General features: G+C 32.0%; 2 protein-coding genes and 2 long non-coding RNA genes across 5 annotated transcripts; 3 read left to right on the top strand and 1 right to left on the bottom strand.

The window, feature by feature from the left end:
- The first annotated feature begins 1,996 nt into the window (after positions 1–1,996).
- Positions 1,997–4,389, top strand: LOC105332033 (uncharacterized). The gene is made up of 2 exons (XM_011434462.4): positions 1,997–2,247; positions 3,974–4,389. Exons 1-2 carry the CDS (start codon positions 2,031–2,033, stop codon positions 4,318–4,320), a joined length of 564 nt encoding a protein of 187 aa, XP_011432764.3. The 5' UTR covers positions 1,997–2,030; the 3' UTR covers positions 4,321–4,389.
- A 5,101-nt stretch (positions 4,390–9,490) lies between these two features.
- Positions 9,491–16,083, top strand: LOC105332034 (uncharacterized). 2 transcript variants are annotated; one of them, XR_010712413.1, is made up of 5 exons: positions 9,491–9,913; positions 10,060–10,587; positions 13,624–13,791; positions 14,517–14,890; positions 15,955–16,083. It is a non-coding gene; the product is annotated as an uncharacterized lncRNA (long non-coding RNA). The 2 variants fall into 2 exon arrangements; XR_010712412.1 differs by lacking the exon at positions 13,624–13,791 and having other exon boundaries at positions 9,496–9,913.
- A 1,178-nt stretch (positions 16,084–17,261) lies between these two features.
- LOC105332035 (uncharacterized) lies at positions 17,262–19,809 on the top strand. The gene is made up of 2 exons (XR_900714.4): positions 17,262–18,634; positions 19,665–19,809. It is a non-coding gene; the product is annotated as an uncharacterized lncRNA (long non-coding RNA).
- Positions 19,810–36,010: 16,201 nt separating this feature from the next.
- LOC136273391 (uncharacterized) lies at positions 36,011–55,623 on the bottom strand. Its single transcript, XM_066077805.1, has 11 exons — positions 55,531–55,623; positions 53,048–53,110; positions 52,896–52,951; positions 52,585–52,640; positions 52,336–52,390; positions 45,686–45,984; positions 40,805–40,916; positions 40,359–40,430; positions 39,866–39,965; positions 38,289–38,329; positions 36,011–38,155 (listed from the first exon to the last, which is right to left on the bottom strand). The coding sequence occupies exons 3-11, from the start codon at positions 52,912–52,914 to the stop codon at positions 37,956–37,958; spliced, it is 954 nt and encodes a 317-aa protein (XP_065933877.1). The 5' UTR covers positions 52,915–52,951; positions 53,048–53,110; positions 55,531–55,623; the 3' UTR covers positions 36,011–37,955.
- Between the last annotated feature and the right edge of the window lie 16,466 nt (positions 55,624–72,089).

The raw sequence follows: 72,089 nt of genomic DNA, 5'->3' as shown, positions 1-72,089 counted from the left end.
AGAACAGAGCAATCTTTTAGAAAGTGTACAAATAGAGGCTGGGTGCATATTACAGGACCGAGGCGCACTTCCTCAAGACAAAAGTTATATAATGAATTAGGGTGGGAAACGTTAAGCGATAGAAGGAAAAAACACAAAGTTACACTCATGTATAAAATACTGAATAATTATACACCCAAATATTTGTATGATATGGTTGAACAGTGTCTCCCAGTCTCACACAATTATTCATTACGTAATAATAACTTGTTTCACATTCCAATATTCAGAACTGTTGCATATTATAATAGTTTTTTTTACCCTCAACAGTTAAATTATGGAACACTTTGCCGAACAGTTTAAAATATGCAACAAGTATAGCCAAATTTAAGCAAGGCTCGCAAAACAATAACCTTGTAGATAAAATAAAATCTAAATTATACAACCATGGACAAAGAAATTTAAATATACTTCATTGCCAGTTAAGATTTTTTTCAAGTAACCTTAATGCAGACTTGTATAATCATCAGTTAGTTGAATCATCAAAATGTTTAAGATATGGGTACTCCTATGAAGATTCATTTCATTTTTTCTTTCATTGTCACTTTTATAATACTCAGAAAAACTCTCTGTTTAGATACATGAGTGATCATGACATACCAAAAGATATTAATATTTTACTACATGGATATGATTGTCTATCTCTAGCAGAAAATATATCATTTTTTGACCAAGTTCATCAATTTATAAAAACAGTAAAGTATTTTAAAATGTTAATTAATAATGAGTAACACTGTGCTTAATGTACTTTACATATACTAATTACTGAGCCTATTATACTATAACTAGTACTATTTATGTGTATATATATATCTCTATTTTTTCTCTTGTTTTTTTTGTCTATCATTATCTTGTTATTTATCTTAATCCTTTATTACTATATTCTTTATAAGTTAGTAAATGTCCATGTAAATCTTCGGAAAGTACGATACGTATATACTATTAGTATTATAAATATTTATACCTTGATCTCAGATGGAGAGAACTAATATAGGCTATTATTGCCTGTTGTTCAATCCAGATTCATTTATATACTTACATGTATATTTTTGAATAAAATATTTCTTAAACTAACGGTCAAAATTAAAAACTTTAAGACAACACAGACAACCGTGAACACTTTTAAACATAAAACTAGTTTATGTTTTCAAAAAATCTATCCAACATAAGAATTGCATTTTATGGGCAAAAACAAAACAAAGACATCTATAGAATCTTCAGTTAGATAGTAAATCTTTCCCACAAACACTGCTTTCAAATGAATATAAAAATGGGCCCTAATAGTGCTAATCTTGTATTTCGATAATTATTTTGCATTACGTGTAAATCAAGATATTTAATGAACTCCATTCAACTAGGATTACATGTATAACTTTTAAAAAAGTTACAAAATCAACTACACGTTATCACCTGATTGTTATTAACGGAGACATTATCTGGATATCATTTCACATTCCTTTGGACTCAATGCAACAAAACCTTTGCTCATTTAACCTGTTTTTCTAGTTTACTGTTTGTGGTGCTACCAGCCATATTTTCTGTATTTTTTCTTTTCTCTGACACGAGCTTTTTCTTTCCATAGAAAGCTGCTATGTGACTAACTAATGCAATAAGACAATATTTAGTACTGGACAAATCTGTTGTAGCACCAAAATTGAAAATTTTTAATTACGTGAAGTATTTAAAAAACAAACCCTGACCTTTTTAATGGTTTTTTTGAAGAGTTTGTTTAAACGTTATGTAAGAATGTAAGTCAGTCAACAGTTTTTTCATATTGTCATAAACAGTATAGAGCTCCCTTTAATTGATACAACCAAGAGGAAAAATATAAAATAGATAAACCATAAAAATACTAGAAAAGGCGGGGTCAGAATGTGTCAGTTACACGTGTTATCTGAGTAGACAAAAAAAAAATAGATTTCATTGACATACCCGGCTTATAAAAAGGTGTAAACTGAAACAGTTCTCATTAAACAAAGATACCAAGAACCATGCAGAGCGCTGTTCTTCTCCTACTCCTTCCGGTTTGTTGTGGGATGGTGATTCCAGACGGTCCAACCCCTGGCCCTCCCCCCGGATGTTTTTACAACGGGAAGCATTACAGGCCCGGGGAAATCATGCACTCCAGTACGGAGGGGGACTGTGAGAGAACCATTTCATGTACAGAATATGGTCCAGTTGTCGGAGATTCCAGGGGCTGCTTTACGCGTATGTTTTTTTTTTTTATATTCCCACAAAATTATTTTAAATCTAATATCTCTATGAAGCAACCCTTGTCTAAGCAAGTTTATGAAACTGAATCTGTATCAACAATGTGATTCAACATAAAATGCCATTTTTAACTAAGTCGAAATGAAAAGAACCTCTGAATCATTCCTAAACTGAGAAATAAAAATGAAAAATAAATTTGTGAATTTTTCAAAATTAATGATTAATTAATGTTTAGTCAAAAACAACACAGTCAAAAATGGTGTTGTGTGGTACTTTTTGGCCTTGAGTGGCTAATTGTTTTTGTATGTATATATCTTAGCGTCATTAATACAGTTGATAGATCTGTTGATAGAATTATTTTCAACAATTTTGAGACAAAGAAAAAAGGGAAAGAAGGAAACGGAGAGATTGAGAGAGAATAAGAGAATTGTGAATACATGTATCATGTCAGAAATGTTTTACAAATAGGCATGATAAAAATATTTACGAATTATCGTTATCAGACAAGGTATATATAATTCGTGCAATTAAGTTGCTATGCCAATGGTCAGGACCTGATATATACACCAGACAAAATTGCTAAATAAAATTATATTTACATTCTAAAAAAATTTTAAGATGTATTTAATGTTTATATAGGTGACCTTAATTATAAGTAAGACATTTAAATGCCCAAACGGATAAATGAATGCAATGTTAACCAAAGCGTAACTGATCTTTAGAAATGCTCAAATCGTGCTCACACTTTTTTTGGAAAAATAAATCTTTATTTTCTTTTTTGTGTGCTCATTATTGATGCATGCATTACTAAAACCTCACAAAAAACCCCGACGGGGTATGGCGCGTTTGACCACAGAAATGCGTGGCAGGACAGTTGGTATAGTCTCTGCAGGTGCTCCTATAGTGAGGTTAGAAAAAATGTTAATTTAACGATTACCGGTGATATTGGTCAAAACATGATGCAGCATGCTTATCTACTAAAACAATGTCATGTTTAGGTAGCCACATTGTTTAATAGGCACCACATGTCAATTGCAAGTTTGTACCGGAAATTTGTACAAACCGGAAGTGTGAGGGACCGAGCAAGAATTCCAAAGCGCCGCGTAAATACTAGGCGACAAGACAGACACATCACATTTATCCAAGCAAATGGAGGCTACACCCAATATTGATATGTTAATCACATATTGGGGGGTACCAATGTTTCATAAACTGTACTCAAAGCAACTGGTCAATAATTTTGCAACAAATGATTTTTCATTATCTGTATTATGATAAACTATTAAAATGATTTATTAATCAATCTTTGTTGTGTTCAGATCTAAAACAAAGAAATAGTAGGTGGTGTGTTAGCATTTTTGCCTAGTGTATTCTTATGCTTATACTTCTGAAGGCCATTTCTGGGGAAAATTTATGCGAGTTCTCCTCCAAAGATTCACTTGAAAATTTTTAAGTCAAAACTGTATGTGTTTATTAAGCACTTTATATATAAGTAGCATATAAATCATACATTGATATGTCATTATAACATTATTTATTTCATGAAATTTTAACCATTCTAAACTGGAATTCTTCGAATTAGAATAAACACAATAAATTCTAAGATTGACGTTGAAATCTCAATTTCTATCCCTTTTCACAAAGCTCAAAAAAGGAAACATAAAAAAACGCATCAAAAAACATGCTCATATGTAGTCTAATTCAATGCAAATTTATTAATCAGATCATAAAAGAGCCGAGGTATCAGATGAGCCCGTTCCTTCTAGTCCTGATGAAGATGAAGAAAATCCTAAACCAGCAGTAAATTCAACAGGTCATGGTCAAACGGGAGCCGATGAATTATATGAGCCCGTTACTTCTAATCCAGTTGAAATTGAAGAAAATCCTGAACCAGCAGCAAATTCAACAGGTCAAGTTGAAGAAAAAAGAGCCGAGGAATTAAATGATCCCGAGCTAGACACGGTGGACATAGATCAGGCAATCCCTAACAAACCAGAGGAACGGTCTATGCTAAACAATTATGACGAGACCGTCCGGGCGCTGAACTATGACGTAGAGGACCGTCCATAGACGTCATGGGGGCTGCATTAATTCATTTGATTTTATTGATCGACGTAAAATAAATATTTATATAATGTATTGATTTGTTTTATAACTTGGTTTATCCTTTAAAAGGAAGATAAAAGCTTCCTAAAATTTGAAGGGCACGAACCTTAAAAATCACTGATATATAGTTTTTGAGCTTTGGTAAAACAAGTTTTTATATTTATATACTTTAGTTCTGGTTTATGGGTAAAACAAGTTTGAATTATATCATATAATGAAAATTACACATATATAATATATTATGCTTATAATTATTATTACATGGCTTTGAGGGCGAGATACCAGAATTTTTGCACTGAGGTTGCAGTTGCATGAAAGCCCTAGAGTGTTTTGACATAAAACCCCAGGGCCATTTGATTTACGTTTGCTTAGTTACATTTCGAACCCGACGTATTTACTTAATATTCAGAATTATTGTAAGCGAGGATAATTTAACAATTTCGGGAGGGCAATATAATTATTTCCGGTGTGATTCAGCAATTTTCAGGGTATAAGAATAAGATTATTTTACTTGTGACATAATGAGAAAACTAATTAAAAATGTTAAATTACTAAATATAACAACACAAAATATGACATTGTATTTAAAAAAAAAGGAAAGCTGTACAACAATATATATATATATATATATATATATATATATATATATATATATATATATATATATATATATATATATATATATATATATATATATATTTATCAACATCTTTCGTGATATCAGACGTATTTTTGAGGTCGCAATTCATACCCCAAATTATTATATGTCCCTCTGTAGTCACAAGTATATCAGTGTATTATATTGCGTATATTTCAGCGGCTAGCTTACAGGCAACTGGTCTCATGTTTGCAAGGCAAGCTATTTGAGGAACGGGTATTTTAAAATATCTTAAATTTTGAGGTTCATTGGTTCTCCAAGACCTTACAATGAGTAAAAAGTAATATATTGCACTGCGATCATTTCCGTCATAAATGTTAAGTGCCGACGGGTGTTTTTTTCCCCTTCATAACCCTTGTTCTGATGGAAAACGAAGGTCACTTAATATTAGTGTGAATTTTGTCTAGTCTCGAGTATCATATTCTTTTAATAAATGTATTAAAAGAACTGGGATCACTTCACCCATAGGTAAAAACTTTGCTTGGAACTATATTTTATGAATTACGAAAATTCCTGTGTGACCGAGTAAATAATAAAGACACGGTTCTGTGTTCAGGATGTTTTATATGTACAAAAAGGTGATTCTGTAAATAAATATAAATACATATAAATATATATACAATTTATACACAATAATTCGTTACGGTTTAAATAAAGCTTTAAACTTTATTATAATCTTAGTTTACTTTATGTAGATACTAAGAAAAGTTATGTTATATAAATTAATACAATAAATACCTTGTGCGAGGTGTTGGTGTACAAAATCGCCGGACCCACAGTGAAACAAAATCAAAAGTAACCGGGATTTATAATACTAGAAATGATCTGATTCGATAATACTAGCCAATGGGAACAACGGCCAATAGAAAAGTAAAGAAAGTGTTCACCAACTCAATCCACCTGCGCACAAGAACAAGCGTAACTTGTTAAATAATTAGATATTGTAAATTTTAAATCTGCCCACACTTGCCTTTGTAGCTTTACAAGATAGAGGTCAGGTAAGTTAGGTCCATTAATTATATAAGGTTTAGTTGGTCAGTTACTTTCATTAGACCAGATCAATATGAAAAAGATTGTGAAAGTTATTTATCCAGTCCCTTTCAATTTGTTCTAAATTGTATTTTATAGAGAGTCAACAATTTTAGGCTGTCTTGTTAAACGGACCAGGGATTTTGTAAACATGATTTTAATGAGCGCCAATTCATATGTCTTAAACCGTATTTGTTATTAAACAGGACTGAAGATTAATGGGATTGTGGATGTTTTCCGGCTATTGATAATACGCTCTCCCAAAACATTGGACAAACTAGCATTACAAGAGGACATGTCAACCGAATTCCTTTTCAGGCTCAAATACTCCGATTAGATTCTTTGACTAAAGATGAAAATGGGGTAGTATGGATGCTACCATTGTATTCTCATATTCGTTTTCGTAATACAACTGAAGAAATAAGAACGGCAAACATCTGGTCAGACATATATTACGATTATAAATTGTAAAATGTGTTCATTATAACTTTGATTAATATTCTAGTGAGAACTGTTTTAACTGCTACCAGGCTTAATTCTCATATAAGGAACCTATTCTACCCGCTTCATATCAAAGTTTCGGTGGTCCGTCCCTTATTCCTATGGTTACCGTGCAAAAATGAACGACGACATATTAAATTATGGTGTTATAACGTCATTTGATGTTTCATTTATGCGCATTTTCTATGTAGTTTTATAATGGCTACGCGGGTTACGGGTCTTGAGGCACAAAGTCCATTTTAGGGTCAACCGATCCCCCCAAAACTATTGCCTTTACAAAAAATAATGGTAAAATGGGATTGTGGGTGTTTTCCAATCAATTGTTATACTGCATGCTAACATAATAACTGTGTTATTTGCAAGTCTTCCATTTTCGCAATCGGTCTTTTCACCGTGATCTGTTTCAGTTGATTTGTCCCTTTGCCTGCTTTGAACAAACGCTCTTGTCAAAATATAGGATTGTTGATGCTTTCCAGCCCTCAACACCGTGCTCCAGGTATAGCTACGCCAGTATTGTCTTTGCACTCATCCCATTTTCCAAAGGCTAGAAACATAAGTTGGATGTCTAGAAACCATAACATCTTTTGACGTTTTTTAAATAGTATTTGGTTGGGCCTATCTCCCACATTTGGAAATCCATGACCAGTCGTTGAAGTTTTAAAGATCCATCAATGAGAGAGTCTCTCCTAAAATTCACAGTCTATCATATATGCCAGGTGTATTACTGTATTGTATTGCACAATTGATGCCACCTAGTCAAAGCAAGCTGAAGTTTAAGTGCAGTGCGTCTCTTTTTTAGGTGCTGAGTAACTCGGGTGCCCTTTTGATATCTTTTTTTGTCCGTCATCGTGCGTTGTGCATTTATGATTAATAAACATTTTTAACTTATTTTTAAAACTGCAAGGCAAATGGTTAATATCTTTGATGTGAAGCATCTATGTAAGGTTGAACGTAATTTGTGAAGTTGATGGCTCTGCCACCCCCGGGGCGCCATAGACGGTGCCAAATATGAAAAAAAACCCTTAAATTAACATGTCCCTTTTACCCGAAAGATGCATCATATTAAATTCGAAAAGAATTTGTCATGTAGTTATAAAAATTTTTAAAGTTTTAAAATTTTCAACTATTAACACACGACACACTACGCACGGCAACGGACGAAAACTAATTGCAATAGGTCACCTGTGTGGCTCAGGTTTTAGTTTTCGAATCTTTTTTAATCTTATCTTGCTTTTTTGTACAATGATAATATAAAATTCATATTCTGATCAATAAATTCGAACAAAAAATGGTATTTTTACAAAGAGGGAAAATATATAAAAAGGTAATGAGAAGAGAATATACACGTAACTGTAATTTGTTTTACGACCTGCAGTTATTTATTGCACGAAACACTATGAAAAATTGTTTTAAGTAAGCGTAACAACATAAAAAGTCCAATTTTATAACTAAATAGACGTCCCTTAGGTGACGGAAATCGTTTTTTGGCTTTAACTGTGTAATAGCATAAAAAGAAACCACCCTTTAAATATCTTCTCTATACAACTTCTTTCAGTATTAGAATAAATTAAGTTGCTTTGCAATATTGGTAAGGGAATCAACTGGTTAGATTCACTTATAATAAATTTTAATAAACAGTTTATTTTTTAAGGTTTTCTTTCTACATATGAGTTTATACTTGACCTTACGTCATTTAAGCTTCAATTAAGTTTAACTTAATTAGAGCTGTTTTTACAAGAGCTTGGACTTCGGGAAGTACGTGACGATCTCTTAAAACATTTTAGCGGTGTCACAATGAATAAAAACACAAAACCAAACTTGTAACATGTTTCGCATATTGTAAGGACTCGTGATCAATAACAGTTTATCCTCTGTCTATAAAAGCAGACCGGTGGTACAAATAAATGAAGTAATTGGCAACATAATGTGAATGCATGTGAATGTTACTGACTGGATAAAGAGATGTTATTGTGCAGTATCGGTGTTATATACTTTATATCGTATTACTATTTGAAAGACATCAACATTTGGGAATTGTTTGATGAAATACGAGCTAACTTGTCTTACAATGAGATAATGCAATATTTGGTGCCACCTGTTTTCGATCAAAAAGTAACAGAAGGAAAACTACAAATTGGTATGTTAGAATGACTAACATAACTTCCTACCTATTCTTTACCTTAGCCCCTAAATCATAAAAGTTTTGTAGTAGCTTTGGCATAAACATAAACATGGAAATTATACCATGCCCAGTTGAGAGTTTTACAAAACTAAAATAGCAAATAAAGAAAGATAAAATTACTTTTTTTTCACCACCATAGTTTAAAATGAATATAAATTAATGAGAATATATTTTTTATTCCAGCACCACTGGCATATTGAAAAGAATCAGTAAAAGAACTACAATTTTTTTTTAATCAAACAATACTTTGTTGCGTTTTGATTTCACTCTTTATTTACACTAAAGAGAATTACAACACAGTAAATTTATTAAAGGACACTGTTTATAATAGAATTTCTGCAAATGTTTCCCACATAAACTAACACATTGACTGATTTAAGGGAGAGGGTGAATTAAGTTTTTATAACTTGTGCCCAATCTTATTGTAATATAAAATGCAATAAAATATGTTCAAATCAGACTGATTCATACTTATAACAAGGTACCTGACAGCATACTTATTTTCATTTGTTGACTTAGTAGTATAAACGTCTGAAAGTTTTAAACAACTAAAATACATATGTCTCACCATGTATAAACCTATTTATTCCAAAATAAGACTACAATTTTTTTTTATCGTGTAAAGCTGATTGAATGAATCAATTATTCTGTTTGAAAGTAGTGTACATAATAATTCACCTTTTTTGGTTGAGAATATAGTTTCTGTTACACATAATCTGTTTGAAGATTGAGTATTTTCAAGATAACAGCTGAGACGACATGCTGAATTAATTATAACATGTGACAGCAACCATTGATTCCTAGTTTTCCTTTATCAAGGCGGAGTTACAAGGATTTTTCTTATTTTTAACGATCTTTCGCAAAGCAATATAAAAAGATGATTAATTCAACTACGATGACACCAGGGATCCGTAAGACAATGGCAAAGATTCAACTGACCACTCTGTTTTCCACAGTTCTTATCATATGTTACTGCAATGCAGCAGTCCTTCCTCCAAAGATCGATGAAAGCTCAGTATCTCCACCGGTACCCACCCCGCCCCCATCAGGGAAGTGTGAATACAATGGAAAATATTATGACCCTGGAGTTATCGAAAAGGAGAAGAATGGTGACTGTGTGTCTGACGTCACCTGTTTGGAAGGCGGTGTGATTTCGATCGGGGACTGTTTGGAAAGAATGGATAAAGGTAGGGCGATCATCATCGGCATATTTACATAAATTATACAAAACGTTGCATTAAAAAGTTGATGTTCTGTTTTATGAGATAAACGTAAAATAAGTATCTTAAAAAAATATAATTATGATTGTCTCACAGTATTTTACTCATTTCAGAAGTTTCTGAGTATTTAAAACGAATAGCTGAAATGTATAAACGTCACGAAACAACACCGAAAATTACCACACCACCTCCTCCCATGTACTGGTAATAAACACAGACACGGCAATAAACTGTCTGAACGATCTGTTTTCTTACTATTTTTCGGCGATGTAAACCGTTGCACCAATACAAATAAGCGAAGTCATCTATTTAAGAACATTACAAATTTTTCAACATTTATTGGTTAACATATTATTGAGTTCATACATATACATGTCAAATATTGTTTGAAACTGATCATATCTGCATGCAGATATACTTACACCTAGAATATTACCCTCTCAAATAAGCATGTCACCTAGATGTCCTTGTTATCAACAGTAAATCTACTTAGATGCTTTTGACTAGTTCAAGAAGCAAGCTGTTTCATCCACATCGTGCTTAACTGTTGTCGTTGTCAGTAATTGACCCACATACAGTCTGGCTGCATGGTTGCAATTATTTTGAGTGGATTGTTGCACCAATGGTCACTCAGCAACAAGGTAAGGTTTGCGGCTTGCATTTTCTCATGAAATTCAAATAATTTTGCCCGTGCCGTTTTATAACTACATTAGGTCAAAGTTCATGATTTCAATTTTCATGTTGATGATATGTAAACAATTTCGTGAAAATATATACATTTTATATATGACTTTTATGGGGGTAACTAGTATTCATGCTTTTTATATCAAGATTCATTTTTATTAATTTCCGATGAACTATCTAAAGATAGAAAATAATGCAACAAAAGTCTTAATTTTGCCTACTATTTTGTAAACGAAAACATCTTATTTAAAAAACTTACAAGCCTACAGACTTCAGGAAAAACGTATCTTAAAATATGTTTAATCTGAACTTTCTAAAACACAATTCAAAACAATATGATGCGGACTTCGTTTTTGTGGAAATTGATAAAATTCTTAACTCTTGAGATTCTTTCATTTAACCTACAAAACTCCACGAAATAAATAAAAAAAAAACTTAAATCAATTATGACCTCATATAAATTTTGACGTCAAAGATGAAAAAGGGTAGTTGGTGTTACGTCACAATGAAAATGTGAGATATCTCCCTGTAAGTGCAAACCTTACCTTAAGTCTGCTAAGAAGGTAACTTAAGTTTTTTTTCTCAAATTGAGCAAAAAACACGACTAAGATTTTTTTTTGTGAAACGCAGAGATTTGAGTTTACTCAAATTTGAGGAAAAAAAACCTCAAATATTTGAGAAAAAATTCAGGTTCAAGTCTAAGATTTGACCTTAGTTTTTTTTTTGTGAAATCGGAGCCAGAATGCTTAACGTATCAAATGCTATATGCTACATTGCTTGTGTTTCTGTATTTGTATATTTGTGCATTTGTGTTACCGTGGCTATTAACGTAGGTTATAACATGTACAGTTACCTGTATTAATCTTTTGGGGCACTATGATATAGTCCCCAATTAACAATTAACTATTTTTTCGTTATCAAAATCTGTTTGTATATGTATGCGTATGTTTGCCAGTCTTTTGATTCTGATCGATTTTTGAAGCAACAATTAATCAACTAAACATGACATTTTTAATGTGAGCAAGGAACAAAGTAATCGATACGTATTTTTCTTTTCCTGTTAACTTTCTAAAGTAAAACTCAAGGTGTACATATTTTCCGGCAAGCAATTAAAGCAATATGAGCTGATATTTTCATGCTGAATTTTTTTTTTTTACGAAAATGTTATTTTCAAGTAAAATGACAAAAATGTCATGGTTTTTAAATTTCTGTTAGCCTAATTTTTGTGGTAAAAGCCATTAAGAAGCCTTAAAGTAAAAATGAATAACTGTCGTCAAGTACAAAAAATAATCTGCTATATACACCTTAGAAGAGAAATCTTTCTACTGACAAAAATTAATGATTTTTTCAAATATTATTTAGCATAAAAGTTTAAGTTAAATGCAGACCTAGCATACTAGCAGGTTTTTGAAGCAAAATAAAATTCTAAAAGATACAGCTCATATTGCTTTAAATATTGTGTATTAAACAGGCAAAAATCACGTGCGTTTTATGAATCGTAAACACGTTGTAGACCGTCATGCTTTGCGACTCATCCATGTATTGGAGAATCTTTTTGAAGTAAATACTGTCATATGTTGAATAATCCTATCCATATAAGGTAGTGTACCCGACCTGTTTAAGGAATAAGGAGCCATTCCTACAGAATGATGTGACATGTTCGTTGGAATGGTGATCAAGATCAATGAAGCCCGAAAGATTTTATGGTAGATTTGATCACTTCCAAGAGTATTTAATCATCTCATATTATTCACAGAATGATTTCTTATCACTTGAACTAAATAGTTTTTACCAATTGCTCAAAAAGATATTAAATCATTAACATTTTTACATTATTGTTTTCATTTCGTATAGTGAAGCAAACCCGCCTTGCAATTTGGTCCTACAATTCGCGAAGAGTTGCATTTTAGGACAAAAAACAAAACAAGGATAACTAGGAGACCTGCATTTTTGTAAATCATCCTCCCACAAAACATTTTGATTTTTGGCCGTTGAAAAGATAAATAAATGTGTAAATAAAATGGCACTTGTTGTGGTAATCTTGCAATAAAATTAATTATTTGCAATATATATATAACATTAAATAAACATAGTTTAGTGCCTGGGTGTTTTTGTCATAGATTAGCGCTTAAGCAATCTTGCTATCTTTGCCCAGCTCGGCTTTTTGTTATAGACTGTCTGTTCTTTGCCCTCTCCTCTGTTTTTCGACATGTTGAAAAAATAATATTCAATCGGAATACATCTAATAAGCTTTTAGTTTGGTTTTATCCTTTTAAACAACGGATTTATGTTTTCCTGTCTTTTATTTTAGACTTTTGGTTTGATAGAGGGAATGAAAGAATAACTTAATAACAATTTACAATTTCTAGACATTACCAAAGGTATAAATAGATAATATTATGAAGTAAACTATTAATATCATGCATGGAATCATAATCAAACAACACACAGAATGCTTCAATTTCGACTTGGTTAACATGGCCCTTTTATGTTGACTCAATACTTTATTGTCATAGAGAGTTGAGCTCTTGTAATTGACAAAGCCAAAGGGACAATTATGAACAAATGAACCAAGTGAATACCAGTTAAGATGAAGTCGGAATTTTGAAGGGATACAAGACGTAATCTTGACACAAATCAAAAGGAAAGAATATGTATTTTATTGACATACCTGACTTATAAATAACGAGAACTATAGCAATTATTAAAAAAAAAAAAATAAGTAAATAAAAAAACAAGCCGTCCGGAACCATGCCAATTCCTGATATAATTTTCTCCTTCCAATTTGCGGTGGGGTAGTGACTCGACACCCTCTCCGATAGACTAGGTGTACATAGGACAGGAAACATTACAACAAAGGGGATGTCATGCACAATAGCACGAATGGAGTGTCAATGTGAGAAACAAGTAAATCTGTGTAAATTATTACTATTTCACACATTAAATACCAATTGTTACTCCTGAGGTACTTTAAAAATACAACTTATTGGCAGGAGAACCATTAATGCATCACTCAAAGGAAGTGGAGGCAATGCTAGCGTCTTCCGATCCAGACACGACGAGATTTAAACTGCCACATCCCACCAACCAGAAGGATGGGGTCGGTAATAGCGCCAACTGAGACCGGGTGTTGGACTTAAATGAGAGAAGAGTTCATTGATGTGATTAACTTTCACTATTCTAATGATGTGACAAAACATAGAATCAGAATTTATATCTGCTTTATACTAATAATGGTTTCAATTAAGAGCACACTGATGGTGGATAAAATTGTTTAATTTGTCATAAAACAGAAACCAAAATACGAAAAAAAGAAACAATCACTTGAAATCAGAGAAAACTATGTTTGAAAGTATCAAATAGTAAAAAAACAACCGAAAAACAAAGAAAGACAACCAACATTATATAGCAGCAATATTTTAACGAAGTATCAATGAATGAATGAATGAATGAATGAATGAATAATGGTATATTTACTATCAAATTGTATATCAACATTAATCACCATAGTTTAATTTTATCTAGGTAAACTGTTTTTACTAATATTTCGGCATAAAAGAACTCAGACCGATTCATTTTTATCACAAAGTACTTTACAGTATACTTATTTTCATTGGTTGAAAATATTCTCACCACGTATGAACCTATTTATTCCAACGTAATACTATTACTTTTTTCTAACCGTTTAAAGCTAATTATATGGAATAATTATTTCGTTTGAAGAAAGTATGTACACAGATGTTTATCTTTGTTCAGAATACAATTTTTTCTGTTACACATAATCTGCTTGATGATGGAGTACTTTTAAGATATCAGCTTAGTTGGCATGCTGAATTAATTATTACATGTGACACAAATCACTGATGCCTCATTTATCTTTTTTAAGGCGGGGTTACAAGTATTTCTCTTTTTTACAACGATTCTTCACAAAGCAATAAAAGGAGATGATTAATTCAACTACGATGATAGCAGGGATCCGGAAGACAATGGCAAAGATTCTGACAACTCTCTCTACCACGTTCCTCATCATCTGTTACTGCAATGCAGGAGTCCTTCCTCCAAAGATCATTCTAGGCTCAATATCTCCATCGGTACCCACCCCGCTCCCATCAGGAAAGTGTGAATACAATGGAAAATATTATGATCCTGGAGTTATCAAAAAGGAGAAGAATGGGGACTGTGTGTCTGACATCACCTGTATGGAAGGCGGTGTGATTTCGATCGGGGACTCGTCCGGCTGTTGGGGAAGTATGGATAAAGGTAGGGGAGATCATTATCGGCTTCAAGCATCACCCTGTGCAGACTTGGCAATGTTTCTGGTCAAAAGTTTTACATTTCAAATTATTTATTGAAAGATATTGCAAATCTATAACTGTAACATTGTGTTTTGCATAAAATAAACAAAACATATACAGAACGTCGTATTAAAAATAAAGTTATATGTCAATTATAAATAAGGTGAAAATGCATATTCTTGTTTGCTAACAAAAGTTACTAATATGCCGTAAATAACAATGCTGAATTCATTAGCGTTACAAGGGTATAGAAATTTAATAAATGAGAAATATGCATTTTCCTGCCAGGCCTTTTGAATATAAATCTATTACGTAATTTATCGATATCTAATTTAGACTAGTATACAAACTGCAATATTGACGTGTCAAGAGGGACGATTACAATTTCTCCTATATAACATAAATTGATGATAACAGAAACAAAGTGTGTAACAATCAGGGACGTATATGCTATCCTGGAACAATGACGCATATATATGTCCTTTCCCATTAGAGCTTTTTTATTCGTATGAGTTTTAGCCTCTTTAAAATGGGCAAGAATAAGGGTATCGTCATTGACAAACGCAAAACACAAAAATACATGATGTCATATTTCCAACAACTGCATTAAGCATAGAAGTATAAAAGTCTTATCTACTGCATAAATTGTTTTGGGCATATACACACCGTGTTATCTATTTCATTTATCCAACAATAACAATATCTGATTTACCGCGGATTTTCACGATAAGTTTGATTAAGTTCTTACTTCATCAATATTCATTAGTAACAGTAAAATTGTTAATTTTTTGTTATTAAAATAAACTATTGCAAGCGTTTTAAGCGTTTTATTTCATACCTTTCGACAGTTTTATTTTAGGCAAAACAAATTTTGTTTTAATTTAGTGTATAGCATTTGAGAAAAACGTAAAAGAATTTTTCCAGCAGAGAAAACAGAATTGCTTAATTACAGTACTAATAAGTAATAAATCATGAAAAGATACTTGTATATGTCATTGTTTTCACTTGGGTATATATTACTTATTTCAGAAGTTGCTGAGCTTTTGAAACGCATAGCTGATATGAGTAAAAATCACGAAACTACGCCCAAAATTACCACACCCCTTCTTTTCATGTACTGGTAACAAACATCGAAACGGCAATAAAATCTCTAATCATATGTTTTATTATTATTTTGGGCAATGCAAACTGTTGCACTAATACGAATAAACAAAGTGATCAATACTAGAACAAACCAATTTCTTTATTTCAACATTTCGATGGTTAACAAATTATTGACTTAATACATGCACAATCAAATATTGTTTGAAAGTTATCCTATCGGCATGCACATTGTACACCTAGCATAATACCATCTCAAATTAGCATGTCACCTAGATGGCCTTGTTATTAACAGTACATCCTTTTAAGATGCTTTTGACTAGTTTAAGAAGCAAGCTGTTGTCATTTTATCCACATCGTGCTTAACTGATGTCAGTTATTGACTCATGCACAATCTGGCTGCATGGTTGAAATTTTTTTCAGTTTATTGTTGCACCAATGGTCACTCGGCAACAAGGTTAAGATTATACATGTACCAATGAAGATAAAAATATTAGAATCAGCGTGTCTTCGATGTACCAGCTGTATGTTTATTTGTCTTCAGTTAACAGTAAAAAAGGAGTGATAAAAAAATCATCAATAGGTAAACAATGGTCTATAGGATGTATCATTGCACTCCATAGCAATTCATTACAAAGGTTTACAAAGGTATAATATGATAAACATACATTACCAGCACTCCCTACCTCCTTCTGAGGACTCCTGGCCACGGTCCCAGTCATAAACGGCGGCAGATGGTGACATGTTGATGGATGATGACAGAGGCGCTCTCTGTCTAGCTGTCAGCCTCAGACTCAAAATGGAAGTTATCAGCAACATGTTTTGCATAGTATGAAATGAGTATGAATATTGATATTTATGTCAGTCTATAATTTATTAATTTACAAAGTTAATTGCCTTTGGTATATCACCATTGCATACTAAGTAACTTCTGTCGTGTCCCTTAAAGCTTAATGAATTAAAATTTTTAACTTCATGATGTAAGATAGCTTAAATAATCAAGGCACTATTTAACCTTTAGAAAAAAAATTAAACATTTTTAAATAAAAAAGCTTATGGACACACTGCTACTCACACAAACAAACAAAATAGATGCATATTAATTCACGCATAAGAACATTCGTTTTCTCCAAATAAAGATATATTAAGTCAAAAGAAAAATCGAATTATGAGCAAAAGAAGATAAAAAAAGAATTCTATTTAATTAAACAATTGAATAATGGATACAGGGAGTACATGTGTTTAATGTTCATAATAAAAAGCTTTTCTTGCTTTTTGACAAAATTTTATTTCAGCTGAAGAGCGAGCTGGAAAAACATTTAATACAAATGTATAAAATGTAATCATTGAAGTTGAATGCTATAATACTCTCGATACAAGTATATTCAGGTTACTGTAAATAACGTGAACTGATTACTTTTCTTAAAAGAATAATCAAATTCTTAAAAAATAAACAAATTCTTAAAGAATACTAGTAATCAAATTCTCTGCCATACTAGCATACAAATGATTGTAACGATCAATAACATTAATATTACTCTGAAAGACACTCTCTAAATATGCCAAAAAAAACCCACCGAAATTATTATCAGATTAACAGTAAATTGTAAAGCGACGGTCGCAATCTCCCATGTAAACGCGAACAATTCTGGCAAATGGTCAAATGTTACACATGTGTTTTAAAAAGTCTAATTTAGCAAGTTTTGCAATTAAAACATATGCTAAAACAACTTTACAAAACTAAATAGTTTGTTAAACATCTACAACATCCAAAGCTTTTGTTGATAAGCTAAATTAGGAAAACTAGATCAACAAAAAATTCTAATCCTGGCACATTTTCCTTGAATTCATTAAAATGGTACAGAATTTGATTATAATTGTTTGCAATTTTAAAACATATATAACCCTAAAAAACTAACTTGTTAAATTTTTGTTTGTTCAAAAGATATAATGAGAATCTGTTTGTGCCGATTGTTTGAAATACTTTTTATATTAATTATGATTATGTCACATTATGTTAAAGCTTGACACGTTACCCACTATTGTTATGTCGATAAGATTAAACACGTATTTTGCGCATTAATGCAGCAAAAATATTTTGATTAGACGTTATTGACGAAAATGTCTTCGATTTTTAATATTTTAATCAAAGTATGTTCACCTCGGTAAGATTTATTGGACCAACAGCTGCTGTTCTCTTCATGATAACAGAGGACGTATTCTAAAAGCTTTCAAAACTGTCAGTCATGTGGACGGCACATGTTATAAATAACACCAACAAGGAAAGTCAGCTTAAGACTTGCATAATATACTGGAGAAATGAAAACCTACGTTATTTTTGTGATTCTTGTGATTCACTGCTACTCAGTATCCGCAGTAACTTTACCGTTCCCTCTTGGCCCCCAGGGCTGTGAATACCAGGGGGAACTATTCGCTCCAGGAGATTCGATTCCAGGTCTTTTTAGCCGGGATGGAGACCGCTGTTCCGGAGCTACCTGCACTGAGACGGGGAGGGGACAGTATATGATGATAAACTGGGAAAGTCCGGATTGTCCAACAGAAAGACCGAAAGCCAACAAACCTTAAATTCTTATAAACTATTCGAAAGGTAAATATTCGCATTTAGTTTCAGTCAGTCTCAAACACATAGTAAAATTGATTTATTTTAAATGATGAATAAAAAAAAGATAAGGCCAGATCGTCATTTCATTTCAGAACTTAATCGCCAAATAAAGTCAGTATGGCATATTTAACAGAGGCTAGAACAAATTAAGTGTCAATATTATCATTCATTATAAATTATGGTTATTTATAGTTATGTTTGCTTCAACAACCTTTTATTAAAACATTTTAAAAGCAAATAAACACTGAATTGTTGATTAATATTTGTCTCAGTTTTCATTGTGTTCAAGGTTACATAAAGTCGTAACATAACATATTCTTTATTCATGAGCGGAACGTAAGAAAAATTAATGAGCGAGTTAAAATAGTTTGAGAAGGTTTTTTTCAGCTTTTTCATGTCAAAGCATGCATAAACATTTTATTTCCAAGTTTTGTTATGTAATTACACTAAATAAAAAATAAACAACAGCGACGTTCTTTCTTCTCATTTTCACACATAGAAAATAGATTTTTAAAACAAACCTCCTCTCGACTTTTTTGCTGGCAGTGAAAAAAATGGTAGTTAATTGTTTTTCTTCTCATTTTTAAAGCATCTTATCGCTACCAACCCATCCACCCACCACGCAATGAAAAATTTGTTAACTGGACGACTTTCTTTTACCCTTTTCGAAATTTACTTCTTATTGTTCTGAGAATATGTATTATTAGCAACAAGAGTAACTTACCATCAACTAAAAAGCATGAATAAGAAGAGCGAAGGAAAATAAGCGTTACCATAAATACCGAGCGCTACAATTTTTTAATGATCGTTAAGTTAGAACAATTTCTGCATGAAAAGTATACAAAAAGGTATACAGAAATTCTGTTAAAGAGAAATTTTATACTTCTCTTAATCAAAAAAAACTTTAAACTGTATAGATCCATTACATTGTGATGATATAGTGGTTAAAGCTTGTAAATATATTGTACACAATGCAAAACTATTGATGTTGACTTCAAACTCCCTTGTTTTTCAGATGCATATACTTGTATATTGGAGGGAAATCACCGACCAGATGTATTGATTGTAGAAGTTACGATATGATGTACAAATTAATCGTATATTTGGAGAAAATAAACACTTATTTTTATTAAAATACGGATCTTTGATCCGATTTTAAAGTCGCTTTGGTTTAAAAAAATGTATATTAATACAAATAGTTTCTAAAGGAAAGGATTGAAAACGAGTTTATATTAAATTATATGTCTTTCATTGATGGAACATGTAATAATTGTCAAGAAATTATAACCGATACAAAATAATAAAGTCGAATAAATGCATAAAAAATATCCCTTTAATATAGATAGATTTATGACTGCAGAAACATGAAGAAGACAAAAAGCTTCTATCTCATATTATGAGTTTGCTCGAATCTAAAGAGTAATAGAATATATGATGCGTTTAAGAAAACATGTATGAAATTAGCAAACGTTAATTCTACCATGTGAGTAAAGAAAAAGCGAAAATATTTAATCTTTTATTTGATAAGAAACACATGACATGTTTCTTGTCTGCTGTTTTGATCATTGTAATGGTCACTGTTACGTGCATTATCTTAATCAATAAATATCAATATAATTATACCCGCACTTTCTAAAGAAAGTTCGGGTATATTGTTGTTACCCTGTCCCGTCCGTCCGTCTGTCACGTTTTACTTTCTCAAACTGCTCTTACATCTTATAAACCAGCAAACTGAACTCTTGGAGTTTGATTTGGGGTATCATGTTGTTTTGTAAAAAGGTTTCAAAAATTCTCTGTTAGTCCTGGGGGTCAAATAATTGGTAAAAAATGACGTTTTTCACAAAAAACCTTCTTCCTCGAACTCCTCCTACATTTTCAACAGTAGACAAATCATCTTTTGGAATATCTTTTAAGGTATCCTATAGATGCGCAATAAGGTTTCGAAATTTCAATTTTGTCCTGGGGTCATTTAATGGCTGAAAAATGACGTTTTGTTTGTTTGTTTTGTTTTTTTTTTTTACAAAAAAACCGGTTTCAAAAACGTCATTTTTTTTGGGCAGTAGCCAAATGATCTTCTAGAATATGATTGGGGGTGTCATATTGAGGTGTGATCAGGTTCCAGAATTTTTTTTTTATTAAGGGGATCAGTGGGCAACAAAACATGACGTTTTTTTGTAAAAAAAAGTATGGTTCCCAGAACTCCTCTTACAACTTTTGGAGTAGCTACGTCATCTCTTGGGATATAATTGGGGTTGTCCTATAGATGTGCAATAAGGTTTTAAAAATTTAAATTTCATCCAGGGAGTCAAATAGTAGCAGAAAATTGACGTTTATCACTAAAAACAAAAACATAGATCCAAGAGCTCCTCTTATGATTTAATGGATAGACACATCATATCTTGGGATATGATAGGGACTGTTCTATAGATGTGTAGTAAGGTTTTAAAAATTTAAATTTCATCCAGGGAGTCAAATAGTAGCAGAAAATTGACGTTTATCACTTCAAAAAAACATAGATCCTAGAACTCCTTTTATGATTTAATGGATAGACACATCATATCTTGGGATATGATAGCAACCGTTCCATAGATGTGCATTACGGTTTTGAAAAATTAAATTTAACCCTGAGGCCCATTACCTACATACCTTTTGATGCCCTTTAAGGATCAAGAATATATATGGTTAAGGGGTGGGGATCTCAACCGTTTTCGAGATATTCGTGTACTTCCTGTTCGAGGGGGGTCATGACCAACCCCGGGGCCCATGACCTACACACTGTTTGATGCCCCTTGACACAAGGAACAAGAATATATATGGTTTAAGGGTGGGGATCTCAACTGTTTTGAAGATATTAAAGGACTTTCTGTTTGAGGGGGTCAGGACCACCCACAGAGCCCATGACCTACATAACATTTGATGCCCCTTGACGTCAGAAGCATGAATATATATGGTTTAGGGGTCATGATTATAACAGTTTCTGAGATATATGGTAATTTCAAATTCCTGGGGGGTGGGGATGACCCCGGGGGTCAGATCTAATAAACCCTATATATTGCCAGTAACAGTCAGTATATGAATATTAAAACCCTATATTATTATCTTTGTCCGTTTTCAAGTTACCATTTACAATAGAGTCTACGATTCTTCCTACAAGGTCAATGTTAGACCCCACACCCTTTTGACCCCCCCCCCCCCCCCCCCGAAAAGTGGTTGTCTAACCCAAAATGAGAAAAATCAAACCAGGATGTACAACTAGATATGCAGGCCTATCATGTCCTAGAGTTTTGAACAATTCTGTTCAGCCATCTCTGAGACACAAGTTCAGAGCGGGAAAGAAGAAAAAGAAGAAGACGAAGAATAATAATACATGTCTTAAGAACCATACAAAAACAATAAGTCTCAAAATTTCATTCGGGAGACTTAATAATAAAGATTAAATAGAGATAGGATCATCAAACATCAATAATTTAAAGATAATTGACAATTTCTGATTCTAAGGGGGTCAGGATGACCCCTTAGGGTCATGACTTACATGCCATAATGATCTGATTTGCCCTTGACCTAAGGAGGAATAATATCTTTGGATTAAGGGGATCTCAGTGTTTTTAATGATATTTGATAATTTCAGGAAGAACAATATATATATATATATATATATATATATATATATATATATATATATATATATATATATATATATATATATATATATATATATATATATATATATATATATATATATATATATATGAAATGCCTTGAACAAAGAAACAATAATATAATATGTACATGATATATGATTCAATTTAAGAACCCAGATATAGATCAGTCATCTATGTTTTGTAATACTTCCTATGTATATATACATGTGTTAGTTTGTGTTTTGTTCTATACTATTCATGTTCATGACTGTATTATGGCTTAGTCTTATTTGAAATTACATTAAAAAAAATTGTCAAATATATGACTTGGAACCCCCACCCCCAAACAAACTCAAATATAAACTGCTCCCCCCCTTAATTGTCGAATGATCTATTAAAATCAAAATATAATTTGGGTGTCTAAAAACTTTGATAAACTGGTAAAAAATGTTATTCTTAAAAAAATTACATTACACCTTGCAATAATTGACAAATGATCTATTGAGATATGATCAGAGGTCATATTTCTACCTTGGGATCAATAACTAGTATTCATTGACAAGTTAAAATTAATAACAATAAATGATTCAAATTATAAATGTTTATACTCCACATTCACTCCCCCCCTTTCTAACCTGGTTCTAAAGATTCAGTCTTTTTAATACATTCTTATATGTGTGCAGTAGCAAATTTTAAATCATTTCTTGATTGCTTTTTCTCTCCTGATGCACATTAACATTTTGAAAATTGCTTAATTCAATGTTTAAGATTTATCAACAAATTGTTATATGCATGTGTTTTCGCCTATTTGGGGTAATTGTAAAGTCCTAAACAAAGCATGCAGTGACATCATTAGGCTAGAAATTACCCACATGGATCAAACACTACTGTAACATATGAATAAGATAAAATACTTTATTATTTCTAGTTCTAGAATGTCAGGGTGTCTCACTTAGGGGGCATAATCTATATACAATTTTACGCGCAATGACACAAAGAGCAAGAATAAATTATATGGTTTAGGGATGAGGATCTCAAATCTCAGAAGTTAACAAAATATACAGTGTATCATCATTTCCTATTTCTTAAAGGTGGGGGGGGGGGGGTTAAAGACAACACCTGGGGGTCATTAATGTACTTTACACCATTTGATGCATCATAATGACGTTAGAAGATATTTTGTAATTCCTGTTTCGTGCTGTCAGAACAGTCCCATAAGGTCATGACCTACATTGTATTTGATGCATTATAATACATTAAGAAAAAAAACTCCTTCCTTCCTTCCTATTATAACTCATATAAAAATGATAAGTGTCTACACTTACTTACATGTAATACACAAATTTAATAAGATATTGTTGGTCAAGATGGGGTCAACTCAATAGTGCTAGTCTGACAATTAAATGAAAAAAATAACTTTTGCAACTTAAATGACAGAAACTTTACAAATGCGATAGGATAGGTAACAATGATAAGCTTATTTAAATATTAAAAGATGATGATACAGTATGCTGTCAAAAGATCACATTTAGAAAGTGAAAGTAGAACTTATGTATGTTAGCTGGAATCTCATTATATTGTGCTACTGCTACCACATATGTATTATGCTTACCTATATTGGTCAACATCATAATGATAATCCAATTAAAACACAATAATAAATTCCTTTAGCTGATCTTAACTAATCCTTTTCTGCATATGGAAAACACAGACATGTATGTATACACGTGAACCCATCTTATCGAAGAGCTGGGTAAAACTAGTACCCGCTAATGAGACCTGCAGACCTGTTTTGTGTACGTAACTTCAGACAAATATCAGTTATTTGTACATGCATGTACTTTTATGACCTATTCTTCAAATCCACTTGCACTATTTTATTAGGTAAATAACAGCTTTAAGGTGGTGCATGACACCTGCATATTGTGATCGATGTATACTTCCTATTGAGATAAACAATAAAGTATATTAAATATTAATTAAATATTTACCCCCCCCCCCCCCCAATAATGTTATTTAACATTGAAGCGCAATGGGTTAGAGCGTTTACATGTCTGTAAGAGCATTGGGGTCCAAGGTGTATTTTTGGTAATTTTACAAATGATATAAATGAATTTTCATATGGGGGGGGGGGGGGGGGGGTCTGGACCCCTCACTCCCACCCCTTCTTTAAATCTGTGCACACGATAATGTAGGCACACAGAAGCAAATCTAAAACCGGCAACCGCCACGGGGAGGGGGCATAATTTATTTTCAATTTTGTTTGTAATAAATATGTAGACCGTTATACTTTCTATGACATGAAATGTTAAGATTATTGATTAACTGAAAATTCACTGCAAACAGTTCAACCCCAAATTGCACATAAAGTGCTGCCCATGTATATTATCATATGGGAAGGGATCTCATCTTTCAGTTATGAAAATTATAATTTTTAAATGTATTACCGGAGTTTGCATGTGGCCTTCATTTTTAATTAAACTGGTACAAAACAGTGTTATTTAGGGGCAAACACTTGGTGTGGGTATTACTGTCTAATGACAGCATCTAGTTTTTATTTTCCTTGTCGATGTCAAAATATTGCGTTTTATTACATACTTAGTAATAAATACAGGTTTCTTGCACATGTGATACAGATGACATCACAAAATCCGTATTGGCCTCCGGGGCTGATACAGGTTATCAGCCCTCCAGGGCTGATACGGATCCGTATCACACCCCTTGCGGAACTCCTCTGCCTTTTTTTGCTTCGGCATTTTTGCATGTTTACAGACGAAAAATAAAACATTTCCAGTTACAGTCGACATTTTTAAGTGCAGTTGAAAATTTCAAATGCTAGCAAATGTTTTAAAGCAGTAAACTTTTAAAACCTGATGAAATTCCGTCCTGTAGCTTCATGTTTGTTAAAACAAGAACTCATATTTTTATTAAATACGTGTACATGTCCATACTTTTTTCAAATGATATGAATAATCAATTTGTTCAAGTTGATGGGTTTTCTTTTTAAATATATTACTAAGTATGTAATAAATATAATAATAGATACCCTTTTCCCTCGACCAATATCAACCCTCGGGCTGATATTGGAGTCTCGGGCTGATACAAGCTGTGATATGGAAAAGGGTATGTATTATTTTCTATATATCCTCTATCCAAATCACAAATCAAACACAAAGTCCATGCTAAACTGTGATGAATGCTTCTCGGTTTATAAAGCGTAAACTGCACAAACCATTTTATATCGTATAAAACAAATAAATATTGAATTCATTGCTTAATGCATAAATGCAGTATGAAATGTAAATGTATAGAAAAATATTTTTAGAAAACACATTATCTCAAGTACTGTGTGAGCTACCTAACAAGGCGGAGTTTGAATTTTTAAGACGTATACGAGTAACATAAGCAAGGTAAATAGTTTTATAGACATACCCGGCTTATAAAACAAACGAACTGCTGTGCTACTTCACCCAACAAACAAATTAAACTAGAACCATGTAGGGCACTTTCCTTTCAACATCATTTACGGTTTGCTGTTGGAAGACAGTTTCCTCGGTTAAAGGCAAGTGCTAATATTGTTAAAAACATAAAACTTGGATGCAATTTACACATATACAAATAGTCACCATTTAATCAATGTGTATTGTGGACCAAATTGTCTTCTGTCCCAATTTAATCCCAAAGCTGTTTAAGCTGTATGGGGATTTTTTCTTGCATGATGCTCCCGAATATAAATCTTATTAAATAAATTTGTTCTTCTGTATAACATAAAAACTTGAGTGTAAATTATTTTTGCAACCAAATATACATTTGGTATACATGGGAAAAAATCGTCGGATACTGACAACCAGTCTCCTATTCCCTTACCAACAACAGGTTTGTCCACTGATATGTCTCTTTCTCATGTGGTACATTGTGTATATGATTTTTGAAATATCGTTATTGTTTTGATGTAATAACTATGTTGAATAAAATTTGTTTCCTATTATTTTGTGGTCAAATGCTGTCGGCAAAAATCTCTCTTTTACTTTTGTCAAAAAGCTACAGTCACAGTGTATGCTGAAAACCATTCACTTAATATCGCCAAATTCTAAATAAAATTTCCTTTGTATTATTTCATAATGGACAAATTGTATGATATTATAATAGATGTTTTTAGTTTTATCCCTTCGTGCAACTTGTTGCGGAGGAGATACATTGTTTCTTGTTGGGTGTGTTTGGGGGTGTGTTTGTGTTAAATGCAACAGTTTGAAACTGTAGATTCCCAACTTCAAGTTGATTTATGTCTTAATAGTGAAGAGTTGATGCATTTCATTTTATGTACGAGTTAATAATAGAACACATTCAAAGGATTCACTGTAATGTTGTGACATATTTTAAGGAAAACATTTAGATGCACGTCTTGTTCATGTTTTTTACCCTCTTTTTTCCCTTTAACGGGAGCCTAAATTTTCTGAATTAATAAACTGTCGGACGAGACACATTTTAAAACAAAAGTGGTCATATACTCTCTAAACCATGGTCTATCATTTGGTTTATATGGATTTTGTTTTACGAAATTGCATTTTAAGCGGATGCAACAATGCCACCACGGCACTGGCATAATTACTTGTATCCGACTGTTTTATTTTCATTAAAAAATGATTCATTTAAATTGATTTCCTCGTATATCTTTTAATTTTGATCTTAGAAAGCATGTGAATAAAGGATATGTAACAACTAAAACGATATAGCACAGACATAAACCCGTTTTGTTGTTTATACCAGACAACTGTCTAAAGAACGACCCCAAATGATTTATTTATCAAAAATATGTTGACATTAAATGGATTTGGAATAAACAAAAAAGAAAGGCATACTGTGTCTGATAAACTATTTTTGTTCTGTTGCATTATATAGAAATCCTTTCACAACCATAAAACAAGCTTGTGTTTGTCAAAACGCTATATAAACAAGCATCCGAGAGTATTGCATAAGCAATACACGTCCCCTACCGGTTTGTAGAAATTTATGAAAACAATGCACTGTTATGCAGAATATCATTTCTTACCGTCTTCTGTACCCCCAACAGACCAACCCGATAACGAACCCGATTGTAATAATACAACAACAAAAAAACCTGCCGATTAAATTTACAACACAATGCTTGACACTATTTCACAGAACTTATTTGTTTGTTAGAAACAATAAAAGGAATGGTCCAAGTAATGCACGATATTATTACTTACTACATACCTTCCTCGTTTATTCAATACACACCGAGCCCGATAACGAACCCGAACATTAAGAAATTGGAATATAAAAAATAAATTTTCTCGAAAATATGTCAACCAGACACTAAAAAAGTGTAAACTTGATCTGTAGTTTGGACAAGCTAGAGTGGCGTTTTAAAGGGACTATTGAATGAAAATCGTCTTAATCAAGAGATATTTCTGAATATCGAATGAATTAGGAAAATATGCGGCAATAATATCCTAGTACAGACTAAAGTGAATTAATTCCACGAGCATAGATCTACATGGAATACCAAAGTAAATAAGATAGGTAAAAAGTTAGATGCTAGTAACTGGCTACTAGAAATAAGAATAGCTAGCTCATAATAGCAGGCTACTTCTAGCCCGCTACTATTTTTTAACAATTACATTAATTCATATAATATAGTATGAAGATATAATATATATATTATACTATTGTTGTTAATATAACTGTTTTTGCAAGTCTAATGTTATTCAATACAATTACTTAATTAATTTCATTAGCTACCAATGCCTTTCTTAATATATATATATATATATATATATATATATATATATATATATATATATATATATATATATATATATATATATATATATATATATATATATATATATATATATATATATATATATAAACACAATAAAATCCAACGGTACTAAGTGTAGAAACCCACGATGCAGGACCTGTGACCATATTACAGAGGGATCTAAGTAAGACTACAGCGGAAAAGAATTCATCGTAAAGACGGACATGTCGTGTGACACCAAGAATGTTTTATATGTAATAACATGTCCAGGCTGCAACGAGTACTATATTGGGGAAACAAGCAATCCACTTCGGGCCCGTGTGCGTGTGCATAAACAACACATAAACACCCCGGGATATCGACAGATACCGCTTTAGTGAGCATTTAGATACTTGCGGCAATAAACAGTTTAAAATATTTCCATTTTACAAACTGTTGAGTGACAGTATGTTCAAAGAAGAGAAAAAGAAAACCATTTCATCCGTATTTTTAAACCCAAATTGAACGGTCTGTAATAATAATGTATTGAATTGTACATTATCTACTATGTTACATATTACATTTTTTCCGCTAAATCTAGCTATGACGTCATAATAGACATTGCCGTTCAACGTTCAAGTTTTTTGACGTCACGTTACTATGTTACCATTATATAGCTTCTGAAGATTTTAAAATGAAAGCGCTTAAGGTCAAGATCTAGTAAATGAAAAATGCCTACAGGTTTATGAAATTCAAGATATAAATTCTTTTTATGATGCTTCATAATAATATCTTTGTTTTATAGGGTGTACCGGGGCTTAAACTTTGGGTAAACACAATGAAAAATCATGTTTTAAACAACCATTTTCTGTGAAATATGATGGATAAAAGTAACAAATCTCAGAGTTTTGTCCAATTTTGACAAATGAAATATATCTAGAATGCCTACAATCTCTCCAAAAACGGCATTAAACAAGCTCTTTACCTCCTCTTTAAAATGATGTCAAATTGAATATAGGTACCGGGATTACTTTTCCCATGATAATATATAGAATATCCAAATATTGTTTTATTTTCTACATAATTCCTTGAAAGCCGTAAAATACGGGAAAAGATTCATCAAGTCAATTATGACGTCATAATGGTTTTAGCACCAAAAACACAGTCTGGAATCATTTACTAGATCTTGACCTTAACGTAGGTCGCGGGTTTGCTGACGTCACAATAGGTATCGACGTAAAGAGTTGACCATCATAGTAAACTCATAATTTTATTTTAAATGACAAATGAGATATTTAGAAGTATAAAAGAAAATATTTTTAAAAGCTTATATGCGGTATATGACTTTTTATACAAAGATTTATCATATCAAGTGCTGAAAATTTAAAGATGTCACATACATTGTCACATTTTGTTTTATAAAGATAAAGAATGAGTGTGCGTTAGAATTCTTCCATTTAAAGTCATGTTTTAAAATAGAATGTATGCATTAACCTTGCTTTTTTTTTTTACAATTATAACTTCCGTAATTTGTACTACCAATTAAACTCTTAAATTTCTTTTGGCTTGAGATAACTGTTTTATTCGATTACTTACTTATAATGTCAGTAGTTGCCTGGCATTTTATTTTTGCATTGATAGACTCAGAGTTTCATTAAAACAAAAATAGCAATTTTCTGTATCTTTACAACCTTACATTAATTGCATTTGATAACATTCACAATAATGTCTAATAAGCATTTACATGTTCTAAACTGTGTTAAACAGCTAGTCTTGTCAATAAATGCATTTCAATTTTGGTGTTCTAAGAAGTAAGGAAATGATGACGTCAGGCTAACGTCGTAATGAAAATGTAAGGTTTTCAGAAATCTTTTAAATCTTTAAAGTTTTTTTGCCAAAAATTGGCCGGGAACACATACTGATATTTTTTTATGAATTGATTCATAATTATCTCCTCTGTTTTTGTGTTGAGTATGATTAATTTCGTCTGAATCGTTTAAAAGTTTGGAGCATAGTTTTGTAATGCGTTTCTCGGTTAAAATGTGCATTTTACTATATATTTCATTGAAATGGCGTTGCTTGATTTTATCAATGACACTGTATTTGAAACACAATAACATTATTACCGCGCAGACGACTCTTAAATAAATTTTAGAAATAAAACTATAAAACCTATGGATCACGTGGACAAATTTTCAAGGTAGGTTTTCTCACAAGCAGGTAAACCCGCGAGCTACCTTAAGCTATATTGAACGTTTTTCGTGTTTTCTTATTTTACTTGAGGAATGAATTTAATTTGGGGCAGTTTACGCTTTATAAACCGCGAAGCGCTTTATAAAAAAGCGTTATCCCCGAGTACCCAAACTCCGTCACCATAAGCAGAAAACCTCCCGCGTTTCTCTGTAAATTATTTTTGGTTGATTTTATCATTTGCAACCACTAAATATAATCTGAAACAATATGATTTATAAAATTATTAACAAAAATATTTTTTATTTTTATTCAAATATGCCCTCTGAATACGACGTTTATCACGCGTGCCTATTATATCTTATGAACCTAACTCCGTCACCCACATGCTCTATGATATGGCAGGGAATGAAGACACATTAACAATTTGGTTAAAACTCCATTCGTATTTAGGCCATGTTATAATAAGTAAAAGTGGAGCATACAATTTAAATTGTATTTAATTTCATCGAAATGAAATGATCGCCAGAATAAAAAATGGGTCCATGTAACAACAATAACAATGGCCTTTTCAGAATGTATGGATGCCGTTTGATTTATGTCCTTACATATTTCAAATATTTCATATCATTAATTAATATATTACTTATTATATTATTTATTTATTACATTTTTAGAAATGTAGCATATTCTAAATAGCGATATACCGGATATACAACACTATATCAACACTGTCCTTAGGAAATTTGGAGATATAATCAATGAATTTATCAAGGTTCTGGTTTCTATCTCGAGGGGGAACGAAATTGCTGGGGTTTGAAACGATGGATTCATCAATGCATTCCTCGTCTAGGAAAAACTCTGCTAATCTTAATCTTCTACAAAATGCTTCAATGTCGTTTGTCATTTCCTCTGTATTATTTCTACGTGGGGTCGGGGTAAATTTAAGCCCCTTTTCAAGAACTTCAATTTGTTTTTCTGTAAGTGTTTCATCAGACAAGTTTATAACTTTAACGTCTCCTTGATTAGCAGAAGTTGAACTTTTTTTCGCTACGTAATTTGGTGTTGCCTTGGGCCGAACTCTAAAAAAGAACTCTTAGCAATTGGAAATTTGCTTTGATGACTTACATACCGATGAGGCCTTTCATGAAATGGAATTCTTGGTCTTCTGCTGTAGGAATTACCAAATTTCTTCGAGAAACAGCTCTGAAAATTACCCCAATAGAATCAACTTTAATAACGGTCAAAATCGCAATTCAAAAGATCAAAACAGACCTACAATCAACACATTCAAGGGATTTGGTAATTCCTACAGCAGAAGACCAAGAATTCCATTTCAAGAGTTTTTCCTAGACGAGGAATGCATTGATGAATCCATCGTTTCAAACCCCAGCAATTTCGTTCCCCCTCGAGATAGAAACCAGAACCTTGATAAATTCATTGATTATATCTCCAAATTTCCTAAGGACAGTGTTGATAGAAAAAAACCATTTGATAATACAGGAAGATCAGACTGGGAGGCTATTGAAAACTTAAAGAAGGACAAAAATATTATCATAAAAGAAGCTGACAAAGGCAATGCAGTAATTATAATGGACAGGGATCATTATAAGCACCTGTGTCTTTCCATATTAGAAAATGAACTTTACTATGAAAAACAAGCCAATCACCAGTCTAAAAATGTTATGAACAAACTAAGTAAAATTATAGAGGAATATGGACAAGAACTAACAAAAAAGGAAATACATTACTTGTTATCTTTTGATGTTAAGACAAGCAACTTTTACGGATTACCGAAGGTTCATAAAAGTCAGATTATCAACAACTTGTGTAAAGAATCATTCTCTTCATATGTATGTGTTTCAAAACCTGAGGATTTAAAACTGCGACCCATAGTTGCAGGACCATCTTGTGAGACGCATAGGATCAGCAATTTATTGGATTTATTATTAAAACCGTACGTGTCCAAAGTTAAAAGCTATATTAGAGATACCGTTGATTTTTTAAATTCCAATCCTTAGAACGTTCAACCAGATGCCACTCTAGTATCATTTGATGTGACCAACCTCTATTCTAACATCCCACATGAACTCGGACTAGAAGCTATTGAACACTGGATCGACAAATTTCCAGACCTACTCCATGACCGTTTCACCAAGCCTTTCATTTTACAAAGTTTAAAATTCATTCTGGAACACAATTTCATGAATTTTGATGGGATAACATATAAACAAAAACTTGGAACAGCTATGGGAACTAAAGTTGCCCCAACCTATGCTAGGATTTCTGGAGGAAAAGCTATATAAAAACCTGGAGGACCAATTTAGTGTTGAATTTAAAACTTTCATACAACAATCATGGAAAAGATTTTAGGACGACTGTTTTATAATTTGGACTAAAACCAAGGATGAATTAAATAAGTTTTACAATATTTTAAACAATTTAAACAACCATTTGAAATTTACAATGGACTGTAGCGAACAAAAACTCCCATTTCTTGATGTTATGATCATAAAAAGAGAGGAAAAAATTATTACTGATATATATTCCATAGGCGTCGGAACCGGGGGGCTAGGAGGGGCCTAGCCCCCCCCCCCCACACTTTTTTTGCAAAGTTATACCTAACGATTAGAAACATAGCAGGATAGAGGGTTCAGCCCCCCCCCCCCCCACTTTTTCCTCGCAGGAAAGATTATTGTTATTGAGAAGTTGGATTCAGAAGCATACTAGCTGCCCCCCCCCCCCCCCCCCGGATTAGGAAGTTCATGATTTTGGGGAAAAAATTTGGGTAAGTTAATTTTTTTTTTTGGAAGTATAGTATACTCCCCCCCCCCCCCCCCCCCCCCCCCCCCCCCCCCCCCCCCACGGATTAGGATTTCCATGATTTTGGGAATTACTTTTTTCTCAATATTTCTGAGGATTAGTTTAGCCCCCCCACTTTCAATTTGCTTCCGACGCCAGTGTATTATAAACCTACGGACACCAAACAATACCTTGTTTATGATTCGTGCCATCCAAAACACATTAAGAACAAAATACCTTATAATTTAGCCAGGCGCCTTTGTACTATAATATCGGACAAAAATCTTCTAAATTCCAGACTAAGTGAACTACGCTACCTGCTACAACAAAGGAACTACCCCAAATCACTAGTGGAACATGGAATAAAAAAAAGCCACATGCCATGATAGAAATGAACTACTACAGATAAAAGATAAATCAGAAAAATGTGTTATTCCATACGTTTCAACACACAACCCGAAAAATCAAGAGTTTTACCAAATTATAAAAAGCAACCTTCAACTTTTAGAACGTGACAAAAAAATGAAAGAAGTCTTAAACAAATTTCAGATCATTAAAAGTAAACGACAAAGTCCGTCTCTGAAAAAGATTTTAACCCGTGCCAAATTTGAAAATATCGAAGAAACACCAGATGTCCGTAAATGCCAGAAGCCAAGATGTGCCACCTGCCCTTACCTACAAGAAGGCCACCAGTTCGAGTTCAAAAACGGCAGAAATTTTAATATACATTCCTCTATTACATGTGAAAGTTCTAATCTAATCTACGTCATAACATGTGCAGGATGTGGAGAAAACTATATTGGTCAAACCGGGGATACCCTCAGACATCGAATGACCGTCCACCGACAACAAATTCGTGAAACAAAATACCAGTGCACGGCTGTTAGCGGACATCTCAGAAACTGTGCCAAGAACATTTTTCCCAACTTTACAGTGTGTCCTATCTATAAATTTTATAAAATAACAACCGAAAAAGAGCGTGAAACAAAAGAAAAACATTTCATTTCATTATATAAACCAAAACTGAATGCATTATAATTATGAATGTTTGAATATATTTTATATTTTTCTTGTACAATTATAGAATATTTGAATATATTATATGTTTTTCCCGTACTATTACAAAACGCTTATACTATGACGTCATAATGAACTCTGAAAAGCGCAACATATACTTGATGTTATATGACGTCACAATGATCATTTGAAATGTATGTACTTATGTATCTATGGTGATTGTTCAAAACTCCTGAAGATTATAATGAAACCGGTAGAGTTTTGAATCGGCTTTCTGTTATTTTTTATTATTTAATACTTGTGTGGATTAACTTTACTCATTTTGGATTATATATATATATATATAGATATAGTTTTAACGACTGTAAAACGTCTGAAGATTTTTAACAATGAAAGCGCTTATGTTTTGCAGTTAGTGTTGCTTTTTTTCTTTTATTATATTTTTACCGGACACTGAGAAAATACTTTTGTGATTTGGATATATATATATATATATATATATATATATATATATATATATATATATATATATATATATATATATATATATATATATATATTATTATTTTTTTTTCTCGCATTATCACCGGTGTGAGATCGGTTTGTCCGGTGTGAGACAGCAGTGTGAGATTTTTCTGTGTTACACTGTGTATTACTACGCCGTTTTAAAACGTAAACAAATGTTGTCTGATGGTAGGGAAATGCACAATTGTGCATTGAGATTATCCATTAAGTAATTGTGTTGCATAATTAATTACAATTTTTCATATTTTAATTGAAAAAACTGTCGTATGCTTTCATTTAACTTGCACTATTTGAAGCATGCGGAGGGATAAACGAAAGTAATCTTTTGAACGTCATAACAGAAAGTTGTCAAACATCATTTTTTAAGCTAATATAATGCGAGAAAAATAATCATTCATTATAAACTCGTGTGGGATAGTGAAATTCCACCTCGGGGCCAAGATTCACGGTCTAGGACTCGGCAAAGCCTCGTCCTAGACAGTGAATCTTGTCCCCTCGGTGGAATTTCACTATCCCACACTCGTAATAATGAATGATTCTATTAATATATATATATATATATATATATATATATATATATATATATATATATATATATATATATATATATATATATAGACTCCAAAGTCAAACGGTCGGACGCCAAAGTCCGATGGTGACGGAATAACACTGTCTGTGATGTCACGTCATGACGACGTAATGGAAAACGTCGAACTAGCAATTCAAAACCACAAGATAGGAGCGACAGGCTATCCGGACGATCGATTCATGATATATTTTGACAAAGTGAAGGAAAAAAGAGAGACAAACGATGCCAGTCCGGATATTTTTTTCCGTTTAACGCGAGATGCAAAAAAGTAAATAAAAGGCGTAGCATTAGTCATAATATTGTGAATAGGAATTAACGGTAGAGGACTGCAAAAACGAAATTAAATGCATATCGTGTACTACTAATTCTCACAATTTTAAAACGTGCTTTGAATTAGTCGATGACGATCAAATCTAGAAAAAATGTGTTGAGAACTTGGGAGAGAAGCTGAAATAGTTGAAATAGTTGAAATAGTTATTACCATAATCTGAATTTATCCTATTTATTTTCACTTCAATTTGAATGCATTTTATTCTAAAGTACATGTAACAAGCCCACTGTAATTTATCGTGAAGCATACAGACAAATTATATATATTACGGAAACAATATTTGTGTTTTTATGGGAACAATTAGAACCATCAGACTTTAGCGACTGCACGCGGACCATCGGACTTTCGCATGCTAAACCATCGGGGTTTAGCGCAGACCATCGGACTTTGGTGTGACCACCGGGCTTTAGAGTGCTATCACACTCTGGAGTCCTACATTTATATATACAGGGTGAAGAACAATGAGAAATCTATAAAACAGTAGTATTTTCAGTTTATGCATTCAAAACATTTAAAACATTTTGTATTTATTTTCGTTGCCTCTAAACCAAAGGTGCGGTGCATGTCCGAGATGAAATAATCACACATTGCAAAAACATTTTTATTGTTAAATATCAGACTTTTTCTTTTTACATTGCGCTTAAAATGTACCTAAGGATATCATTTTTTTAGAAAATTCCTTGGTTGAAAAATATGAAAATTGATTGAAGAATGTATGGTTAGGTCTTAAAAATAATTTTCTTTTCAAACCTATATAATTCCTGTGTTGTATGTCTGACTAAGGCAGGGTGACTCAGGATATCTGATACCATTGAAAACTCGTAAAAAATAAACAATTATTGGCCAATATTTTTAAAGTGTGATTCAAATGAAATAAAAAAATCTTTTAAAATTGTTTCCAACCTACAAGGATTAAGGAAAAAACGTTATTTTTTGTAAATATAATGTACGGAACTGCATCATATTTCTTTGATTGAAATGAATTTTCTTCAAAATAAATCTTAAAAGAGAACAGGTATCTTCGGTTTTAAAACTGTTTTTAAACAGAGACATAGTCTCTCCAGTTATGGTTCTAAAAATTGTGCAAAAAAATACTCGGGGGAAAAGGACACAGCAAACAACATATTCTTCGAATAGTGAGAAGGTCCTGAAACACAGAATCCATAGTGTGGCTGTCGCTAGGAGTTTAACTCATCAACTTGACGTTGTCATTGATCAAACAGGACGTCATTTTGAGAACTCTCTTTAAATTTGTTGTTTTTATAAGCAGCGCTCAATTTGTCAAAAGTTTATGTTTGTGAAATTTGCTGATTAAAAATTTACAGAATTTTCTTTTATAAAAATGCATTTATCTTTTTGTCAAAAAAAAATCTATCTTAAATTAATTTTTAGAGAAAGTGGAATTTTACATCATTAGACATTATCTGTTTTTAATATTTCCTAATATCTTTCATTTCAGCCTGGCTTTTGTAACTTTTGTTACAATGCTGCGTAAGCTCTGCCTGCTTTAAAATACAATCAATTTAAGACACTCTTAGATACATTGTTCAAACTAAGGTTAATAGAAAAAGACATTATTTAACTCACTTATGAAAGAGAGAGAGAGAGAGAGAGAGAGAGAGAGAGAGAGACTGGATATTTGTCATAAATAGGTACGTGTACAATTGAGTGTTGGACATCAAATTCACAAAATAGTTGACCAATGTCCTATTTGTTTCCAGGCCTCTTGTCACAATAAGTATTTACTCCACAGCCAGGTGTAATGTAATAGATAGTCTGACCGTGGGCTGGAGTTGAATAGGTTTCTTTTATAACATATGGGTAATTGGCATTTATTAGGAGTTATTTCGCAGACTTGAAGCCGTTATACGTTCTATACAAATACTTCTACACTAATATCTCTTCGGTAAATATAACATGATTGTATGAGCTTGTTTTACACTGTAAAAAGGGGAACTGAAATACCAAGATAAAGGGGTTATAATAAGGAGAGGTGCTGACGTTGAATTGGTTCCTTTCATAACTTATGGGGAAAGTGAATATTTAATTATTAAGAGTTTTTCTTAGAGGTTAAGCGGCTGTACGTTTTACACAAATTCCTTTACATCAATATTTTTATGGTAAATAATTCATGATGGGTGCATCATGTGTCACACGATACAAATATATTTCGTTAATTAAAAAGCATATGTGCAGCCTTTTTTCGGAGGGGGGGGGGGGGTGAATTGGGGGTGAACCTATATTAAACCTTAGACCTGAATCGGTTATCATTGGGAAACTGTATTATTTAGTTTGTTAACCCATATAATACAATATTTTTAATTACAGGACGTTTATTTACATGTAGTTTATACATTTCTATTCTTCATGGAGAACGTTTAGTAATCTTTCTGGCTATTATATTATCATATTTTAAACAGCAAATCAATTCATAATAATGTAACTTTTTAAGTAAATACTTTGATGATTTTTTGCACATCTTTTCTACACATAGGACACGCCCTTAGCTGCACAGAGCAGTCGACACAACCACAGAGATGACCGCACGGGTCAAATACAACACGTGCCTCTTCCTCCAGACAGATTTTACACAGGACATGGTCCTTGAGCCGCTCAATTTCCTCACGCTGGCTTTTTATACAGAACTCTGAAAAATAATGTTTTCAAAAGACTTATTTTTATACAGAGGTATTTCATTGTATACGCATACAACTGTTAATACTTTAACTTGAAAACACTTGCAATCTCAATGTAAATGCAGGTACATGTATGTATGATACCGTATTGTTGCTCTTGTTCTAGTCGTTGCCGCTCCTCCAATCTAAAATATATGTTGTACGAAACACCCGTGAAATCAATTATTTGAAAATCATTTTCAAAAACACAAAATAATGGCTTAATATCATGTAAAGGTTAATTACAGTCCATTATCTGAAGAAAATAATGCAAATCATATCCATCAATTATTCATAGCAAAAAAAATTGAGGTACAGAGTATTTTGATAATTTTGAAACCTACATTTGAATGAAATTCGTGTAAGTTTTGTGCAATTTAGACTTCTATCATTAGGAAATTCTTTCCCAGAAAAGACATAGAATTTGGTCACAACTATCCCTAGTGCTTAGACTTTATACCCAATGACTTTCAAGGTCAAATCAAAAGGTCCAATATGATGACGTCATCTAGTATTTTTATTATTTTTTTTACTCCGTCAAATATACTTAAACCTCAAATAATCTAAAGCCAATGGTCAAATTTTAATTATTTTGATATATTTAAATTACAGGGTCAAGGCAATCAAACTCCTATATTTTATTTAAATTTGAATAATACAATTTAGAGACTGATAACTGATGCAAACCTGTCATGTCTTAAAAGAGAATTTTACAATATATTACAATGGAAATTACCTTAAGTTTCGAGTAATAATTTGTTTCAGTGTATTTAAGTAACAAAAAGGTATCTTGTATAAAAGGCAGCACAGACATCTGTAATATCTTGAAAAGTAACTTACAGGCATAGCAAATCATAACGATCACTATTTCATTTTACTCTCCACTCAAAGGAGATTCAAATGGTAGGTTTAGGGTGATGTAGACAAAACTTGCCAGGTCAGATTTTTTTATTGACGAAAACAATTACTGTTAGTTTTGAAGTATTTATAGATTTTATTTCAAAGAATAAATTATTAAATTTTCAGAAAAAATGAACGATAGGAACAAATTAGCTTTACTGTTCTCTACTACCTTAAGTAATTTCAAACTGACGATAATAAGACGATGTTAAGTTTAATATTATTTTTTGAGAACCTTTTAGCAGTACATATCGTTTTTCCTCCATTAAAAGTATAAAGAGCAGCAAACAATTATGATATGGCAATTTATTGAACATTTTCAACATTTGTATTTTCTTACTATTTATTGATATGTTTTATGTTCCTGAAAGATAACGTACAAACAAAAACTGTAAACAAGCGCATACTCATTAAATACAGAACACAAATTGCATTTGTGCAGGTATAAATTGAAGAAATATGTTTTTATAATCAACTAGGGTAATACGTACTCATGGGCAAAATTGTAAATTAATGATTGACTTCTGTATAATTCTAACGGCCTTTTTTTTATAGCAACGTAACATTGCAAATCAATAAAGGTCATGTCCATCTTGACATCTAAACGTTACACCCATTGCATCCATCAAAAAGACACCCCGTTGATTTAAAAATTGTGTTAAATTTCTAACTATTGCATATATTGTTCCTAGATTACAAAAACTGGATATTTTGTGTCATTATAGACAAGATAACCTTGATGATAACTCAATATTCAGTTATGCCTAGTAATACGTACTAACTTTATGTTAGGACATTGTTTCTTGTGGTTTCTTCTGTAATCTTTACTTTTACATCTTGAAGAGCAGTATGGAGCAGAACAACGGTTGCAATTGTTAAATCCTAAATTGTATGATAAAAGAAAATTGGTAAAAAAAGTGTGTACCATACCAATATAATAATATCCCATTTTCGCATTAATTTGCTAAAGACATCCCTCAACACAACGACAAAGATATGTTTTACTGAAGATACACATTTTAAGTTGAAAGTGAACTATAACAAAACACTACAAGCTATTGAATGCAAAGTAAATTAAGAAGTTGTGATAATAAAAAAATGATTTTTTATCAAAGTATAATACTTGGTATTTATCTTGCTAAAAAACACAAGCCACTTAGACAGTATAAGTGGATATTGACTTGACAAATGCTACAAAAACAACAATTATTTATAATAAAATGTTGTTGTTCTTATTCTAATTATTTACTATTTCCTCTGCAATGTTAAGCTTACCAGAACCCGAGCATCCTAAACGAGAACATGGCTCTGGATCAAGATTCAAAAAGGTAAACTCATCCACTGATTCTGAAATAAACTCTACCCTTTGGATCATTAATTTAAGAAGTTTTTCTCAGCAAATTGTGTTTGACATTTCATTCTTAAAATGTTTGCCTATATACCGTGGACAATAATTGTTTTTATTTTGTATAATTCAAATGGGACGTAAAAATGGGACGAAAAAAAATCAAGATTAAGTTTATTATCGTGAGATATCTAGAATTATGTAATTTCTTTGTTCAACTGTAAAAGCTTACGTGAAAGACCAATGAAATATGTATAGTCTCTCTCTCTCTCTCTTTCTCTCTCTCTCTCTCTCTCTCTCTCTCTCTCTCTCTCTCTCTCTCTCTCTCTCTCTCTCTGTTAGTCTTCTCCAATGTATTTATGTAGTTTTTTATCACCTGAAATTTCACGTATGGATTGACTTGACTTTTTGTACAGGTCGTCTTTCATGACTGAAGTAAACATAGTTTGAGTGCTTCTGTCAATCATGATGCGCCTATCCTCAAAACACTGAAAGAAATGTTTTTAAAATAAGCTTATTTTAACTATATATATGTATTTGGCTTATTAATTAACGTACGGAGAAAAAAATAACTTCTTTCAATATTTACTCTTTAGTTGTTACATTTGCGAGGGTGTAACCCCCATAAATCAAAACAACAACTAAATAAAAACGGTGTATCACGCGATAGGACTGGAACCTAATATTATTGAACTCAAGCTTCCTGGATAAGATCATGATAAGCTCTTAAGCTTCATTTCGTCATGATACTAAACTCGATTGGAAAAATGAGACTACAACAGATTTAGGCGTAACCTACACAGCGAATATGAAAAACACTTAACATCTACATTTTAATGAAAAATACAAGACACAGCCATATTAATGAAAAATACTAGGCACAGCTGAAATATCATACAGGCATAAAATTCAAATATTTTTGATGTAGTTTATTAGAAATAAATACATGAATAAGAACTAAAAAAGCGTGAACGATATGTCCGTAACAATAACCTCACAAAACATTGCTTAACACCAACTTTCACTAAATACTAGTAGACTAATTATTCTCGAACAATTAGAGGTCTTTCCACCTTAATATTTTAATGATATGCTACATTGCTCAATGAGATATAAAAAGAACTATACCCTTTAATATATGTTGTACTATAAAATGGAAAAACCACAAAGCCATAAATGATTTTTATAGAGATTTTTTTTAATTTCAGGCCATTTCTTTAAGATTTATACCTTGTATATCGTAAACATCTATTGAACAAAACTGAGCCGAGTGAATATTATTTACACAAGCATATAAACAAAAAACCTAACAATAGAAGAGAGTGTTCTAGAGGCTAACTGTGTACAAAATGAATGTTCACCTTGAGTAACCACACGACTTGATGCGATACCTGGCAGACCCAATTGAATACCTTATTGCGCAATCCAGCAAACTATTAAAACCCTTACTATAATTCTGTATTTCATAAGATATGAAAATTCATTCATTAATAGACTTCCAAATGACTTTGACCTTTGACCTCAATGTTATTTTGTTTGGCCAAGGTAGACGCTTCTATTCCAATTGGTCTGAAGTCTCTTTGATAGATAGTAATAAAGTTGTAAACGATTTTTCCGAAGTTTCAATACTTTCAGGGGCAATAACTGCTAGAAGGGGGCCTCCGATCCTTTTGGTATGAACAGAATGAAGAACTCACTAAGTGTACTGAAGACATTGGTAAAAGTTGCAAGTCTCTATCTCTTATGGTTTCAGACGAGTAGCGATAACAAGAATTTATTACAATATGGGCAATAACTCTGTAGTTATTCAAAATAGTGAGCCAAAGGGTTATATTTTTAAATGCCTTAAGATGTCCTACTACATCCCTGAAAAAGTTTTTATCTTGCACCCTAAACAAAAGAGATTCAAAATCGCATTAATTACAAGATTTTCAAATGACCTTTGACCTTAATGTCATTTTGTTCGGCCAAGGTAGATGCTTCCATCCCAAGTGATCCAAAGTCTCTATGATAAGGAATAAAAAAGTTGAAAGTGATTTTATGGAAATTTAAACACTTTCAGGGCCAAACTAGAAGGGGCATCAGATCCTTTGGTATGAATAGATTGAAAAACCCTCTAAGTGTACTGAAGACATTGGTAAAAGTTTCTATCTCTTATGGTTTCAGAGAAGTAGCGATGATAAGCATTTCCTTCTCAAAGGGCAGTGATTCTGCAAGTTCTTGGAGTTTTTGACACAGGGTCAATTGGTACCATAACTTTTAATGAGCAATTACATGAAGTTTAAATTGTTTGGATAACCCTAATAACAAAAAAGTGACTCCGGGGTAAATAGAAAAAAAGAAGAATAAAAAACATAAAGAAAACAAGAGGTCTTTCACCTGAAAGGTGGAAAGACCTAATAAGAATAAACTGAACATTTAAATATCCCTGGCAAATCGAAAGATTAAGATTGCTGATGGGGGTTTGCATTTTTCAGTATGTATGAAACACCTATACTTTTATCACACTAAAATATTTAACCTTATAGTGTAAACAAACACAAGTACATGTAGATCATTATGTTATATAAGGAAAACTATTGAAGGTTTTAACATTTGAATATATATGCAAAAATTCAATTAAGGATGACGTTTACTCAGAATGAAAAAAAAATCCACTGATGATAATGAAAAACCATCTATTGTGTGTTATAGACCTTTGCTTGTATTGTTATTTTTCACTTTCAGAAAAGTAGGTCAATGACCTACTTTTTGAGTTAATGGCCATTGAATATTAATTGAAAATTCAAGAAAAATCCCATAAAATTTTACACTACGATTGAGATTTTCTTAATTATAAAAATATTACAAATAATTAAACACTTTAAAAAATAAGATACAGTTTACGAATGGTAATGGCACTAAATAAGTACACAACATTAAGATTTCAGCATCAATTTTTAAAAATAATTCAGTCCGAATTTCCTCTATCTGTTTTCAAATCCCTACCCATTTTTGATTCAATTTTACAAAAAATTGAATGATGATAATACAAAAACATTTATGATATTGAACTACTTATATTGACCTTATTCTGTTGGCATAAAATTTATATGAGGTCAATGATCAAAATTTTGAGATATGATGTCTTTTAATGTTTTTAAGCATTTTTCAATATTATTATTATTCGGGCCATAAGATTATTTTAATGAATAAGTGAGGTAAAACCAACGGAAAATATGCAAAATTACGTAGACTTAAATATAAAATCCTAACTTTTAATATTAGACTACTGCCAAAAAACTTTTAGCAGAAAACAAAATCTGTAAAATTTAGTCCGAATTTCCTCTGTTTGGCTAAAAGTCAATTTTTGTTTGAGCATAATTCCATAATTAAGTAAAACTATTGAATGTTTTGTCAATAATAATTCATTTCATAAATACTTTTTGTGTTTAGAACAAATTTTACTCATTATATTGAACTTTTTAACAATAGGAATTTGAGAACTCAAACCCTGAGTAAATAACACCCTTAAATAAGAACAAAATAGATATAACCAACAGAAACTCAGCTTTGAGCAGCATAAAACTTACATTAAAAATATGTCATGACGTATTTAACAACGAAACGAAACACAAACAAATATAACTATATAATAATACAGATGTAAACTCCAAAGTCCGATGGTTTGTGCAAAAGTCCGATTATATGTTGCCAGTGCGGACGCCGATGGTGATTGAATAACAACGTTTATGATGTCGGGTCATGCAGATGTCTTAATTAATGTCGTAATATCAATTCAAAATCACATATATTTTGACACCGTGAAGATAAAGGAGACTTACAGTCCACGTCAGGAACTTTTTTTCCGTTTGAAGCAAGGTGCAAAAATTTTAAATTAAATACTGAACATGCGTCATAATTGGAAAAGATATTTTTTTGTACGGTGGAGGACTGCAAAAATATATCGTTTCCAAAATGTGCGTTAGATCAGTTCTAAAAACATGTAGAGAACTTGCGATTGAGAATGTTTGATTGAAATACTAGTAGTCATCACCATAAGCTAAGTTTCCCCTTATTATTTATTAATTAAATTTGAATGTATTTTATTCTAATTGGTTTATCGCGAAGCATACAGAAGGACCATACACCTGATGGAAACAATATTTTTGCTTTTATGAATCTTATTAGAACCATCGCACTTTTGCGGCTGCACGCAAACCATCGGACTTTTGCTTGACTATAGGCCTTTATAGTTCTATCGCACTTTAATCTACTACATATACAAAGAAATGAGATTGTCTGAGACTTAAACAAAAGTCCCTGGGGCCTCTTTGCTTACCTGAGCCATGACTCTGAACAAATCAGCATTACAGTATCAAAGTCAAAATATCTTGACACTTTAGTACAGTATATCTTGCTCAAGAATAAAAAAAACCCCAAATCTTTTGACTTTCATCCACATATGTTTATTTTAAATAGCAAACCCTTTTTTGTTTCATAATTGGTGAGAACCCTAATTTGTGGCCCCACACTTGATTAAAACAAACTCAAATCTGCATATGTGCTTTCAGAAAAGTTTAAGTTTTTTCTGGCTGAATGGTCTTCCAGAAGAAGTGTTTGTTTTGTAGATTGTATGGATGTATTTTGATGTAAAACTTTAACAACAACCCCCCCCCCCCCCACCTTCACCCCTAACCCCGGCGATCATAATTTCGCAAACATATCTATCATTTGAATTTACATTACCTGAGGATGTTTCCACACAAGTTACAGCTTTTCTGGCCACTTAATTTTAAAGCAGATCATTTAAAACAAAAGTTTCTCTATATACTCATTAGTTAAAATTCACTCCTAATTGTGGCCCCACCCTTGCCGGAGATAATGATTCAACCAAATTCGATTCTACACTATCTGATGATGTTTTCACACATGTTGCGCCTTTTCTTGCCTAATGAATTTTGAAAAGAATATTATTAAATTGTTTTCTCTATATTCTCGTGTAAAAAAATAACACTCCATTGTGATTGTGAGCACACTCCACACCGGGGACCCCCCTCCTTCCAGTGGGTCCCACACCACCTGAGGATGCTTCCTCACAAGTTTCAGCTTTTCTACCGAATTGGTTTTGAAAATTTGGCCACGACTGCGACCACAGACAACGGACAATTTTTGATCAGTAGAACCCACTTAAGCCTTCGGCTCAGGTGAACTAAAAACCTTGTTTATTTTATTATCATTTTTTCCTTTTTCTACTATAGAAAGGACAGTTACATACCTTGAAGAATAAATAAATCTGTACTCTTTTACTCGAATCCTTTCTGAAGGTATTTTCTACCGTTACTATGTAGGACGAGGGGCCAACACAACATGTCATTGGGTAACATATTTTGAGTCTTTTGTTTTCTTTGTCGTATGTTGGATTATTTATTCTGAACTCCAATCGTTCTTGATTTACAAGTTCTTCGATTGTAAGGGATGTTAATGGAAATTTGGTTTCAAATGCAATATCTAGAAACAGTAGAATATCTGTCTTCATTAAACAGGGAACAAGTTCAAATTCTGTGATCTTTGGTTCTACAAAATACAATAAGAAACAATAACAAGTTAAATAGTTAGAATTGAATCGTGTAGATTTCAGCCATGTCGGTTACTATAGAGCTATGAATCAATCAGTTTGTGTAAGAAATATAGGAGAAAATACTCAGTGGATGTAAATGCTGAAGATCAGGTTTCTTCCGCATCATGTTTTTTTTTCGTGAATCAGAACCCAAATAGTATATAAAACTTACGCAAATCAAGTTTATAAAATCATAGTGAAAAAATAAATACGATTGTTTGAACCTCCTTGAATCTATTCCTGACAATTTTAGGTTTAGTTTTCAAGTAGTCATTAACCTTTGTCAGCCATTTAGCACCAACTGGCACATACGGGTTAGTTAGAGGTTGACCTTTACCTCTTTAATATCAGCTGACCCATTCAGCTTCGTTCAAGCTCTCAATCTCATTTTTAAAACAAGTAATAATTACCGATAATTATGTTTTGAGACGCAAACAATCATTTATCAGTAGATTATGAACCTCACATATACTAGTAGCTCAGGTATAATAGACATAGGTTTACGCAAGGAACGGGGCCGATTTAATTACCTTGTCAATTTATTTTTAAATAAACAATCACGTTAACATACGTTTGTCCTCCGATCCCAAACACCACAAACTGAACACAATTAAACGTACATTTGCGATGTTTTTTAAATTAAATTTGACCATTATATTTTCAAGGCAAGGTTAGGATATGGTCATGGTCCTTTAATCCAACCAAAAAAGTCAAGGAACCCGTCGGAGAACATTTTAATACAAGTGGCCACAAATGGGAAGACATGACAGTATTGGTTATTGACCATAATCCTCATTGGACAGACGCGGAGAGGAAGAGCAAGGAAAAGTTCTGGATGCACAGACTCAAATCATTCAGACCTGATGGCATGAACAAACAAATGGACTTCACTAAAATGAACGTCTCATAGCCATACATCACCTGACACCCACATAGTAATTTCATGAAATCTGTCAACTGCGCCTCTTCCATTCATTTATTAGTTTCTTTACTACCTTTTATTTGTAAATCATTTTTTTCTTAATTTTATTTATTTATTTTCATTTAATTTTATCTCTTTTTATTCAAAAATTCGAGTCTATATCATAAGTGCCGTACAAGTTAACAACGGGGGTTCAAATTGTCATTTATTTACGGAAGCGTTTCTTTAAAATTCCAACTTTAATCTTGGAATTTCCAACTTTTAAGTTGGAATTTCCAACTTTAAAGTTGATTTTTCCAACTTTAAAGTTGGAAAAATCAACTTTAGAGTTGGAAATTCCAAGATTTAAGTTGGATATTCCAAGATTAAAGTTGGAAATTCTAACATTAAAGTTGGAAATTTCAACTTTAAAGTTGGAAATTCCAAGATTAAAGTTGGAAATTCCAACTTTAAAGTTGGAAAAATCAACTTTAAAGTTGGAAATTCCAAGATTAAAGTTGAAAATTTCAAGATTAAAGTTGGAATTTCCAACTTTAAAGTTGGAAAAATCAATTTTAAAGTTGGAAAAATCAACTTTAAAGTTGGAAATTCCAACTTTAAAGTTGGAAATTTCAAGATTAAAGTTGGAAATTCCAACTTTAAAGTTGGAATTTTAAAAAATAAAAATATATATAGAGTGGCACTAATATGCTTCCGTATTTATTAACTCGGACGCCAATTTTGATTAGCTAATTAACTTAATCAGGCGTGAAGTTGGCAGTCGATTGATTACTTTATAGCGATCGGCGAAAGTAGCAACACCTTCTTTAAGAATGTGAACAAATGTTTATAATGTAGCTGTTCTTTTTTCATAGATTTTTAAGTAGTTTAGTAGTAGCTTTAGATTTTGTTTTCTTTGTTTTGTACTCATGTAATTTATTTTTTGGTCCTGAAGAAGGGACTGGTTGCCCTGAAAATTTGACAATTTCTATTGTTCGTGTCGTTAGCCATTTTAAGTGCTTTATATATTCAGTTTACTGGCTTAGTATCTATATATTAGATCCGACACTTATATATATATATATATATATATATATATATATATATATATATATATATATATATATATATATATATATATATATATATATATATATATATATATTCTCATTACCCAGATAGCTGCTGTGCGGGGAGAAGACTACTGGCACTGTTTTGTCCTAACAAAATTTTCATTTTTTCCCTCTGCATCTGAAGTGACAGACATACATATAAAAGATGGTCAAAAGTTACACAGAAAAGCAAACCTGTTCAATCAAGTAGATTTCCTCTGCTTTAGAGTACTTCATTGATCTCATTTACAAGGAAATTGTGCCATCCTTACGAAGCAAAACATCAAGTCTTATGACTACCATGTTTTAGTCAACGCCTTGGAAGTAATTGGAAAGATGGATGCTTTTTAAAATCATGTTGCAGGATTTATTGATACCAATCTCTTGTGGAGGTCACAATTCAAAGGGTTGCCATCTTATACCCAACAAATTTTAGTTTTATCCTCTTGCAATGTGATTATGCTTTTCATGATGCTTTACAAGATGTTTCATTTCTTCAAAGACTTGTATGGTCAGCTAATTTTGATTCACAGAATAGTAAGAAGGAAATGTTCTCTCTGCTAAGTGCAACTTTTCCAGATGAACGTTTGTCAATGAAATATATTCACTCAGTGTATGGATAGAAAAAATAGCTGACAGAAACTTGAAATTTGCAGTTCTAAAGCTAGCATTTTGTAGGGGAGAGGAATAAAGCATGCAACAATTTTGTCGAAAGAGTGTGGAAGTGGACAAAGAGTGACAAAGTCTTCAAAAATCAAACATTCCATAGCTGAACATTTTAGAAATACTTTTATAAGTGATATTTAAAGTTCATTATGTCAGAAGTTTATATTCTGCCTTTGAAGAACTACTGTAGTTATAAGTTTTTCCAGTACATATATGTATTGTATGATGTAACACCCCTCCCCCCCCCCCCCAAAAAAAAAAAAATCCAGATGTAGATAAGTGGATAAATTCTACTTTCAATATATTTTTATCACCCATTACTATAAGTGTTCAATATATGTCTATGTTCTCTCTACCTAGATGGAATGATTTTGTCATTTAGAGCATTTTTAGCTCACCTGAGCCAAAGGCTCAAGTGAGCTTTTCTGATCACAATTTGTCCGTTGTCTGTCGTTGTCGTTGTCGTCGTCGTCGTCGTTGTTGTAAACTTTTCACATTTTCATCTTCTTTTCTAGAACCACTGGGCAGATTTCAACCAAATTTGGCACAAAGCACCACTAGGTAAAGGCGAAATAAAGGGCCACACCCTCTTTTAAGGGGAGATAATTGAGAATTATTGAAAATTTGTTGGTATTTTTCAAAAATCTTCTTCTCAAAAACTATTCGGCCCGAAAAGCTTAAACTTGTGTGGAGGCATCCTCGGGTAGTGTAGGTTTAAGTTTGTTCAAATCCCCGGGGGTAGTAAGGGGCAACAAGAGGGGGATCACGTTTAACATAGGAATATATAGAAAAAATCCGGGGGTAGGGTGGGGCCACAATTGGGGGATCAAGTTTTAGATAGGAATATATAGAGAAAATCTTTAAATATTTCTGTTAAAAATTATTTGGCCAGAGAAGCTCAAATTGGCGTGTAACCATCCTCAGATAATGTAGATTCAAGTTTGCTAAATCATGGTCCTTGGGGGTAGGGCGGGGCCACAATGGAGGATAAATTTTTATACATAAAGAACATCTTTAAAAATCTTCTTCTCAAAACTATTAGGCCAGGAAAGCCCAAATTTGAGTGGAAGCATCCCCAGATGAAATTTTAAATGGAATATATAGAGGAAATCTTTAAACATCTTCTTTTTAAACACTATTTGGCCAGAAAAGCTTAAACTTGTATAGAGGCATCCTCGGGTTGTGTAAATTCAAGTTTGCAAAATCACAGTCCCTAGTGGTAAGGCAGAGGCCGAGATGGCGGTTTGAATTTTTACATAGGAATATATAGAGAAAATCTTTAAAAATATTCTGGGAAAGTATTCGGTTCAAAACTCAGTACTTAGTGTGAAAGCACATGTTATGCAGATTTAAGTTTGATGAAACCATGATTCCCTAGAGAAAAGTGGGGCCACGAAATGGGGGGGGGGGGGTATATATGAATAAAGAAAAATCTTCTTACAGGTACAACAACAAAAGGGGCTTGGTATTTACCAAAGAAAAGAGAGGTGGATAAAATTGGCAGATTCTCAATTTTTTTTAGCAAGATCTACTGTACTTAGTTGTCAAGATATTTTGATACTGTAATGCTAATTTGATCAGAATTAAGGCAATTGTTGCTCAGGTGAGCGATGTGGCCCCTGGGCCTCTTGTCAAGAAATGTTTTCAACTGATCAGATTTAGTAATGTGCACATGTAACGTCTTATATCAATAGACAAGAGAGTTTGTAATGCAACCATGTATTGATGCGAGTTCATTTATTATGTTACCAAAAGGTTTAGGATAATATATCATACATGTACATGTATGTATATAAGCTAACAATATATCCTAGATATGTCCTAGATCTTTAAACCACAAAGACGTTGAACTTAAAATGTACTATATAAACAAATATATTGGTATATGCAGAAACCGCTTGAATAAACCCCACTAACAGGGGTCACAGGGGTCACATGACACATGGTCGAATATAAAAAAAAACATGTTTGCCATGGTTGCATTTGTTTGAGTGCTAGTGAGAGTTTTTATGCCTTTTGATATTTTTTTCCAAATAATTGAAACGCATATATACTGGTGAAAATTTATTGGTCAGACATCAATTCTAAAGTTGCAGTTTTTTAAAATCAATATCATGGCTTGCATTCCTCAAAAACACTGTCAATCAAAATTTATGCATCTAGCTACATTGTTTTCAAAGAAAAATTTCAAATAAATTCTTGATTTCGTAATTAGTATATTGTTTTAAAAACTTTGATAAGTTAGAACATTTAATTAGCAAAAAAACCCCACCCTAATGTCATTTCATGTTATTTACACCAAGGTCAAGGTCGCACCCAGAAGATGGTTTATAAGCACTATTTGTTTAATTATTTTGAAGTTTATTTGGTTGTATGTCTACAAATATGTTTATTTAATACTTTTCTTCACATAATTACAATTCCTATTCAAGATAATTACACCAATTTAAAATTTTGGTGAATAAAAGTTTGTGTTTCGTTGCAAATATGGCTTATTTTGTTTCACAAAAATGTTTCAACTGAAATATGGTGGGGGTATAACCAACAAATATTTTTCTTATATGCACACTAACCCCTATTTTTTAATGCCTTGGAACCTTTATATGAAAAAGAAAGGTTTTAAATATTTTCAAAAAAAAAAATTTTTCTATGTTTGGTTTAATTACCCTATTTAAGGGGTCGTATCTCTCTTAAATGAAAACTAACATACACTCTTCTTGTTTCGTGTTTTCAATTTATTTCTAAGAAATTGCACTTTTAAAAATTCATAAGCATCTAAAAAGTTTAATTAATTTTTTTTTTTTGTGTTTTTTGTTTGTTTGTTTTTTTGTGTTTTTGTTGTTGTTGTATTTTTTTTTTTTTATAAATGAGCAGAATACACCTTTAAAGCCCCGGTACACATAATTAATAAAAGTTATTGTTTTTTAACATCAATGAAACAATTCACATCTCAAATTTCAAAATCTTACAGCTTGTTTTTATTTACTATGTTTAGACCTTAACTTTTTTTTTAATTTTGGGGCTTTGTAGCCTCTTGACGATGGGCGTTCTAGTGATATTTCAGCTGACCTCAAATATATGTATAAAGGTTGATACATTACTTATACATCTTTATTATACATTAACACCAACGACACAAAAATAAATTATTAATCATTTTCACGCATCATGAAAAATACCCATTTAATTCCGATTACACAATGACTGAAGTCAAAATCCTAAAGGAGAAACCAAAGGATAATCAAAGTACTGAAAGCCGGGCTGTTTTGGTGTGTCTTTATGCATATTGTGTTTTAAAGACTAAATATATATATATATATATATATATATATATATATATATATATATATATATATATATATATATATATATATATATATATATCTTTCTCTCTCTCTCATGCTTTTAATGTCGGCAAAGCGTCAGAGAGCGAATAAATTTTGTAAGCGGCTATAAAAAAAATATATCTGTCTAGTAGAAAAAAGTTCAACAGTTGCTGCCTTGAATTTTCCTTTCAGCACAGCCCGGCTAAAAAATGAACGTAGGTGAAAATATGTCTTGTTTTCCAGAATGGTTATTTTTAATGTGTTTGAAAAAGATTATCTAATTTGGAGTAAGAGTAAACATACTTAGATATTCCCAAGTGACTTTTCCGATGATATTGATAAACACTGCCATCAAAATCTAGAAAAAGTATTAAATGTGGATAAACCATTAGAAATTGCTCTGCGTAAAGCAAAAAAATAAATAAATAAATAGATAAATAAAAAAAGTCAAATAAAAATATAAATAAATTAAAAATAAAGACCAAACAGCCCATATAAAAAATTACATTTAAAAAATTTGTCAATAATAGAAAAATAGAAAGCATTATTTACCATATATAACAATTCCATGTTAAAAAGAAAGAATCCTCCAATAAGAACAGCGCAAACTAAAACAAATAAACACATAGATGACCTACTGGTGTTAAGAGTGCAACTTACTCAAGCTAAATCAATTTTTTTTAGCGGGTTGCAAAAAAGGATATACTTTCATATACCAGCTATGATATGAAAAAGTGTTTAAAAACAGTTTTATAAAAAAAAAATCTTCTACCAAAAAAAAAATCCTTTTTGTGTAAATTGATGAATGTAACACATAATTAAAAACACGATTAACATCACATACTATGATAAAGAATACGTACCAATTAACAGCCTTTTCATTTTTTTTATTTGATTACGTTTTTCTCCTCTATTGTGCCTTAAAACAAAAATAATGTGTTAATTTGACTTAAAATGTATCGATGTAGAAAACGAAAAGGCAATCTGAACAATTTCAAAATGATTATATACTTACCTAAAGAACTTATCAGAGTGTATTAATTTGCTTCCTTCGTGTGGACAAATATCGGTAATTAATCTGGTTAAGAAACTGCACATAATAAATACATGATAACAACTTGTTCACGAAACGCTTTGCAAATTAATTTCTAGCTAATCAACATAAGCTACATATTTAAGGTCGTCTTCTAAAATTATTTAGATAAATATATAAGAGGGATTAGATAAAATATGATGAACAATGATTTTCTGTATCTATATTATATCTAAAATATTTGTTAAGATAATTATAATATTCTGTGCAAACATGTCTGTCACGCATTCAAAGAGACATTATGATACCATTTTTGGTGCATCATTGTAGGTTCCTACAGATATCAAAATGGTTTGGTCCATTTTTGAAGTTTATGAAAGTGTATATTTTTGTGGCTAGCATAGCGCATCCTTTACGGAAAACGATTTGGTCCTATTGGTTAATAAATCGATTAAGAGCTTCAAGACTAACTTAATTATATTCCATATTTCTTACAAAGTATGTTTCAATTTCCATATACAGCAAAACAAAAATTAAAGTCCTACCCCTAACAGATCCTTCTTTCATAATATACAATTGCAAGTGAGATAAATATTTTAATCGAAGAAATTCTCAGAAAATTTAAACAAAAGAGTTTATATCCCAGTGAACTTTTAAACTTTGCTGCTTATAACGTATATTTACGTTTGTGAAAGGTAAATCGTTCAAGGTTATTAATACCACCGGGTGTAAACAGCAATACAACTGTCAAACGATAAGTGCATGCATGGGGTAATAGATTTGACGTCATATAAACGTTAACACAGAATTAAACGTTTTTGCTAATCTTTATGTTCATATAAGGAAAAATATTTGCAGATGTAAATATATACATATATATGTGTAATACAATTTTGAAGTAGTGTTTAAAGTGTCTTTTTGTATTAAAATGTATCAAACATTTCGACGACCATTTTCAGTCAATATTAATTTGTACCAAAATATACTTAACCCCTGTCGCTAGTGAAATCGCCTCAATACTGACTAGTCTCTATCATATGTTTAGCTTTGAAATATCAAAAATTATTAACACATTCATAGAAACTAATCAAAAAGTATTTATTTATCTATCTATTTATTTATCTTTCTAAACATCTATCTATCTATCTATCTGGCATATCTCTGCCCCTTGTGTGCAAGTTATTTTTCTTTTGATTATGTCGACATGCAAGATAAAGATGTTGACATGCAATATAGTTATGTCAACATGCAACATAACTATGTTGACATGCAAGAAAACTGCAATCATGTAAGAGTTATAAAAAATCTCAAATATCGCCAACATGTGACATCCAAGATGTTAGATACGCTACCTATTGATGTCAACATGCAATTTATTTATGTTAACATGCAACTTCTTTATGTCGACATGCACATTATTTATGTCGACATGCAACTTACTTATGTTAACATGCAAGATAAATATGTTGACATGCAACTTATTTATGTAAACATGCAACTTCTTTATGTCGACATGCAACTTAGTTATGTTAACATGCAAGATAACAATGCTGACATGCAATTTATTTATGTTAACATGTAACTTCTTTATGTAGACATGCAACTTATTTATGTCGACATGCAACTAAGTTATGTTAACATGCAAGATAAATATGTTTGACATGCAACATATTTATGTCGACATGCAACTTATTTATGTTAACATACAACTTATAAGTTGCATGTCAACATATTTATCTCGCATGTCAACATAACTAAGTTGCATGTCAACATAAATAAGTTGCATGTCAACATACGTAAGTTGCATGTTAACATAAAAAAGTTGCATGTCGACATAAATAAGTTGCATGTTGACATAAATAAGGTGCATGTCAGCATATTTATCTTGCATGTTATTATAAATAAGTTGCATGTTGACATAAAAAGGTAGCATCTAGCGTTTTTGATGTCACAGGTAGGCGATATTTGATATTTTTTGTGAATTTGTATAATTCTTATCTGATTGCAATTTTCTTTCATGTCAACATAGTTATGTTGCATGTTGACATAGTTATCTTGCATGTCAACATATTTATCTTGCATGTCGACATATTTAATAGAAAAATAACTTGCACACAATGGGCAGAGATATGCCACCATAATATATCTATCTATCAATCAATCTATCCTTCCGTCCGTCCGTCCGTCCGTCCATCTATCTATTTATCGATCACTTTTCATTCTCTTAACCTGAATCCGGTAGGTAAACATATCCTACCAAATATTGATACCTTGGTGATAAAATCATGGAAAATTGCTTTAACAACAGACATTTAAAGCAATCGAATATATTGATATTGATTTTCCCAACCTAACTAAAACTCGAAAAGTTTTCGTTGTTAAGTTTCTTTAGCCCTTTCATTACTATTTTGTCAACTGTAAGAGAGTATCATAGCATATTATTGAATATTGTAATGAAGTTTTACCTTTCACGTTGAAGAAATATAAGAAATTTCGTTTAGTTTCCACGAAACTAAAATGGAAGTAGAGCAGGTCCTGTTATCGAGCAGAAAATACATTTACAGCTTGTCAATATCACACACTATTAATAGTTTTTTTATCGTCTGCTTGTTGTTGACAACATCTTTATGTCTTAATGAAGGTGTGTGGCAACGCACTTTGATAAAATTACGCACTTTGAAATTTTTTTCTCAAAGTGCGTAAAATTTTGGACCAAGTTAACCCACTTTGAAAAAAAAAATTCAAAGTGCGTTATGAAGGTACATCTACATTTTTTAGTATCGACACTCTTAACCCACTTTGAAAAAATATTTCTATATCACCTATTCTGGTACTGAATTTCTTATTTGTTGATAGTATGATGATTTGTTAACACTCGTGAATCTAATTTACCGTATTTAGTACGGAGGTGGGGGGGAGGGGGGGGGGGAGCAAAGTTACAGGTCAAATATCAGTGCATCATTTAAAGCAATAAGAGCTGTATTTTTTAGAATTTTATTTTGCTGCAAAAACCTGCTTGTATAATAAGTTTGCCTGTAACTTAAACTTTTATGATAAATAAGATTTGAAAAAATCATTAATTTTTGTGTGGAGAAAGATTTGACTTATAAGAATATATAGCAGATCAATTTTTGTACAGGACGACAATAATTCAATTTTGCTCCAATTAAGGCTTTTTCATGGCTTTTCTCACCAAAAAAGACCTAAAAAAATTTAAAACCATAATATTTTTGTCATTTAAGTAGAAAATAACATTTTCTTCAAAAAGATTTCAACATGAAAATTGCAGCTCATATTGCTTTAATTGATTACAGGATGAAGGTCCCCTGTCACTCATTTTTTCTTCCAAAACATATGATATTCATCAACTTTGGGTAAACATTTAAGACCGGAAAAAGAGATATGCTCTGTTTATGTATATGCAGTGTTATTGTAAAAATGAGCTGGCCGAACAATAATTTCTCCATTGGTATGTTTAAAAATCTATGTGTTTCAACAGTAACCCTCTTTTCGTATTCTAATCAAATGAACCACTTCAATAAAATAATTATTATAAACTTAAAAATAAGCATTAGGATGTGGGTTAATTTTCTCGCACTGATCTTTTAAAAGATTATATTCTTTTTGATAAACAGAACTAATGTATTTTGGCTTTTGTTGTTAGTTTCTGGAATAATTATTTTAGATATTCATATTTTATCCCCAAACTGCAAATTATTTGCTTATTTGACATTTGTACAGTTTATTCATCATTTTATCCTTTATTATCAAAAAATTTCCTGTTAATTTGAGTGACTTTTTGTTTGGATAAGATATTGATTATTGCCTGACGTCATGACGTCAGGCATATCTATGGTTTGAAAGTTGCATTCTCCGAAACAGTGCAGACAATGGAAGCAAGCAATAACCGATGCATGTTTAAGGTGTCAGCATTTACATTCACTTTTGATGAAAATGGTATATGGGATGTAATAACAACAGCGAGCAAGAGTTTTAAAGTAAAAGGGATGTTCACCATACAGTGCATGTGTGTAATCCTGATTTAAAAATAGATTAGCCATACTTGAACGGTGGAAAAGGAGGAAGGGGGTCATCGGAACAAGTTGTAACATATTGTATATTACGGTACAATGTAAGTATAAGTTGGTGTTGAATGATCATTATTACAAACGAGTCATCAGTTTTATATATTTATGTAACCGTTCTTGGACGGATAAATAAAACACCAAGACGATTGTAGGGTTCTTAATTATATATATTCTGATCTTTACGTTGTGTTAATCGTTTCACCCTAAATCAATACATAAAACATATAAGCACACCACTATAACAATACAAACATTATAGACATCACAAACATGTATAACATACATTTACCTATAGGTCAATTTTATCTCTTTACATTTAATCGTAATACACGATAAATCTGAATTTTATGTTAAACTAGAGACGAGCTCGTTGCAAGCAACGATTAGGTTTTCCGTCGTAGCTGCGTCATACTTGTGACGTATTACAAAAAATTGATAGCTGACCATAGTACAATATTAGATATGTAAACACTGAGAAACAAAGTATTATATTTCTGTGACCGCGTAGATTTTACGGTGATAGAGAATTTGTCTGGATCTGCATCGGTCGTGTGCAGTACGAACGGGGTGAGGGAATGTTGGCGTAAAGTCTATAAGGTATAAGGTTGTGGCGCACTGTGGGTCGTAAGCTAAAACGAAGGGTAGGTTTGCCGTATTCCCGAAGGTCCACCAGTATACAGTTCCAGAGAAATAAACAGGCAATTGATGCAGGATTCCACATTATTGGACGAGACTCAACGATGGCAACATTATAACAATTTAACAGACAGACATGTTACGAACAATTCGGATATGGCCAGAAGTGGCCTCCGGACTCAAGACTCTGGGAGAGTCGGACGTGGCCGGGGCTGGCCGCCGTATTCCAGACTGCGCATTGACAATTGTACATAACTATTTATAAGAATCTTAACAATGAGTATAAATTGACAGGTAATGATATAAGCAAGCTGAGTGAAAGGTTCACAGATATAAACTAATTAGATAAACTCAATGAGTCTTTGATGTCCAAGAAATGAAAATCTGATAATTGCACAAGGTTGTTTTAAGAGATTAACAGTCCTTGAGACATGACACTCTGTCTCTTTGAAATCACATATAAAGTCTTTATAAATTAAAAGTGTCAATCACTAAATAAAAAAGTAACTTTGTAAGAAATAAACTGTGAGAAAAAATTACGAATTTTACAAGTAAAGTCAAAAAAATTTTTATAATTGAACAGTGCATTTTGAACGATGATACTACATGTTTATAAGCAAATGCAGATCTTAACACGTTGTCTCTAGTTTGATTCGCCGCATTTTATTCACAGAGTGGGACTGTGGTTATGCCCGGTACGAAGGTAAAAAGACCATTGGCAAACGTTTTACACGCATTTTTATCGAACGCAAGCGCCAATGAATCTCTTAGTATATATGCGGAGATCCTGGAAATTTTACAAGGGGTTTTGAAGAATAATTTTGTATTTCGAGGAGGGGGAACATGCGCGGATCAGAAAATTTTCCCCGGGAGGGGGTTGAAAAGTCGGACGGTTATTTAAGTTTGCCAAGGGATGTCCGAGGCATATTTGGTAAGTTTATAATGTACACGTAATTGAAAGAAATTTCGCTGGGGGGGGGGGGGGTCTGGAACCCTTCCCCTTCTAGATCCGCGCACGGAGAAGATCGATGCCGGTAATTTTACTATAATTTTAACCATTTTTATTTAATTATTCATGTTCATAATTATCAGAAAACCAATATTACCTTTCAAAGCAGTTAAAACTTAAGATACGAACCATTGAGTCTCGTTGAGTATTGCGTCCGCGTACGAAAATAATGGCAATTTTCAAGAAATTCGGATGGACGATCTGAGTCCTAGGTCGTTCATCCGATTCTTTTTCTGACTAAAAGCTACAGACCTGCAGTTAGAGATTGTCAAACTCTTATTGATTATGTCAATGTTTGTCTCAAAGAATCATTTTTAAATCAATAAAGTTTTACCTTAAAAGAAAGAAAGAAATCGGGCACAATTTTCAATGTTTGCATTTTACAATTTTACGGTCTAATAAAATTTCAAGAAACAACTCTTCATTGCTTTATCCGAAATATTGCATGAAAAATTTTTTACATCGCATTTTTTAAATTACAAAAGGATATTCAAAATAAACTTGATTTAATTAACCTCTAACAAACAGGCATAAAGAGAGACTGAGAACCAATTTCTTCTTTTTTACATCAAAAGAAATTCAAAAATATATCAAAATATATTTTTTCTTTGTATGCGTTAATGAAAATGTAGATCAGCAAGGGGTTCTTTGTCGTGCAAGCACCTACTTACATATATAATGTAACAGATTGTTACACGGGTCTACAACGATGACAAATATCGAAAAGGCAATATTGTGGGTGAAGGATGAATGTGTAGTTTGTTTCTGAAGTTTATTTTTGATACATGTAATTATATTTATCTGGATCGGTTATGTTTGTTAGTTAGTTTTGTTTATTAAAGAGGGGAATAAAGAAATGAGTAATTTTCAAGCACGTAGCATCGTTTTTGAAAGGGGGGGGGCAAACTTATCCAACAAATCTTGACAAGCAAAAAAAGAATTTTTTTTTTTTTTAGAATTTTCCAAAATTTTCAAAATTTCACTCATAACTTCATGATTTTCATACCATTTTTTTTACCAGCTACAAAAATGGGGGAGGGGGGGGGGGGCAACTCAATGATAATTCAATTTTTTATGTAAATTTAAAAAAAAATAGTTGCTGCGAGAAAAAGTGGGGAGAGGACATCTTTATGTCATATAACATGTGAAACTTATTTCATTCCACCCACAAGCTTGAAATAATGAAATAATTTTAATGAAAACAATATAAATAGACGTCATAAATCCCATATCAAACGACATATTACCTGTTGATTCTGTGCGTCTTTTTAATGAATTTATAAACAGCGGCAAATTCTAAAATGTATTTTTAAAGGTAATGTTAGCTGCAAGTCTGTAGACCTTGTATGAAAAATTTCGGATGGTAGTCAATTTTTCCGGGATACAGACCGAGCGGTACATATATGCAGTTAAGGTAACTAAGAATGATTCCAAAAAAATACTTTGTTGAGTAATGCAAGCTTTTAAGAAAGCAATACTTATATTTGTTTAAAATATAACACCCAAATACTTCGTCTTACATTCGCTATTTGTAGAACAAGCAGAACCAGTATCAGTCTGACCGGCCTCATCATATACATTGTTGGAATTTAATTGTCCTAGCATTGCATTGCTCTGCATGTACACAATTTCTTTTAAATATTAAACACTTAAAGTGTTCATCTATATGGCTACACATAACGTACACACGTGATTCAAAATAAACAACACGGAAAACGGTAAAGAATTCAGTCATTGAGTCTACATTTTATAGAACTTGTAAAAAACACATTGCGGGTCTGAATGTTGATATGTCAATCTATCAAAATACATTTTGTTAATTATTTTCGATTGCTAAGGCTACAGCGTATTTGATGAACATTGAACAACATTTTTTCCATGCCACTTTTTTCCATGGAAGATAGCGAATGTATACAAGTATAAAGCATCTATAAAATTCATTGAATTACCTCCTTAGAATTGTGTATGGAATAAATAATTTATAAGTTGCTGCTGAATGTTGTTTGGTATTTTCGTTTGTAGATGTTTTGCAAGTAAAAAAACCTGAAACGCGGGGCAAGTCATAATTAATATCCCTAATAACCGTAACTTACAACTAGCGGCTTTGGATTCAAATATTATCGTATACGAACATTAAGTTTACTTTTTAAAATCATCTCCACGATGATAATTATATTATATCCATCGCAAATCAGTATTTTTTTTGCTTTAAAAGAATTGTTCTATCGGGAGCAATCCCGCGTTCGTTTAAATTGCCAGCGTACATTTGTCATGTCAGTAATACACATTGTGCTTTATAAGACGGCCGTGTATACGTATTGTAGAAAAGTTGAGTTTTATTACCATGCATGGAACCATTTTATTAACACATCTCCCAGTACTGAAACAATTCAAAATGTCTCTGTTACAGTAACACAGTGGGGCGTTAAACGTGTACGTCCAGCTCTACAAGCACATGCACTATCGTCTAGGCGACGGCCTGAATACAGCTAGCGACTCTCCTATCGATCGGTTACCTGAGTCTCGTAATGCATCTAAATATAGACAGGGGTACAGTTATGAAACAAACAACAAAAATAAGGTCAAAGAGGTTCATCTATATGAAATGAAATTGTACATATGAATAAAAACATTTGGAAATTTTATGTGGAATTATTTTTGCGCACTACCTGTATCAGTTAGTGCATTACAAGAAGCCCTTTCATAACCTCATCAACGTGCGCACCCCCACAAAAATGGACCAAACTGACAACAATTGTTTCTGCAAATACTGACTATAAATTACGAAAATATTAAATTGAATACTATAGAAGGATTCAAAATTAATTTCTTTACAACTTTGCTTCAATAATGCATTAGAAATTTTTATTTCTTTTTAAGTTATTGACAAGAAACTTTGGACGCCTCTAACTCCCTAATTATAAGGGCCAGGCCTTTTTTCGGCATACCGAATGAAAGGTCTGAGTAAGACCAAGAACTTTTAAAATACATGTTATAACAAATTTTTATCAGGTAGAAAACTAACACGGAAAATACGCGAATTTTTTTGATTTTTTTTCTTACCTTTATTTCAACATCTATACCACCCCTTTTATTTGCATTTAAATAATAAATAAAATATATCTCGCACAAATTCAATGTATTAGCTTCCAAACCAGCCCATCTTTGAGACTCTGCCAGTCATCGTTAAAGCTAAACCCCCTGGACAAAAGAAGTCGTTAAATTTTACTAAAAGGGGAATAATTCAAAACCGGATAGGGATTTTCCTCAACTAAAATATGCGACGACAACATCACGCGGCATGTTATCAGTCCTGAAAATTTCAAAACAATCGGTGAACAAACGAGCGAGATATTAAGGATCAAAGTTGGCGTCTAGAAGAAAAAAAAAAATAATAAGAAATTTGAAAATTTTTCAGAATAATAGTAAGGTTTCCGCTCCCAGCGGAAAACCTTAATAACATTTCCAACTCTTAGAAACATTACTCTAACATGTAGATTATATTAAAACTATTTACAATAATGAATTTCAACAAATAGTTACCAATTTATGGAACTGAGTGCACGACACTGCATATACGTAGTATCAATCAGCGGATCAGGCTCATTATATGACTTGACCTATTTATGATTTATACAATGTATAAGATCTCGTCTACACAATTAAATATATGACATATACTGCTGAACGGTATTTACATTATCCTGTATTCAAAACATTCACTCTACACACTCATACTTATTTATTAACTTTATTTATTTATTTTAATCTTTCACCTATGAAATTTTAGAATTGTATTTATTTAAAGAATTATGTTTTAAAGAGAATAACTTACAGGTCTGAGTCTGTATGCTTTGTCTCAGTCTGAATTTCAACAACACACCTGTCTGGATAGAAGTATAGGTTGCAATGTAAAAAATAGCAAAAACCAGAATATAAAAGAATATCTCCCGCCAAACTCTATCAGTAAGGACCAATACTGACCAATCACAAACCGTAAATATAAAAATACCCATCTTCAAATGGAATAATCCAAACCACTGAAATAAATAACCTAAACGGGCTATACCATTATTTAGAATAGGGATGTTTTAGTTTACACACACTAAGTATTAATGCAGCGCAAAGAATGACAGATGAAAAAAATGAATGAATGAATGAATAACTAAATATTGCTAAAATTAAAAGTTAGTCAAACTATTACATTTATACAACTGGAATGTTTACTGGAGGAACTAAATCGCCAAAGAGAGGTGTGACCCGATTTTCGTTCAGTTGGGCGGTTTCATTAATTATGAAAAGGGAGCATAACTCGCGTGTCTTACTAAATGTACATTACCTCATTTAACAATTACTAATCAAGTGTGTTTGTTAATTTGATAGATTTCTTCCAAAACATCCGATCCAAAGTACAATATACATGTATGTAGCTGCTACAAAACAAATGTCAAAAAATTCATCTGACCCCCTCCCCCATGGTTCTGTAGTGAATATTACCATCGGGTTCGGAATTCCATAAATAACAACATAAATATATAGCCATTGTAAACAAAGTTCAGTTGTTACCTGTACCTTACCCGAGTTTGACAACAACAATGGTGTCAGAAGTGTTTGTATATGTCTGATTATTTTTCGGAGTAAATACCCTGCACAATAGTTCGTGCATTTTGGCGCCATACTTGAAATTTTTTTCCTGTCTTCCAAATTCGATCTAGGAAGTTATTTTTCATTTTCTTTTTAAATTAAAGTGTTGGTATATTTTTTAAAGAACTGTATTGCTTTTCTTGTTTATTGTGAATTTGTTTTTTTATTGTTTTTCTTTTCTTATTGTTTTTTCAAGTATACACTTACATGTTTGTAAGATCAAGTACAACATGACTATTTCGTCGGATTGTCTGATGATTTAGTTCATACACATAATAAGATCCATACTATGTGGGTGTATACAGGAGTAAAAGACCAAGATCATGGCTACTCTTATTGAGGTAAACAAAGCAGCAATGGAGGAGTTAAACACAGCAGAGTATAACATGAAAGAAACAGATTTATTGAAAAGGATTGAGAGGTTGAAATAAGAGCTGGTTGAGAAAGAAGAAATGATTAGAGAAACAGAGAATGTTATCACAGAAAGAGAATGTTATTAGAGAAAGAGAGGATGAATGGAAAGAAAGAGACCGTACTTTAGATGAAAAAGAAAAAGAAATAGCACTGATGTACAAAAGCAGAGAGAAGAGACATCATGATGTGCATGATATGGGTGAAAGGAGAGAGAATGATCTTAAAGAAATAATATATGCTAGAGAGTTGGATGATCAATTAGGCAGATTTGTTGAGAAAAAAGAGAAAATACTAAACAAGAGTGACCAACGTCATATCATGAGACATCATTCACATCAACTTCAGGGGATCAAACAAAAGAAACATGAAACCCTTGAAGAATTTGCGGAGAAGATAGAAGAAACATTCACTGAGACTTACCCATACAGCTGTCCAGTGTTTTTTAGAAGCACCTTTACCATTGATGCATTTTTAAGGGGTTGTATGGAGAAAAGAGCTGCAATAGTTACACTTGATAAAGATCCTAAAACACTTGACAAAGCAGTTCAACACATGAATACAGCATTTACTAAGCAATTATTGATCATGGGACCAAAGGAAGATGACAGACGAGTCAAATTTGGAGATAAAAATGAAATACTACTCAACAAAGATAACAATAGGTCAAGATCTCATAGTTCCAAAAGAGAGAGTGAATATTTCAAGTGTGGGGAGATAGGGCATATTGCGAGAGGCTGCTCAAAACAATACCATACATTTTCCAGATCTAGATCACCATCACAAAGCAGATCACCCCCACAATCACCATCAAAGTCACAGAAAGATTTAAACTCTCTCGAGCTGAGGAAATATGCCATTCGCCAGCTCGATTCAATGAACCAAGGCCATGATTGAATAGAAAACAAATTGGTAAATCAGGACAACTTTAGTTAAATTTTGTTAGGACATGCATATCAAAGTTGTCAGATTGGAAAATATATGGATAAAAAATATATAATAAAACAACAAAGATGCAAATACATGTATAACGGACAAATCTAAACTTTACGAATGCAATCTTGATTCAATGTTTTTGAATTATCATTTAGGTGATTAGTAAGTTCCGCAGACAAAGATTTTGGATACTCTGATATCATTGTCTGATTTTATTAAGATCTTGGAAGTTAATGTAGTTTGGTAATGGATAACAACAATCAAACCAGTGTGGTGTTTTAACTTGAAATATTTGAGGACCGAATAATCACTGTTCATTAATTTTAAATACATGTATTAGTTTTTAATTAAGCCCTTATATTTATGCCTCTTGAAATCAGTGTTATCTGTTTTTATTTTATATACCTTCACAACAGTTCTCTGCCAATGGATGATTCCATTCAAACAACTCGATCAAGATCTCAGCTGTTGCGTGAATGGTAAAGCAAGACTTCGCGCCAAAATGTCTCATTCATAGTTTTTGCGCGCCGATTAGTGGACGAGTCCGTTATGATCATGCGACTACCCCAGAGCGCACTTTGTGTTTACATCACAGGCACGTAGCATCGGGGGTTGGGGTGAGGGAGGGCTGCTCCCCCCTCCCCACTTTTTGCAGCTGCCACTTTTCTTAACTTTATATAATAAATGGAAATATCATGGATTTGCCCCCCCCCCCCTTCCACTTTTCTAGGAGCATGTAATAAATGAAACTGCAAATACGGAATTCTAATTGAATTGAAGTTATAGTTGGGTTTTTTTTTCATGAATTTGAGAATTTTCCCTTTTTAAATGCTTGTCAAAATGATTTTGATATTAAAAAACAATACGTGTTTGTATACCCTATCATATTTCATATGGTTGAATTCAAATTGTTTTTTTTAAAAATGCCTTTCAGTTGATTTTACATTTTAATATAACAAATACAATTCTTAAAAAAAATGACTATTTAATTAATCTCCAGCTTTCAAGCTTATATGCACATATATGATATGTGTACATTCCAGGCTTGGGGCGAATTACATTGTAAAGTAATGCATTACATTACCATTACTTCATGAATTTGGGCATTAAATTACCATTACCATTACTTAATTTTCTTGAAGTAATGCATTACATTACCATTACATGAGTAAAGTAATGCATTACCATTACCATTACTTTGTGAAAAATCAATCAGTTTTTAAAAAGTGATTAAAAAGCTGAATTTTTTTTTTGGAAAACGTTTCATATCTAAAACATGATTAAACATATTTATAGGTTCATGTTCACTATCACATTCAAATTTAATGACTTTATATACACGTTTGCTGTTGCGCTTTATGATCATCAAAGTTTCAAGGGTTCATCTTTTAACTGCATTATGTCGGGTTTGAAAATCTAAGATATAAGTGTTCAGGCAATAATAGAAATAATACATGAATCTTTTATTTTCTATCAGTCCAAACTATTGTACTTATAATATAAAACACAGATATATATATATATATAGAGAGAGAGAGAGAGAGAGAGAGAGAGAGAGAGAGAGAGAGAGAGAGAGAGAGAGAGAGAAATTATTTTCAAATGGGTTATAATACTAGAAGTAAGTTTTAAGCTTACAGAGATCATGGTTGAACACTGCATTCTCTTAAGTGTAATTTTTTTTTGCTTTTAATGGTGTATGCAACTGTCTGTTCTCCATTCTAATGGAACACAGCCCTGAGAAGGGTGGGCAATTCGGGTGTTTAACACCTATTAAAACAATAGATTGTTTTGATACTTAGATTATCCTTGGGGCATTTTGTGTTGTTGACACATTCTTCAAAGTAAAGAATTTATTAAATGCACAACTAATTGGATTAAATGTTTTAAATGATATAAAATGCTTAATAACAACACTCTTAAAATGTTATGAAATTTTGTTGTTACCGGTATATGCAGTTATATTGACAATTCAAGAATGGATTTTTAATTTTAATTTTAAAAACTATTTAGTTGTGTGATTAAAAAAATCATACAACTTAATATTTTTATCTCAAGAATTATTTTTCTTCTTAAAAACAATTTTTAATAAAATACAATTTAAGTTATTCAATTAATCACTATTTTATGAACATGAGCATGCATAAAAAAGCATAGTAATGCAAAGTAATGCCATGTAATGCCATGTAATGCCAGCATTACACTAGATTTTGGAAAGTAATGCATTACATTACCATTACTTGTAATGCTAAATTTGTGGCATTACACATTACTAGCATTATTTTGGAAACATGTAATGCATTGCAATGCACAACCATTACATTTAGCATTACCCCAAGCCTGGTACATTCCTAAAAACATTGAATTAATAAAATAATTGAATTTCAAGTGATATATATGTACATGTTCTAGATCGAAGAAAAGACTGATATTTTGTCTTAAATTTACACTACCGTTTATAAATTTATGATCAGCAGCGAAAATTAAAATTCATTTCTGATAATATAGCCTAATTGATACATGCATACTTCATTGAATAATTTTGTTTAGTCAGGTAAGCTTTTTGGAAAGCTATTACTTGTTATATGTATCTTTGATTTGATCTAAGAATTTCCTGTTTTAAAAAGATGTGAACTTTGAATAGAAGAGGCGAGATCATCATTGAGTGGAGGGGTGGGGGTATATGACGGTGGTGATATAGAAATATATATGTACTCTATTAGATGTACGTGTCATTGAGTAAGTCACATATACATGATATAGACACAAGTAACATTAAAGTAAGTCACTCCAAACAATGCACCATGTCAAATTATATAAAGCAGTCTATTAGATGTACATGTCACAATTAATAATGTAGTCTATTAAATGTACATGTCACATTTAATAATGTAGTCTATTAAATGTACATGTCACATTTAATAAAGTAGTCTATTAGATGTACCATGTCAAATTATATAATGTAGTCTATTAGATGTACATGTCACATTTAATAATGTAGTCTATTAGATATACCATGTCACATTTAATAATGTAGTCTATTAGATGTACCATGTCATATTTAATAATGTAGTCTATTAAATGTACATGTCACATTTAATAATGTAGTCTATTAGATGTACCGTGTCACATTTAATAAAGTAGTCTATTAGATGTACCATGTCAAATTATATAATGTAGTCTATTAGATGTACATGTCACATTTAATAATGTAGTCTATTAGATATACCATGTCACATTTAATAATGTAGTCTATTAGATGTACCATGTCACATTTAATAATGTAGTCTATTAGATGTACCATGTCAAATTATATAATGTAGTCTATTAGATGTACATGTCACATTTAATAATGTAGTCTATTAGATATACAATGTCACATTTAATAATGTAGTCTATTAGATGTACCATGTCAAAATATATAAACGTCAAATTATATAATGTAGTCTATTAGATGTACATGTCACATTTAATAATGTAGTCTATTAAATGTACATGTCACATTTAATAATGTAGTCTATTAGATGTACCATGTCACATTTAATAATGTAGTCTATTAAATGTACATGTCACATTTAATAATGTAGTCTATTAGATGTGCCATGTCACATTTAATAATGTAGTCTATTAGATGTACCATGTCACATTTAATAATGTAGTCTATTAGATGTACCATGTCAAATTATATAATATAGTCTATTAGATGTACATGTCACATTTAATAATGTAGTCTATAAGATGTACCATGTCACATTTTATAATGTAGTCTATAAGATGAACCATGTCACATTTTATAATGTAGTCTATTAGATGTACCATGTCACATTTTATAATGTAGTCTATTAGATGAACCATGTCAAAATATATAATATAGTATATTAGATGTACATGTCAAGTTATATAATGTAGTCTATTAGATGTACATGTCACATTCTATAATGTAGTCTATTAGATATACCATGTCACATTGAATAATGTACATGTAGTCTATTAGATGTACCATGTCACATTAAATAATGTACATGTAGTCTATTAGATGTACCATGTCACATTTAATAATGTAGTCTATTAGATGTACATGTCACATTTAATAATGTAGTCTATTAGATGTACATGTCACATTTAATAATGTAGTCTATTAGATGTACATGTCACATTTTATAATGTAGTCTATTAGATGTATCATGTCAAAATATATAATGTAGTCTATTATATGTACATGTCAAATTATATAATGTAGTCTATTAGATGTACATGTCACATTTTATAATGTAGTCTATTAGATGCACATGCCAATATTTACATTCAGTGTATATCTCCCCTTGTGTTTGCAGAGGAAATATGCGACGTTAATTTCCTGTTAATACACTTAGCTAATTCATGGGACAGGAGCACAAATATAAACGTCATCATGCGTTTTGAGTATATTTATTATTGTAATATTAAATGAAAAGTTAAAAATTACATAACTTATTTGATATGTTCTAATGGAAAATGATCGTAAGGAATTTAAGATAAAACTAGCTATAATTTATTATAATATTGAAAATAACTTTGCATTATAAGACCTAAGCTACTGTTACTTTTTGACATTACAATAAAACACAAAACTTCATGTGAAGATGATAAAACGAAATTCAAATTGTACAGTTTATCTACAGTAGTGCAGTATTCCCAGAATCCCCTACTATGGAGTCGAGCATGCGTTTTCCAGTGAAAAGGACCAACGTAGTTGCTAGCGCTTGAGAGCGCTAGCAAAAAGTACATGTACCGAGTTTCCTAAGTGTTTTCCTTTATTCAACAAGTGCGATATTTTTGCTGCTGAAATAAACACGATTTCCGACGTCAAGCGGACAAGCTGTCAAAATCAGACATCTTATTTAGCGCTCTGAATAACCTGATGAATTTTCGTAGAGATTGTAAACAAGTCATCGAAAATGCAATCCACTGATTGGATAGGAATATTATAGGAAGCAATATCACCCATGCGAGGATCCAGAAAATTTTTCCATGGGGGTCCGACGGTTGTTTGAGTTTGGCGGGGAGGGGGAGGATGTCTAAGGCATATTTTGATAATTTTAAAATGTAAATTTAAAGAAATTGAGTTTTTCAGGGGTGGGGGGGGGGGGGGCGGAGCGGACTCCCCTACCCCCCCCCCCCTCTAAATACGCGCAAGTCACCGTCATAAACTCAATTTTTAAATTGTTATATCATAGATGCATAATACAATTTAACATGAATTAAAGCATTAACTGGGTAATTACTGGGCGGGATATGAATTGGAGTTTTTGTTCAGTCGCATTAAATTTAGTTTTGTATACTGATAAGTCTTTAAGATTTATCAAAGCAGTTTCTTTCTGACCAAAGTTTCTTGGAAATATATAGAAAATATATAAAAATATATAGATGGTTTAGAAGTCATCTGTGGCCTCAAATCCATTTTTTATACGTGACAATTTTTAGTTTTTTTTATTTCAGAAGTCAAATTACCATTCTACCAACTGAACAGAAATTTCTGGATAGGGTCCACCCCAACCACTCTGTGAATTTAGGATCCACCACACATCCTTCCTCCAGGTTTGAATTTTTCTTAAATTATACATGAAGTCGTTTGTTTAGACCACTTGTGCTTAAGGACAGAACCGACCGACACCCCCCCCCCCCCCCACTTCATTCTCCCACCCAAAGTATGTAGACCACCCGGGACTTTACCCATTATTTTCAATTAAATTATCCTTTTATGTCATATTTATAATCTAATGTATACATTCATTGCACAAAATTACGAAAGTAAGAACGTGCTATCATTTTTTATCAGTTTCTACAAAAACATTCCGTATTCTGAAGTCCATGCTGTCATCGCACGATTTTGTATGGTTTGTGTGGTTTGCATATGTGCAATGATATAAAAGTAAATGAAACGTTCTACAACGATCAAGATATTTTTAAAAATATGTATGCCTATATATCAGTCTGCTTTGTTTTGCTTCGTTTCATTGGGTATTCCTTAATTAGAAGTGCAGTTGTTGTATAACTAATAAATAATAAGAAATAAAAAGCTATTCAAATAAGTATTTAAAAAATCACAGAATTACGTAAATCCTCCTGCAGTAACATGCCCACTCATATTAGCATTACCTCTGAATTTCGCTATAGCTATTCGTGTCAGTCTTATATCAAATTATTTAAACATGAAATGTTATGGTTTTAAAAATTATATTCATGTATATGCATTTATGCAGTATGAAATATAAATGTATTTAAATTATTTTTCATTCTTTTACTCAGTAAGTGGCAGTTACCCCGAATGTGAATTTGAAAGAAAATATTTTATCTCGAGTACTCCTAGAAGTGTGGGATACTTATAAAAGGCGGAGTCTGAATTTCAAAGATGTATACGTGTAACATAAGAAACGTAAGATATTTTATGGACATACTTGGCTTATAATAAAACAAACTAAATGTTGTGCTACCTGTCCCAACAAACAAAACTAGAACCATGTAGGATGCTGTTCCTTTGACGCCTCTTCAGCTTTGCTGTTGGATGACGCTTTTCTCAGTCAAAAGTAAGTGCTAATATTGTGTCATTCTTTGCTTTAGATGATATCAAATATCAACATGATAAAAAGGCAAAACACACTTACTATCTTGTTTTATTACACCAATTACACCGATTACAGAGGATTACTTAACTTATATTTAACAACATTACAATGCAAATATTACAGAATACAGATTTAGATTTTTAGCTCACCTGAACCGAAGCTTTTCTGGGGCCCGTTTCACTAAAAGGCGTACGCCCGGCGTAACCTTACACCTGTCGTAAGTCCGGACTAAGTCAAATATTTGGACTAAGGTCCGTTTCACTAAAAGGCGTAACTTTGCGCCCGCCTTAAGTTAAGACAAAAATCTACGCCTAGCCAAGGGTAGTCGTAACTTATGGCGTAAACATAAAATGATTGCTAATTCTGTTGCTGAGAATATCGGTGCTGACCGTAATGCTAAATTGTACAATTTGTCACGTAAATTTTTTAAATTTCATATGAAATTAAGAAAATAGAGAGTTTTGATAGGTGGTACCAATTCTCGATTAGAAACTTTCTTACCATGTTTCATGCACATTTTTGGGAGTTGATTTTTAATCAACTCTCCTATGCAGTCACTCGGACAAACCGAAAGTGAAACAGTGTTTGGACCTCAGCACAAATCATTGCTCCTGACAAGACTTAGTTCTTGAAAATAATTGATGAATTCGATGTAATGTATGCTAAAGCATTGTTTTTCAAGGAAACTTATTTACAAA

The sequence above is a fragment of the Magallana gigas genome, chromosome 3, assembly GCF_963853765.1.
Source record: "Magallana gigas chromosome 3, xbMagGiga1.1, whole genome shotgun sequence".
Lineage (NCBI taxonomy): Eukaryota > Metazoa > Mollusca > Bivalvia > Ostreida > Ostreidae > Magallana > Magallana gigas.
Note: the sequence above shows the minus strand (reverse complement) of the source record. Positions and strands in the feature narration are given on the sequence as shown.

Bases quoted from the DNA above. Each gene is read 5' to 3' on its own strand.
- LOC105332033 (XM_011434462.4), top strand. From the start codon at position 2,031: ATGCAGAGCGCTGTTCTTCTCCTACTCCTTCCGGTTTGTTGTGGGATG. The intron at 2,248-3,973 runs GTATGTTTTTTT...TTTATTAATCAG, and splicing joins TTCCAGGGGCTGCTTTACGC to ATCATAAAAGAGCCGAGGTA.
- LOC136273391 (XM_066077805.1), bottom strand. The intron at 40,431-40,804 runs GTGATAAAAAAC...AGTTTATTTCAG, and splicing joins ATCCATACGTGAAATTTCAG to AATCAGTGGATGAGTTTACC. The intron at 39,966-40,358 runs GTAAGCTTAACA...CATACAATTTAG, and splicing joins TTTAGGATGCTCGGGTTCTG to GATTTAACAATTGCAACCGT.